General features: G+C 41.7%; 3 protein-coding genes and 1 pseudogene across 5 annotated transcripts; 1 reads left to right on the top strand and 3 right to left on the bottom strand.

Annotated features, from left to right (window-relative positions):
• Positions 1-29,796: 29,796 nt before the first annotated feature.
• Positions 29,797-31,542, bottom strand: LOC122035222. 3 transcript variants are annotated; one of them, XM_042594638.1, is made up of 3 exons: positions 31,417-31,542; positions 31,236-31,322; positions 29,797-30,967 (listed from the first exon to the last, which is right to left on the bottom strand). In XM_042594638.1, the coding sequence occupies exon 3, from the start codon at positions 30,879-30,881 to the stop codon at positions 29,997-29,999; it is 885 nt and encodes a 294-aa protein (XP_042450572.1). In that variant the 5' UTR covers positions 30,882-30,967; positions 31,236-31,322; positions 31,417-31,542; the 3' UTR covers positions 29,797-29,996. The 3 variants fall into 3 exon arrangements, with proteins under 3 accessions (XP_042450572.1, XP_042450570.1, XP_042450571.1); XM_042594636.1 differs by lacking the exon at positions 31,417-31,542 and having other exon boundaries at positions 29,797-31,065; positions 31,236-31,384; XM_042594637.1 differs by lacking the exon at positions 31,417-31,542 and having other exon boundaries at positions 29,797-31,036; positions 31,236-31,384.
• A 1,944-nt stretch (positions 31,543-33,486) lies between these two features.
• On the top strand, positions 33,487-36,727 carry LOC122033414. The gene is made up of 4 exons (XM_042592429.1): positions 33,487-33,885; positions 33,986-34,215; positions 35,695-35,802; positions 36,433-36,727. Exons 1-4 carry the CDS (start codon positions 33,756-33,758, stop codon positions 36,553-36,555), a joined length of 591 nt encoding a protein of 196 aa, XP_042448363.1. The 5' UTR covers positions 33,487-33,755; the 3' UTR covers positions 36,556-36,727.
• A 2,078-nt stretch (positions 36,728-38,805) lies between these two features.
• Positions 38,806-42,218, bottom strand: LOC122033443 (leucine-rich repeat receptor-like serine/threonine-protein kinase BAM1). The gene is made up of 2 exons (XM_042592459.1): positions 39,580-42,218; positions 38,806-39,396 (listed from the first exon to the last, which is right to left on the bottom strand). Exons 1-2 carry the CDS (start codon positions 42,197-42,199, stop codon positions 38,993-38,995), a joined length of 3,024 nt encoding a protein of 1,007 aa, XP_042448393.1. The 5' UTR covers positions 42,200-42,218; the 3' UTR covers positions 38,806-38,992.
• Positions 42,219-43,847: 1,629 nt separating this feature from the next.
• Positions 43,848-52,779, bottom strand: LOC122034090 (annotated as a pseudogene).
• Positions 52,780-72,089: the final 19,310 nt, after the last annotated feature.

Raw genomic sequence — 72,089 nt, 5'->3', positions numbered from 1 at the left:
GATCTACATCAAGAAGAAGAAATCTAGGGTTAGGGTTTTCTTGTGCAAACTTGTAAGCTTTTGCTTGTCTTTTGTTCCCTTTCCCTTTCTTCTTGTAGTGTGAACTTGTAAGGCTTCTCCACCTTCGGTAGTTACCGTAAAGGAGTGTTTTACATAGTAGAGGGTGCGTGAGTGTGCGGATCCTTGGATTAGTCACCTCTTGTGAGGTGGATACCAAGTAAATCCTTTTGTTAGCGTTGTATGTTGTGTTTCTTTGTATTTTCCGCTGCATATCTTTGAAGAAACAAGCAGCGACGAGCACGAGATTGCGCCGAGCTATTCACCCCCCCTCTAGCTACACATTCGGTCCCAACACCTATGTGCTCGTATACGCTCGACCGAGAAAAGCCCGCTTGAGCGTAATTCTCAACATGTTACTGGCTGACCAAAGGCTGAGCGAGCACCCATGTGCTCGTATACGCTCGACCGGTCAAAGGCCACTCAAGCGTAATTCTCAGCGCGTTACCAACCGAATGAAGGTCGAGTGAGCACCCATGTGCTTGTATACGCTCGACTGGGTAAAGCCCGCTCGAGCGTAATTCTAAGCGCATTACCGGCCGACTGAAGGCCGAGCGAGCACTCGTGTGCTCGTATACACTCGACCGAGCAGAGCATGTCTGAGAATAAAGGCATATAGTTTTATGTATGATTCTTAACAAGCAGGTACCCATGAGTTTATATATGTAGCCGACTTAAACGACCAACCAAGACAAGCTTAACAGAAGGTGTGCTTATTATATGTGACCGGTTTAAACGACTGGCCGAAGCATGTTTAGCATAAAGTATTCTCATCATGAACATGGCCGGCTTAAGCGACCGGCCAACATATGACAACTTAGCAAAATTGGCGGGAAACATCTTCTATAAGCTTCTTCAGTTATGATGACGTGTTCCATAAGTCAAAAATGATAAAAGAGGTACATCTGGGGTACAAAAAAGATTCCTTAAACATATTATTGCACGAAGTCTAAAGATGACATCATATCCTAACAAACTCTAACAAATCGGGGACCACCTCACGACTACGGAGGTCAAATGAGGTGGTATAAAAAGGGAGATCCTCTCCGTTGGCAAGGTACACAAGTTCTTGCATCTAAACTCGGTTTTGCTTCAGTTACTGTTCTTCTTCTTCTTCTTCCACCTTTGAGAGAGAAATTGGCTTGAGCGTCAGAGGGTCTTACCAGGGATCCCCACTTCGGTCTTAGGTCACTAATGCTTTGTTGATTTGTCTCACTGTGCGTAGGATCAAGGAGGAGCTTCTGTTAGATCTCCCGAAGGTTGTCTTTATCCAGGATCAACATTCGTCGGAGCCAGCGCGCGTCTTCACAGATTTCAGACAGGATCAATATATTTAGAGAAAATTATAATATTCTTATTAAAATTTATAATTTTATTCTAATAAATAAATTTAATATATTTATCTATATGTTTCATAAGTAGAGTGTAAAATCTATAAATTTAATATCAAAACTATTATTTTTGTATTTAAAAGTTAATTCATGAGTTTAACGAACATGTTCACGAGCTAACGGGTCGAATATTATGAAGCTTGAGTTTGGTTTATTTATCTTAACGAGCCTCATTAAATGAACTCAAACGATCTTTTATTGAATCAAGCTTTGAATAGCTCATGAGCGGCTTGGTTCATTTACACCCCTAACCATTATACTCATTGCAGCCTTAAAAGTCCACAGGATCTGAAATGGATTCAATCGGACCTGTTTAGGTTTATAAGTAGGCTTTGGTCAAAATGCACTGATTGACTTATAGACGTCAGATTGCAGCCATTTAAGATCCTATGGATTTCTAAGGCTTCAAGGAGTCCAACGGTGTTGTCTATTATATATTTTGGTTATTTTAGAGGTGTTAAAATTTTATCAAAAAAATCAGCTAAACTATAAACATATTCATATCAAGCCCACCGGGGAGGGGGGGGTTAGGATTTAGTTGATTCTTTTGATAACATTTAAGCACATTCGGAGAAGTAAAAATATGAAATGGGCGATACCGTTGGAATCCTTACAGCCTTAGAAATCCGTATGATCTAAAATGAGTCTAATTAAACTTGTTTAAGTCCATTAGTGGATTTTGGTCATAATCCACTAATTAACTTAGAGATCTCATATTACAACCATTTTAGGTCCTGCGAATTTTTGAGACTACAAGGAGTACAACAGTGTCGTCTATTACATATTTTGGCTTCTCCGAAGGTGTTCAAATTTTATCAAAAAAATCAACTAAAGCATATAAACTTTCATATCAAGCCTATGTTTGGCCCGATATGGATTCATATTAGGCCCACGTTGGGCCTGATATGGATTCATATCAAGCCCAACATGGGCCTGATATTTTTCCATATCAGACCCAACATAGGCCTGATATTTTTCCATATCAGGCACACGGGGTTACGATTTTGTTAATTTTTTTGATAAAAGTTTAACACCTTCGAATAAATCAAAATATACAACGGATAACATCATTGGACTCCTTATAGCCTCAGAAATCCATAATATCTAAAATGGATCAAATCGGACATGTCTGGGTCCATTAGTGGATTTTGGTTAAAACCCATTGATTGACGTATAGACCTCAAATTACAACCATTTCAGGTCTTATGAATTTCTAAGGCTTCAAGAAGTCTAACAGTGCTATCCATTGCATATTTCAACTTTTTTGAAGGTGTTAAAATTTTAACAAAAAAATTAGCCAAACTATAAACACATTCATATCAGACCACGGGGGTTAGGGTTTAGCTGATTCTTCTGATGACATTTTAACAACTCAGGATAAGCTGAAATATGCAACGGACATTACCGTTGAACTCCTTGTAACCTCAGAAATTTATACGACCTAAAATGAGTCTAATCAGACTTGTCTGGGGTCATTAGTGGGTTTAATTTGGTCAAAATCCATTAATCAACTTAGAGACTTCATATTGCAACTATTTTAGGCCGTGTGGATTTCTGAGGCTACAAGGAGTCCATCGGTACCATCCATTGCATATTTTTGCTTCTCTAGAGGTGTTAAAATATTATCGAAAGAATCAACTAAACCTTAACCCCATGGGCCTGACATGAATGTGTTTATAGTTTAGCTAATTTTTTTGATAAAATCTAAACACCTTCTGAAAAGTCAAAATATGCAATGGACGACACGTTAGACTCCTTGTAGCATAAAAAATCCACAGGACGTGAAATGGTTGCGATCTGAGGTATATAGGTCGATTAGTGGATTTTGACCAAAATCCACTGATAGACCTAGACATGTCCGATTAGATCCATTTTAGGTCTTATGGATTTCTAAGGATACAAGGAGTCTAAATGTGTTGTCCATTGCATATTTTGACTTCTCCAAAGATGTTAAAATTTTATCAGAAAATCAACAAAATCGTAACCCCGTAGGCTTGATATGAATCATATCAGGCCCACATTGAGCCTGATATGGAAAAATATCAAGCCCATGTTGGGCCTGATATGAATCCATATCAGATCCAACGTGGACTTTATTGGGGTTATGAGTCCGACGCAGATGCGTGCTTTAGACGTTTTCACAAAACATGTACAACGAAAAATTAAAAATATAATAAATTCCTAATTTATTACAACACACACCTACATGCAAGATACAACGCGTACATACATAAGCAAAAAATAAAATTTTACGAAATAAAAGAATGACAATTATTCTAGGCATACCTTACGGATGATGTGAAGTGAAAGAGCATCAACTTTAGCGACATTCACGAATCTCGCCTCTATTCATATCCATATCGAGATCTTCAAGGCAACTTTAGTGAGCAACAAGGTTTACCTCCGATTGGTACTAGCCAAGCGTGGAGGCGATGCTATCCAAGAGGAGAAGCTTTGAAAGAAAATCTCCCTTAGCTTCTTGGTGGCCGGCGGCAAGGAGAGGGAGAGGAGAGAGACGACGACTAGGGTTTTTTTTAAAAAAAACCTAAACCAATGAACCTACGTTAATATGTTTTTCCACATAGAAGAGTATTTATAAACTTCTACATGACTTAGGGAGAAAGTCATCTCCATGACCCAATTACCATTAATAATAATTTGGTTCAAAACCAAACCATCTTGGTTCTTAATTAAACTAAATCTATTTGGTTTATTATTAAACCATTATGAAACCATATCTTCTACTATATTCATGGCTCATCCTCACTTCTGTTTCGATAAATATCTTTCCATATTTATCTTTTGTTTAATCTAACCAAATATCTTATCTCTTAATATGAGAATCAAATTCTCAAACTTGTTTTACATCTTTTGGATACTCATAGCGCTTGTGATCCAATAGATTCATGGTTTATCTTGATCGTCCATAATTAACTATTTAATTATGGATTGATCATGAGTGACACCTAGTAGTACATCATGATCCTCAATTAATCAGGAAATTACAGTTGATTCTAGAACAAGTTCTGAACCTTTTAGCATCTATAGTGAGTCATGCCTCATTTTTATCACTTGTCTTATACCCACTTGATTCAAGACATGGTCTATGTGTCTGTCCCCACTAGGCTAACTATGTCACACTTAGCCCAAGTAATATTTACTCATCTTGTAAATTCAAATTACTCCAATCATGTGTCTAAGAGTCACATACTCTTAACATGTGATGCTTTGCAAAGGCTTTGAGTAATAACTCTAACAAGTGGTCATAGGGTATACGTCTCCCCGCAGGAAGCGGTGAATCCTTTGTAGGCTTTCCAAAGACCTTCGGACATTTTGACTTATACCCAATTATCTTGGGTCCACATCTCCAAGGAGATGCTTTGCTTAAGATGTCAAAGTATAAGTTTCCATGACTAAGGTGATTTGAATACCTCAAGTCTAAGGAAACTTGCACTCAAGCTGTAGTAAGAACTTCACAGGCATATCTATATATGTAGAGAACCATATGAAGTCTTACAGCAGGTTACTCTAATGAACTAGTTACCATAACTAACATTCACGTTTTACTCTCAACATCCCAATGTCTCCAACTAGTAAGTAACAGCTGTTAGGTCAGATCAAGGAGTATAATCTGTACTAGTCTCACAAAATTGATGATGTCCAGATACATCAATGCATTAACTAGGGAATATTTTAATATTTTCATAACTACATATGTAGATATGCTCACTAGTTATGATTCAACCACAGTACATCATGCTATGAATCATATTACGAGCATTCAATAAATGCGTTTAAGACCATTCAAACACATAAACAATGTGCACTAAAATAGTGAATCGTTCACTACAAGAAAAAGCTGATAGACAATGCTTTAAAAGTGTTGTCTATGTGCCTAAAAAAGTGTTGTTAAAAGTATTGTTGTTAAAAGTCTTCTCAATGACAACGCTTTCAAAGCGTTGCCATTTGTATCAAAGACAACACTTTTGCAACGTTTTAAAAGCGTTGTCTTTTTTTTTTTTTTGACAAAAATAACGTTATGGAAACACTTTAAAAGTGTTGTTATTTTTGGCAAAGATAATACTTTTGCAACGTTTTAAAAGCATTATCTTTTTAAAATTAAAAAAAAAAATTCTATTTACAAAATCATTGTTTTTATATTTACAAAACTCTTATTTTTCTTTTACCATGTCCAGATTCGAATTTGACATACAATAGCAGTTAATCAACACAACTAATGATTTTAAACCCATACCAAAACAATGGAATTTTGCTACAAAGTAGATATTAGTATTTACAGGAGAATTCAGCTACAGAGTAGAATTCAGCTACAAAGTAGAATTCAGCTAATGATTTTAAAGACTAAATAGTTCTATTTCAAAGTAGATAGTGACATTCAAATTTAAAATAAAAAAGCACAAAATAGCTAGTCGACCTTGGAAGCAACGATCTGCATGCTTACTTCTACTAGATACACTCAAATAGGATTACCGGCTTGAGACTGGGACAAAATGCCTACCACTGTGTATTTGCCATAGAAAATAATACCATCAGTTTTATGAAAAAGAAATTTTCACTCTTAAAGTTGAAAACAAAAGTCACAGTTCACACCATACAACAATTAGAAAATCTGGATTGAGGTACAGATGAGATAAATTTGGATTTCAGACAACACATTGCATAAAACTATAAAATAGTACAAAACTACTTAATAGTTGAAACCAACAATGAAGCTCGAATTGTTGGACCCTGATCATGATTACCATTCTATGTATCTGCCACAGAATGGTCAGAGATCAAAAACTCTAGTCCACGTAAAAGCCTCATCATTACTCAACAAAACTCCTGCAAAATCTGAATTTTATAGTGATTACTATAAACTTGCATTCAAGCAACAAATAAAAACAAATCAAACTAAAATAGTTGAGGGAAATTCATATCACGACTTAGTTCCTACTGCTTAAATTATTCCCTAGTTGGAATTTAAGAAACTATTTTGTAGCAACATCATATATGTTTCCATTTTAAATATGAAAATTGATCCTTAGTTTGTAGTTAATGGTGATTCTTCACATATAAATTTACTATTAATACGAGCTAATAACATTATATTATAAATATACACATGATCATCCGATGGAAAAGAATTCCCCTGTTAGCTATATACATGACAAAACTCTATAAATATATAATAGCTAAAAAACTAAAGCCAATAAGATAATCTTCTGGTGAAAGAAAATAAATTGGGTAGCTTTATAGTTGACAAAGATTCTTTACAAGGAAGGATCTAACAGTTGCTACATCCTAAAAGAATTATTTCAGATGGGATAATCATCAAATGACAAACTATATATGCATGTCAATAATTTACAATGAAAAGTAGGAAACTCACTCATTCGTGGTCTGGATTTTTGAACCAATATGGAATCTCAAGTATAAGTGATTGCAAGGTCTTTGAGTCTAGCTCATGCAAGGGTCTCACAATTGGATCCTACAAAGAACATCCATAACTATGATTTATGCCTTCGACTTGAACGACATAATTACATCAAGATATTTTACTTTGCTGAAAACTCTTTTTTAGAATTCAATTGATCATCCTGCTCATGCCATGTGACAAACCTACAAGAATCTTGCATGCATGATAAACGAATAAAAGAGAAGAAAAAACAGTCAATATGCTGAAGAGATACATTTTATGTGTATAGAATCCACATAAAAGTCAATTCTTGACCAAGCAATTCACATGGAAAATAGTAGTCTGATAGGAAAGTCTGAGAAAGAAACGAGAAATTCCATCACAAATTTGTCAGAAATCTTCCACGAAATAGAACTAAGAGATTACAATGTGCATGCCTAATCCATTGAAACTACGAGAGTGCAGGGAAAAATTAACAAGGATAGATTACATCTCATAAGATGCACTAAGCATTATAAGGAAAAGACAAGCATAGCTGAAAATGAATTCCAAAGAAGCAAGAAGTTGCTTCTTGCTAAAGATAATGAACTTACATAAACTTTAGCTAAAACAAGATAATGAATTTACATAAACTTGAACGCACCTACTTATAAATATGATCTTGTATACATTCTGCCAACTCTAAAAGCACCTCATCAATTTCTTCCCGAGAATACTCCGTTTGTGTGAACTGTGAACGTTAATGAAAAAAAATCAATGTTGACTTTATAAATTTTAAATAGTTTATTTCAAATAATTTAAAATAAGCAAGATAACATTACTATTGATCGTAGTGAATCTCTCTCGATAATTTCAACTTCTTAAATAATTTATCTCATAAATCGGATCACATAATAACTACATTATTTGACATCTTATTATCAAGGAGCCTATGATAATTAGAGACAAATTATTACTGATAAATGTCAAACTAATGCGACAAAAAGATAACTTGAGGATGAGAAAATGAATGTACAAACTTGAGGAAGTCAAATCCTTCCTCAAAATACTCTTATCTATTCAACTCAAATTAATACTAATTAATAGAATATTATAGCAATTATTAATCATAATTGTTACAGCATATGTATAAGTGTTGATCAATTTATAGTAATTTTGAATCATAACTATTACAATAAGTACATAGGTGGGCTGGTTTTATACATATGGATCGGTAGGGAAAAGAAGATAATTATTGTATCAAAAAATAGAGAGATGATTTCAATAAAATAAAAAGGAAGTCCTTTGTCCTTTTGATTTTTGCCCTAGGAGAAAAAACAAAATACTCTTATCTAACATATTATAGCAGTTACTTGTAGATGTAAGAGAGTTGTAGTAATTATAAATTATAACATGTGTTTAAGTGTTGCTCAGTAGTATATTGTATTAGCTATGATTTGTAGCTACTATAATAAATGCATAGTTCGGTCAGTTTTCATGCGGATGGACTGGTCGAGTAAAGAGAGATAATTTATGTATAAAAAAAATGGAGTGAAGTACCCTATGACCTTTGCCCTTTTGATTTTTGCCCCAGGAGAAAAAACAAAAGAGGGAGAATGCATACTTTTGAAAAGAAGTTTCTCTAAACTACCCGGGCCATGAACTCATTCACTAGCAGCCTTTGTTCATCTTCATAGCAGTACCTAATCAATTTCACAAGGTTTAGGTGCTTCAATTGCCCAAGGAAGATGACTTCAGTCTGCACATCAAAATAATTCCAAACAAATTAAAGGATAAAATTACAAAAGCTCATGTACAAGGCATTTTATCGAACACCATGGCGAAGGATTTGACTTATCAACCATTCCTTATGCCCCTGCTTTCCTGCCAAACATGAGGAAGATGAATGTCACATACCTGAGGAAGATGAATGTCACCTTGGCAAAGGATTTATACGAACCTGAGGAAGATGAATGTCATAGAAAATGGGAAAGGAAATGTCACTCGGCTTCGATAGAGTATTGTTCGACGAAGAGGGGTTCACCATCGACGAGAGGTTCATGGAGAGGGGTTCACCGGAGAGGAGTTGAACAGAGAGGGTGTGAGATGAGGAGTTGGACATAGAGGGCATGAGATGAGGGGTTCGGGAGGAGATCGAAGACGAGCGAGGTGAGGGGTTCGGGAGATAGGTGGGTGCCGAGTGAAACCTAGGGTTTTATTACTCCTTACTTGATCCAATGGTTCATAACATCCCAAATTTAGATGATAACTTGACAATAAACAACGCTTTTTAAAAATCATTGTCGTAGACACTAAAAAAATTACTAATAGACAATGCTTTTCAAAAAGCGTTGTCTTTGACCCACAAAAATCACTAATAGACAACGATTTTAAAAAAAAACGTTGTCTATTAGTAAGAAAATAAAGAGATAGACAATGTGTTTCACTAAAAGTGTTGTTAAAAAAAAGACAATGTTTCTTAAAAAAAGCGTTATCTTTTAAGTGTTGTAAAATCTCAATTTTCTTGTAGTATTTATTTATTAAAATAAATAGTACAAATCATAAGGTGATTGTTTTATGACACCTTTTAAACATAACATATTCTTACTTGGTCTAATGCTAATTACCACAGTGTCCTATACCGTATGCCTAGACGTGACTCTTAAAATTTATTTTATGGTAGAGTCTTTGTCAAAGAATCTGCTAGGTTCCTTTTAGTGGAAATTTTCTCAAGTTGTATTTCTTTCCTACTGATGATCTCCCTGATCATATGATAGCGGCGAAGCACATGTTTGAATTGTTTGTGAGGCTTGGGTTCCTTTGCTTGCGCAATAACTCTAGTATTGTCGCAGTAGACTGGTATTCAAAAATGGTTGGAACCACTTCTAGTTCATTGATGAACTTCCTAATCTAAATTGCTTCCTTTGTTGCTTCTGAATTTGCAATGTATTCTACCTTACAGGTAGAATCTATTACGGTATCTTGCTTGGAACTCTTCTAGCTAGCTGCGCCTCCGTTCAAAGTGAATATGTATCTAGACTGAGACTTGGAGTCATCCTTGTGTGTTTGGAAGCTGTCATCCGTATACCTGTGTATAACCATATCACCATCTCCATATACCAAGAATATATCCTTAGTTTTTCTCAAGCACTTAAGGATTGTCTTGATAGTCGTCCAATGATTCATTCCAGGATCTAACTAGTATTTGCTCGTGACACTCAGATCGTATGATACATTGGGTCGAGTACATAATATAGCATATATGATAGATCCTATCGCAGATGCATGAGAAATCTTATTCATGCAAATCCTCTCATCTTCTGTGCGTGGGCACATAGATTTTGAAAGGGGAATTCCATGCCTTATAGGTATAAAATCTTTCTTGGATTCAGACATGCTAAACTATTTTAGCACTCTGTCTATATATATAGACCGTGAAAGACTAAGCAACTTTTTTGATCTGTCTCTATAGATCTTCATTCCAAGAATATAAGTTGTTTATCCCATGTCTTTCATTGAAAATATCTTGACAACCAAATTTTAACTGATGGTAGAACTGGCATGTCGTTTCCTATAAGTAATATGTCATCAACATATAATATTAGGAATGCAACTATTCTCCGACTAACCTTCTGATATACACAAGGTTTGTCATGATTTTGTGAGAAATCAAACTCTTTGATTGTCTCATCAAAATGGATGTTCCAACTTCTAGATCCCTACTTCAATCCATAAATAGACCGTTGAAACTTGCATACTTTATTTTTATCAACAGATGTGTAACCCTCGGGTTGTATCATATATACATTCTCAAACAGATTTTCATTAAGGAAAGCTATTTTCACATCCATCTACCATATCTCATAATCATAATGAGCTAATATGGCTAAGAGTATCTGAATGGATTTAAGTATAGCTACTGGTGTGAAGATTTCGTCATAGTCAATTCCTTGCCTTTGATGATAACCTTTTGTCACTAATCTTGCTTTGTAGGTAATTACATTACCATCCATGTCAGTTAAGAAGAAAACCCATTTGCACCTAATAGGCGTAATGCCTTCAGGTGGGTCTACTAAGTTTTAAACTTGGTTTTCATACATGGAATCCATTTCTGACTTTATGGTTGTAAGTCACTTATCCTTTTCTAAACTTTTCAAAACTTCTTCATAATCAGTGGGGTTCTCATCATCAATAAGTAACACATCATTCAATTCACTTATGAGAGATCCATATTTTTTAGGAATATTACGTGTCCTACAAGATCTACAAAGATGTTCTGTTACCATAGGTTCATCTGATGGTTCATCGTTATGAGTAATTAGTTGTGGTTCTCGACCAGGCATCTCTTCAACGTTTATTGGAGTCTCTTGAACTTCATCAAGTTCAACTATACTCTCACTTGTTTTCTATAAGATAAACTCTTTCTCTAGAAACACAATATGCCTTGAAACTGTTGGGACCGAAAAGTAGCTAGAGGAGGGGGGGTGAATAGCTCGTCGCGTGCTAGGTGCTCGTCGTTGCTTGTTTCTTCAGAGATATGCAGCGGAAATACAAGAAACAAAAACACACAACGCTAACAAGGATGGTTTACTTGGTATCCACCTCACAAGAGGTGACTAGTCCAAGGATCCACACCTACTCACGCACCCTCCACTAATAAAACACTCCTTTATGGTAACTACCAAAGGCGGAGAAGCCCTACAAGACTCTCAATACAAGAAGAAAGGGAAAGGTAATGAAATACAAGCACAAGCTTACAATGAGTACAAAAACCCTAACCCTAGCTTCTTCTTCTTGCTTTTGATCCGCCTCTTGACTTGGAAGAACCTTCAAGAACTGGCGATCTGGAGCTTAGAGAGAGCTGTGGAGTTGCTGGTGAAGATCGTGAGTGAACAATAGAAGTTCTGCCGAAGAAGACGCACACCAACGGCCTTTATCTGCGCCAACGGTCGAATCCCGATCGATTGGAAAACTCCCAATCGATCGGGGAGGCTTTGGATTGATCCACGGATCGATCCAGAGCACCTCTGTGCTCTGGAAATTCGCCTGGCTCGATCGACTAATCGATCCAGGACTTATCATGACACACAGCACCTTCCCAATCGATCCACTTATCGATTGGGACCTCTGAATCGATCCACTGATCGATCCAGAAGGCTACTGTGAGCTCGCGACTACCTCCCAATTGATCCACTGATCGATTGGGATGAAGGCTTCTCGCAGGGACACCCCAATCGATCGATTGGGCTCCAGCCAATCGATCGATTGATCGATCCGGCTGTTGGTTTTTGCCCAAAACCAAGTCCCAAACCTCCCAAACCAACATCCGGTCACCCTTGACCTGTTGGTTCATCATGCCTAGCATCCGGTCACCCTTGACCTGCTAGGACTCCCTCACCAAGTGTCCGGTCAATCCCCTTGACCCACTTGGACTTTTCTTCATCATGCCAAGTATCTGGTCACTCCTTTGACCTACTTGGACTTTCACCAGATGTCTGGTCAACCTTGACTCATCTGAATTTCTCTATGCCAAGTATCTAGTCAATCCTTTGACCTACTGGGACTTTCACCAGATGTCTGGTCAACCTTGACCCATCTGGATTTCCTCCGTGCCTGGCTTCACTAACCAGGACTTCCATTCTGCCTAGCTTCACTCACTAGGACTTCTCCTCTGCCTGGCTTCACTCACCAGGACATTCACCTAGCTTCACTCACTAGGATTTTCTCACTGCCTAGCTTCACTCACTAGGTCTTTCACCTGGCTTCACTCACCAGGATTTTCCTTCTGCCTAGCTTCACTCACTAGGTCTTTCACCTGGCTTCACTCACCAGGATTTTCATCTGCCTGACTTCACTCACCAGGACTTTCACTTTGCCTAACATCCCAGTTAGGACTTCCCAGTCAAGTATCTGGTCAACCTTGACCTACTTGACTCTTCTTCAAACAACCTGATCAGACCCTGATCAGAGGGGAATTGCACCAAACAATCTCCCCAAATGAATAACTGCACCTGCATTGTCCATATCATCGAAGTCTTGTATTGTCAAACATCTAAACCCTAAACCAAGACTCAAGCTTGGTCAACCAGGTCAACCTTGACCTGAGGGATATTGCACCAACAATCTCTCCCTTTTTGATGTTTGACAATACCTCTTGTTGAGTTAGGAAATTAGGCTAATCCCATAGCCTCAACTCACTTCATGCCAATATATGAATGATGGTTCCCTTCATTCTCCTCCTAATCTAGAGGGTAAACTCCCCCTTTAGGTATTGAAGGCCTAACTTAACCATACATTTGTAAGACCGATGCGGCCGGCTAGAAGGGGGGGTTGAATAGCCCTGAAAAATCAAACACAACCCTTTCTCGTACGATTAAACTAACACATAAAAAATAGATTAAACAGAAAATGAAGCATTAAAACGAGGCACCGAATTTGACTTGGTTACAACCGGGGAGGTTGTTAATCCAAGGATGAAGATCGCACTAAGAGCTCCTTCAGGCGGAGAAGCCTCGTTTACAGCAGTGTAAGCACAGAAAAACAGAAGCTAATCTAAACAGTGGAAGCACACAAGTGTTGTTTACAATTTCTGAACTGATGAAGAGCTTCTGGACCAAGGCTATATTTATAGCCTTGGTCGGGGCACCTGGAAAGGTTCCGGGCGCCCTGGGGGGGATAAATTTTATCCCCCAACGTTCAGATCGAGATAATTCTCGATCTGGTCAACATTACTGTTCCGGGCGCCCGGAAGGGTTCCGGGCGCCCCGGATGGGTCCGGGCACGCCTCTGGTTGACTTTTCAGTCCGGGACCTCTGCTCCGTTTCAGTCCCGCCTCGGTCCGGTTCTTCTCCTCCGGATCCGCTCGCTTGGGTGATCTCTGCCATCCAGAATAGGGCTCACCCGAACCCAACTTCCGGTCTTCTCGAGCGTGCTTCCCTCCGGCTTCTCGTCCCTCGGAATTGCCGCGTGTTTCCTTCTCGTCCGCCAGCGTACTCATCCGCAGTCCCTCGGCCGTCGACCTTCTCGCTAGCTGCGTCTCTTGCTCCCCGAGCAATCTTCCGCTCCGGCTGTCGTCCCTCGGAACCACCGCGCGCTCGTCCCTCGGACGCACCTCATGTTGTCCTTCTCGCTAGCTGCGTCTTCCACTCGAGTACCTGTGTTCCTAAGCTCCTGCACACTTAGACACAAGGTTAGAAACATACAGAACCTAACTTAACTTGTTGATCACACCAAAACAACCTTGGGGTTCCAACAATCTCTCCCTTTTTGATGTGATCAACCCAAGTAAAGCTAGGTTAAATAGACATAAAATTGAATTAAGTAAATTAACTTAAATTGCAATTTAAGTGTAAAAAGATAGAAAAAAAAAAATCTATCTACCTCCCCTAGACTTATACTTTCCCTTCTCCCCTTTGATCACAAAAAATGGGGTTCCAAGAAAAATAATCTAAGGGTTAAAGACTTAGAAAAGTATTTCTAAAAAAATCTAAGTTTTTAAGAAATTTAGAAAATTTTTCTAAGTAATTAAAGCTGAGATTTCTAGTTTCAAGAAAAAAATTCTTAACTTAGAAAAAAATAATTTTTGAGAATATTGAAATAAAATGTTTTGAATAACCTTTTTCAAGCACTAATTAATTCTTCTATTAATGCTTCATTAGTAAGTTAATTAAACATTTATTTCAATATTTTGGCTTCCAGGTCGTGGCGAGGCACTAGGCCTTCTTGGTTATTGGAGCAACAACCACTTCCTTAGACAAAGCCTTATAAAGAAATTCTTTATTTAATTTTCTCACTTAAAGCGCTAATTTTACTTTTAAAATTAATTTAAGCATGATTTAGGAACCCAATATAGGTTCCAACCTACTGGATTAACTAAAAAGTTTTTAGGGACATATTTTCTAGAGATATTTTTAATTTGTCCCTGGTGATATCTATAATACCAATTCAAATTATTGAACCTTCTAAAATTGGTTTTAGATGAGCAAGCAGAGTTTTTCAAATTTTCTACTTGAAAAATTAAATTTTGAATTTCTAATTTTAATTTTTCATTTTCTAAATTTGATTTATCTAGCATTTCTAACGGACAAGATGTAGCTAATATTGCTTTTAAATCTTTATTTTCATTTTCTAATTTGCAGCAATCTTTTGTTAAAATTTTAATGAATTTAAACATTTTATTAGGAGGAAGAGATCGTACCTCACTTACCTTGTCGATCTCGTTGTCGGTTTCTCCCCCTGAACTGCTGCTCTCTTCGGACGTGGCTCCCCCTTCATTGATGCTTTCGATGCTCATTTCGGAAGAGCTTGATTCGCAGTCGTCGTCTTGATGACTCGCCATTAACGCGAGCCCGGAGAACTCCTCGACTTCTGATTCCGACGACGTATCGTCCCACGTCGCTTTTAGGGCCTTGCGATTTTGGATAGGCTTCTTACCCTTGTCCTTCCCATTGTTCTTCAGTTTAGGGCAATTGTCCTTGACGTGCCCTTCTTCATCGCAATGGTAGCAGCGGATGGTTCTTTTCTTTCTTCCCTGCGGATGGTTAGATTTCCTAGATTTACAAATATTTTTAAATCGTCTTACCATCATTACCATTTCCTCGTCGTCGAGAGAAGATTCTGACTCAGGTTCGTCTCTCGAAGCTTTAAGGGCGACATTATTCTTGGGCTCCTTCGGACCTGCACATCTTGACTTATGCACTTCAAAAGTTGAAAAGAATTCGTCTAATGAAATTTTTTCTAGATTTTTTGAAATGTAAAAGGCATCTACTAGTGATGCCCATTTTGAGTTTCTAGGAAAGGAATTTAGGGCATACCTTAGCGAATCTCGGTTACTTACCTCTTCTCCGAGATTCGTAAGTCTGGTGATGAGTTCCTGAATCCTCGAGTGTAGATGTGCAATTGTTTCACCTTCTTCAAATCGGAGGTTTGTAAGCTGGTTACGAAGTAAATCCCGTCTTGCAAGTTTGGCTTTGGATGTTCCTTCGTGTAACTCAAGGAATTTATCCCAAAGCTCCTTTGCCGAGTTGTAGGTACCGACTCGATTGACTTCTTGTGTTGGAAGTACACTTAGCAGATGAAATTCTGCTTTCTTGTTTGCCACGTGGTCAGCCTGCTCCTTCTTTGACCATTGATTTCTTGCTTTGCCCTCTGGTGCTTCATAGCCAAATTCCATTGTTAGTAATAAATCATAATCTGTTTCAAGAAATACCTCCATTCGTTTTTTCCAGCTAGTCCCCTTTGAATTTTGGTGCGTGGATGTTGGATCCGCCATCTTGTTGCTTCGTTCGGTGGTTAGTTCTCGGCCTCGCTCGATACCACTTGTAAGACCGATGCGGCGGCTAGAAGGGGGTTGAATAGCCCGAAAAATCAAACACAACCCTTTCTCGCACGATTAAACTAACACATAAAAATAGATTAAACAGAAATGAAGCATTAAACGAGGCACCGAATTTGACTTGGTTACAACCGGGAGGTTGTTAATCCAAGGATGAAGATCGACTAAGAGCTCCTTCAGCGGAGAAGCCTCGTTTACAGAAGTGTAAGCAAAACTAAAAATGGAAGCACACAAGTGTTGTTTACAATTTCCGAACTGATGAGCTTCTCGGACCAAGGCTATATTTATAGTTTTGGTCGGCACCTGAAAGGTGCGCCCTGGGGGATAAATTTTATCCCAACGTTCGATCGAGATAATTCTCGATCTGGTCAACATTACTGTTCGGGCGCCCGGAAGGTTCCGGCGCCCGGACCCAAAGTCAACAGACCTCTTCTCCGGTTCAGTCCCGCCTGGTCCGGTTCTTCCCTCCGGATCCGCTCGCTTGGGTGATCTCTGCCTGGAAAAGGGCTCACCCGAACCCAACTTCCGGTCTTCTCGAGCGTGCTTCCCTCCGGCTTCTCGTCCCTCGGAATCGTTACTCATCCGCAGTCTTCGTCCCTCGGTCGTCGACCTTCTCGCTAGCTGCGTCTCTTGCTCCCCGAGCAATCTTCCGCTCCGGCTTTCGTCCCTCGGAACCACCGCGCGCTTCCTTCTCGTCCGCCGGTGTACTCTTCCGCAGCGCCTCGTCCCTCGGACGCACAGCGTGCCGTCCTTCTCGCTAGCTGCGTCTTCCACTCGAGTACCTGTGTTCCTAAGCTCCTGCACACTTAGACACAAGGTTAAATACACAGGACCTAACTTAACTTGTTGATCACACCAAAACAACCTTGGGGTTCCAACAACATTCTCCCCCTATTGGCACACATCACCAAACATCCCATCTTTGGGCACACTTCAACAAATTCACTTTTTGAAGAACTCTCTCCCTGAAGAGTTGCTCATCGTTGTTCACAACTTCACTCGTTGTAATCAACACGATAATGAAGGTCTCATACCCTTCATTATCATCAATGCTCGCCCTTGAGCATTAACAAAGTTCAATAAACCCAAATGAAGGTCTCATACTCTTCATTTGTCCTCAACCCTACATTCTCCCCCAATGTAGGCAAATGCTCATCCTTGAGCATTTTTAACTTAAACAATGAAGATATCCACTCTTCATTGTAAACAAATGCTCAACCTTGAGTATTTTCACAACAGAAGGTTAACCACCTTCCAAGGTTCATGAAAATTAGTTTTCATGTCTTTAAAGAGTAACTCACCCTAAAGATATGGTGGTAACTTCTGTCATTGCACCAACAATGACTTGCAATCCCTAAACCTTTAGGAAACCCAAATTTAGAAGTTTTGAGGTTCAAAAGTTCAAAATTTGAATCAAACCTCAACCTAAACTTCAATTTAGTCTCCCTTAACCAATCCATCCTTGTTTTTATCAGGAAAACACCCTTTTTATGTATACAAATGTATTTTTAAGGGTTTGGAAAGGTTACATAGACTAAAATCGGTTCAAAGATGCTGAAATCAGGCCTTCCCAGCCAAAATCAGTAACTTGGATCGATTGGAGTTGGGTTCCAATCGATTTGACCATGCTGAATCGATCCACTAATCGATTCAGGAAGTCTGGATCGATCGATGGATCGATCCAAATGGCTTCTGTTCACGAGAAGCCTGCCCTCAATCGATCGCCCGATCGATTGAGACCCTTCAATCGATCGGGTGATCGATTGAGGTCTGATAATTGCTGAAATTCACTTTCTGTGAATTTCAGAAACCCCTAGAAAAATCTATAAAATTGTGAAAATTTGTGTAGACATTATTTAGGGTATCATTTATCATGGAAAAATAGTTTTCTATGAAAATACATCATATTTTCAAAGATTGACACAAACTTAAAAACTTGCAAAAACTTTAGTGTTTTCTTCAAGTTTGAGTCTAACTATTCAATGGTGATTACTATCAAAAGATAGCCTTCACCAAGGTTTTCCAAAATCATTTTAAAAACATTTTCAAAACCAATATCCCACCATGTTCCTTGGGCTTAATGTACATGACTTGTACATTAGCTTTCCCAATGATGGGAAAACACATAACTATGTGTTTTGATGAACTTAAAACTCAAAAGAATGCACTTAATCAACATCTTGAGTTTTGTTCATCATCCTAACATCTCATTTGTATCTAATGTGCACTAAAACACATACAAGTCATCTTATAGGTCTTTGTGAGATGTAAAGTTTGGTTTTACCCTAATTTAGGGATCATGCATATCTATCTAGGCATTTTGAATTAGATATTGAACATCCACCTAGGATGTCACTTGTTGATAACCAATTATTGATACAACTTGTTGGTAACCAATTGTTGATAAATACCTTTTATCCTTAATTTTAGGGAAATAAAGTGATGCATGATGATGTTATGGCATACATCAAAAAGAAATAAATTTTCAAAAGAAAATTTCCTATAACTACATGATGTATGTATGTCATGACATGGTATTTTTTGTGTGTTTTTCATCATAAGGTATGAATGCAAAGATAATCATGATGTCATGGCATATGATGGACAAACAAAACATGGCAAGTGTTAGCATAAATAAAGTATACCTAAATTACCTATCTAAGTATCCTAAAACCTTAGCTAAACTTAAAAATTAAACCTAGATTGCCCTAAATGCTTCAAGAAAATGCCAAAACCTAAATTGGCATTTCTAATTCTCTTGTTTAATTTATGCCAATTTAAATTAAGCTTATTCCTCAAATGTTGGCATATTTCGTTCTTCCACAAGAGTAACACTAAGAAAATACCAAAATCTCAACTTGGTATTTCCTTATGTTTTCCCAATATGTGTCATTTTAAAATAAAATCAATACTTCTCAAATTTGGCACATTTTACTCTTTCAAAGAGTAAATCAAAAATCCATTTCATTTTCAAAGGTTAATAATAACCTTGAAAATGCTCCTTGAGTGTCAATTTCTTCAAAGTTAGGTTAACTACCCTTCTTCTTAGAGTTGACACTCTCTAACCCATCTATGGGGTAGAGAAAATGCTCCTAGGAACCCAAAACCTATTGGTGCTCCTTGGATGCTCTAGGTATTCACTAGGGATAACTTTCCTAGATACCTTCTTAGTGACCTTGTTTTACTTCTTAGAAGCCTTGGTCACCTTTTCTAGGTCAACCCTAGGGATTGCTTCCCTTGTGACCTTCTTTGTGACTTTCTTAGACTTCTTAGAAGTCTTAGTCATATTTGTTGCAAAAATACTCTTAGGGATGACCTCCCTAGTATTTTTAGCTTGACCATTTGACGTAGGGTTGGTTCCATAACTATATGGAACCCTATGGTACGAAACTTTATCCTTCTTAGCTTTAGGTTTGTATCCCAAACCTCTATGGCCATTGGATGGCTTTGATACTCCTAGACCTAGGTCTTGACTCTTGGACCCTTGTGTCATATTTGTGATTTTTCTAAGGGTCTTCTCTAAATTTTCAAGTCTTGACCTTAAGACTTGATTTTCCTTCCATAATTCTTCAACCTTAGGTTTTTCACTAAAACCTTGATTTTTCTTCTTCTAAGGTAAATACCTAGAATCCTTAGGGTTCTTGTCTAAATTTCTATCTACCTTTCTAAACCTAGGTTGAGAGGTTTTAGATTGATAAGCTACATGATTTTTCTTAACTTTATTATGCCTCCTATTTTCATGGTAAATAGCATTAAAATGATATAAGTTAGAACTAGCATGCTTTTTACCATAATTTAAAGGGGTAGGCTCAATAAAGGTTACCTTTCTTTTTACCTTGGAGGCTCCCCCTTGAATTGAGCTTCCTCCTTGAGCCTTGACTGCCTTCTTCCCCTTGGGACATTGGCTCCGGTAATGTCCCTTTTGGTTGCACAAGAAGCACACAATGTGCTCATTGCTCCTTTTTGTTCCGGGAGCGGTCTCCTTGGGCTTCTCCTTGCCCTTTTATGCCACTTGGCCCTTCTTCTTGGCCAATTTAGGGCATTTACTCTTGTAATGCCCTTTTTCCCTACACTCAAAACAAATGATATGATTTTTATTATTATCTATTGAAATTGTTTTACCTTTGCTTGTAGGGGTGGCATCTTCTCCTTTTGATCCGAAGGTAGAAGCTTCCTCTTGATTCGAACTTGATACTCCTCCATTTGATTTTGCTTGACTTGTGGAGGTGGAAGCTACTTCATCCTCTTCTTCTCTTGACTCGGATGTATAAGCTTCTCCTTCTTCTTGATCCGGAGTCACCAAGGATTGCTCCCCCTCAATCCTAGAGGTGGAGGCCTCACCTTCTTCTTCATCCTCTTGTACATGAAACAAGGAATATACACCTTCCTTGCTCTTTTGATTGCGCTCCTTTGAGGATGAAGCTTCTTCTTGGACTTCTTCTTCGGAAGTTGAGCATCTCTCAACCTCGGAGTCCTCTCCTTCTTGAATTTGATCCACTGAGTCACCCTCTTTGGATTCTTCTTGAGTTGGTACAGTGGAGGGGATCTCATGAATCTTTGCCAATTTGCTCCAAAGCTCCTTGGCATCCTCAAATTCTCCAACTCGAGCCAAAATGAGGCTAGGCAATAAAGTGACCAAAAGCTTGGTCACTTGATCATTTGCCTTGCTCCTTTGAACTTGCTCTTGACTCCATTTGCTTTTCTTTAGAAGCTTGCCCTTGGAGTTTGTTGGAGCTTTGAAACCTTCCATGAAAGCAAACCATTGCTCTATCTCCATCATTAAGAAGTTTTCGATCCTTGATTTCCAAAGATCGAAACTTGTAGATGTGTACGGTAGAGTCACCCTTGTGTCAAATCCAAGTCCATCTTGGAATTACATCTTGAAGTTGAGCTTCTTGAATTCTTCGACTTTGATGAATTTGCTCCAACTTCTTCACCCTCTAGCTTTGCTTATTTTGTTTGCCCCTTCCGGCGATGATTCCGGTGAAGAGTGACCTCGCTCTAATACCACTTATTGGGACCGAAAAGTAGCTAGAGGGGGGGTGAATAGGTCGTCGCGTGCTAGGTGCTCGTCGTTGCTTGTTTCTTCAGAGATATGCAGTGGAAATACAAGAAACAAAAACACACAATGCTAACAAGGATGGTTTACTTGGTATCCACCTCACAAAAGGTGACTAGTCCAAGGATCCACACCTACTCACGCACCCTCCACTAATAAAACACTCCTTTATGGTAACTACCAAAGGCGGAGAAGCCCTACAAGACTCTCAATACAAGAATAAAGGGAAAGGTAATGAAATACAAGCACAAGCTTACAATGAGTACAAAAACCCTAACCCTAGCTTCTTCTTCTTGCTTTTGATCCGCCTCTTGACTTGGAAGAACCTCCAAGAACCTTCAAGAACTGGCGATCTGGAGCTTAGAGAGAGCTGTGGAGTTGCTGGTGAAGATCGTGAGTGAATAATAGAAGTTCTGCCGAAGAAGACGCACGCCAACGGCCTTTATTTGCGCCAACGGTCAAACCCCGATCGATTGGAAAGCTCCCAATCGATTGGGGAAGCTTTGGATCGATCAACGGATCGATCCAGAGCGCCTCTGTGCTCTGGAAATTCACCTGGATCGATCGGCTAATCGATCCAGGACTTATCGCGACACACAGCACCTTCCCAATCGATCCACTGATCGATTGGGACCTCTGGATCGATCCACTGATCGATCCAGAAGGCTACTGTGCGCTCGTAACTACCTCCCAATCGATCCACTGATCGATTGGGATGAAGGCTTCTCGCAGGGACACCCCAATCGATCGACCGATCGATTGGGCTCCAGCCAATTGATCGACTGATCGATCCGGCTGTTGGTTTTTGCCCAAAACCAAGTCCCAAACCTCCCAAACCAACATTCGGTCATCCTTGACCTGTTGGTTCATCATGCCTAGTATCCGGTCACCCTTGACCTGCTAGGACTCCCTCACCAAGTGTCCGGTCAATCCCCTTGACCCACTTAGACTTTTCTTCATCATGCCAAGTATCCGGTCACTCCTTTGACCTACTTGAACTTTCACCAGATGTCTGGTCAACCTTGACCCATCTGGATTTCTCCATGCCAAGTATCCAGTCAATCCTTTGACCTACTTGGACTTTCACCAGATGTCTGGTCAACCTTGACCCATCTGGATTTCCCCCGTGCCTGGCTTCACTAATCAGGACTTCCATTCTGCCTAGCTTCACTCACTAGGACTTCTCCTCTGCCTGGCTTCACTCACCAGGACTTTCACCTAGCTTCACTCACTATGATTTTCTCACTGCCTAGCTTCACTCACTAGGTCTTTCACCTGGCTTCACTCACCAGGATTTTCCTTCTACCTAGCTTCACTCACTAGGTCTTTCACCTGGCTTCACTCACCAGGATTTCCATCTGCCTGGCTTCACTCACCAGGACTTTCACTTCTGCCTAACATCCCAGTTAGGACTTCCCAGTCAAGTATCTGGTCAACCTTGACCTACTTGACTCTTCTTCAAACAACCTGATCAGACCCTGATCAGAGGGGAATTGCACCAAACAATCTCCCCAAATGAACAACTGCACCTGCATTGTCCATATCATCGAAGTCTTGTATTGTCAAACATCTAAACCCTAAACCAAGACTCAAGCTTGGTCAACCAAGTCAACCTTGACCTGAGGGATATTGCACCAACAGAAACAAACAATTTTTATTCTAAGGGATTATAATTGGTAAACCTTTGTTTCCTTAGGATAACCAACAAATAGACACTTATTAGACTTAACGTCTAGCTTATCTGATGCAGTCCTTTCACATAAGCAAGACAACCCCAAATCTTCAAGTGTAATAGATGAGGTTTCTTACTAGCCCATAATTCAAATGGAGTAGCAGAGATTGTCGTAGTCGGGACTCTGTTTAGCAAGTAAACAGCTATCTCGAGTGCATAACCCCAAAAGGTATTACGTGTCCTAAAAGATCTATGTTAACATTCCGCAAGTGTACGAAAATGTCGTAAGTAATAATAAAAGATATCGTATCCACAGGGACTGGAATAACCACTAAAGATTTCTCAACGTGAATTACCTAAATAACTAATCAATTGGTTTTCAGAAACTAAGTGCAACTAATGGCTTGCACGGCCGTGTACTGCACACGGCCATGAACTTTCTTTACTTCAAACCTGGCACAACCGTGTAATGCACACACGGTCGTGACCACTTCCTCCTTTGCTGCAGCCACACGGGTGGTGATCACCACACAGCCTGGGCAACCCCCCATGTCAGGGTCGTGTGGCACTCAAGCCTCTTCCTTCATCCATTGTAATTTTTGCCTCGAACATTAATTCTTCTCCAAAATCGACTCCTGTGTACAGAAAATGCACAAAAACATATCTCCGAACAAAAAGAGTAAATATGCTAAAAGCAAAGCTGGAAGTACGAAAATGCATGGATAAAGCATGCGCAAAATATGTGAATGTGCGTCAAAACATGCTAAACAATTGTATACAATTTACGCACATCAATCTACAAAGATGTTGTGTTACCATAGGTTCATCCGATGGTTCATCGTTATGAGTAATCAGTTGTGGTTCTCGACCAGGCATCTCTTCAACGTTTATTGGAGTCTCTTGAACTTCATCAAGTTCAACTATACTCTTACTTGTTTTCTATAAGAGAAACTCTTTCTCTAGAAACACAACATGCCTTGAAACAAACACTTTTTATTCTAAGGGATTATAATTGGTAAACCTTTGTTTCCTTAGGATAACCAACAAATAGACACTTATTAGACTTAACGTCTAGCTTGTCTGATGCAGTCCTTTCACATAAGAAAGACAACCCCAAATCTTCAAGTGTAATAGATGAGGTTTCTTACTAGCCCATAATTCAAATGGAGTAGCAGAGATGGTCTTAGTCGGGACTCTGTTTAGCAAGTAAATAGCTATCTCGAGTGCATAACCCCAAAAGTTTTGGGAAGAATTGTATGATTCATCATTGACCTAACCATGTCCAACAAGGTTTCATTTTGCCTTTCAGATACACTATTATGTTGTGGTATATAAGACGGAGTTCATTGAGCCAATATTCCATTGTCTCTCAGATAATCTTGAAACTCTTATCTTAAGTATTCACCACCTCAATTGGATCGAAGTATCTTAATACTTTTACCAAGTTGTTTCTCTACTTTATTTCTGAATTCTTTGAACTTTTCAAATACTTCATATTTGTGTTTCATAAGATACACATAACCAAATCATAAGTGATCATCGATAAAGGTGATGAAGTAGCTATAACCTCCCAGTGCATAAGTTGACATTGGTTAACATATATTAGTATGTATGAGACCAAGGAACTCCTTGACTAATTCACCCTTTTTAATAAAAAGTAACTTTATCATCTTGCCTTTTAAACATGAATCATATGCATCAAATGAATCAAATTCAAATGATTCCAAAATTGTAAGTCTTTGCAATTCGGACATGCATTTCTTGTTTATATGGCCAAGGCGGCAATGCCATGAGTAGGAGGCTAGTTGATCATCTTTTTGAGCACATTTGTTACTCATTTCGATATTGAATATGTCACTGGATATATCTAATGCGTAGATGCCATTGTATAAAGTTCTAGTACCATAAAGAACACCATTTAAAGTAATATAACAACAGTTGTTATTAAAAGCCAAACAAAAACTATTTCTATTTAAATAAGAAATAGAAATAATATTCTTTATTAATATATAAACGAAATGACAATTATCTAGTTCTAAGACAAGTCCAGTAGGAAGCTTCAACAAATATATTCCTATGGTGACAATTGCAATCATTGCTCTGTTGCAAACTCACAGATTTGTTTCTCCCTTAACGAGACTTCTGCTATTCTTTAGCCACTGTATGTCATTACATATATGTGAGCTACACGCGGTATCTAATATCCAAGTGTTAGAGGAAATAACATCACAACCAATAATAAAAATACCTGAAGTAGATGGGGCATCAGATGCCCTCTTCTTTTTCATGGACTTAAGATAAATCTTGTAGTTTTTTCGTCAGTATCCCATCTTGCCACAATGATGGCATGGGTCTTTTTTTGCTGGTTCTACTATCTTTGCCTTTTTCTTCTTCCCAATGCCATGATGCTTTAGTTTCCTCTTAGAACTTTTCTTCGAGGAATTTACTAAAATCAATGTATTATGTTCTTTCTTCACAGAAGGTTCCAAATCTTTGAGCATGTTGATCAATTCTGGAATTATGGAGTCAATGTGGTTCATCCGGTAGTTCATAACAAACTGTGAATAGTTGTCGGGTAAACTGTGCAGAATTAAGTCAATACTTAATTCATATCCAATGCAAATCCAAGTGGTCTCAAATGCTCAATGTAACCATTTATCTTCAACACAAATTGTACCACTGATGAACTCTCCTACATCTTTGAGCAAAGAGTAGCTTGGTGACCTTGAACCTTTTAGATCTAGCTTGCTCATTAAATAGCTCACACAGATGAAAAATAATTGTATAAGAATCCATATTATCATGTTCTTTTTGTAGTTCAGGAGACATCGACGCCAACATGATGCAACTTGCATGCTCAAAATCAGTCATGTGCTTTTCAAAAGCCAATATTTGATCTGGTGTTGCATCATCTACTATATTTATTGGAAGTGTCTTTTCAAGGACATATGTTAGTTTCTTAGCATTGAGAACACTTCTCATGTTTCAAAACTAGTCCAAGAAGTTCGACCCAGTTAGTTTGTTTGATTCCATTAACGAATGTAAATTCAAAGACCTCATAATTAAATGATTAAACTAGAAATACAAAAGTGAGAATATATGAAAGAGATTATTTTATTATGTAAACAATTTACATAGAATAAAATTTTTGCTTACTTATCAAATTCAAGAGCTCTTACTTTGAATTAGGGAGATTGTAGATTTTCTCCAAATTGGTTGATATCCACTTCAGATAAGAACAGCCTGGGGCTTTGGCACAACAAGTCATTCTTAAATGTAATGGTAGGTATCAAAATACTGATTACATATCACATATATGCAACTATCACATTATGCTATCAACTAATTGATATTTGCATAAACATCGGATTGATAACACATTTACAAGTATACATTAAATGCATATCACCCAACTTTATCTCTATTCACATTGACATTGGTTTTGGCACAACAAATCAACGCTTTAAGTTAAAATCAACTCATTAATCATGAGATCATATCGCAAGCATGATAATGGTTCGAACATGTTAAATTTCAGGTTGAACTGGGCTTTGACACAACAACTCAAACAAGTAATCAAACTCTAGTTCTTACCATATTAAAGAAAAATATAAGTTTTAATATTTTGTATGAGATTTAGGTCTCATCGTCATCATGCATATGATCTATCTATATGACATCACACACATGACATAAATGATGACAATGTCACATTGCACGCATGACATATAAAATAATATAACACATTACACGCATGACATAAATGACATGAAAAATCGCATGACAAAATCATAATATGCATCTACATGAGATACAAGTATAGCGTGAATAATTTCATAGTTGTCATAATATTAACTGGAAATAAAATATGTCTTAAAATATGATTTCATAAATTAAGATTTCTTTAATTAAATTAGGAAACAAATTTTTAAAATTTAATTATATATTTTATTTAAGAAGTGATTCTCTATTAAGAAAATCTAATTAATTAGGAAACAATTTCCTAAATTTAAATTTCCTAACAAATTAGGAAATATATAATTAATCCAGAAAGTTTCAATTTTTTTTTTTAAATTAGAAATTTACTAATAATTATGAAACATTTAAAAATTAGAATTTTTCTTAATAAATTTAGAATCTTTCTAATTTTAAATTTCAAAATTTATTTTATAGAATATTTCCAGAAATGGAATTTTTAAAATTTTAAGAAACTTTCTAAAAATAAAATTTTCTAATTATGAAACTTTTCAAAAATAAAAATTTATAAAAAAAATTAGAAAAGTGCAGAAAATAAATTATGAATAAATTTATATTATAGAATATTTTTAAAACTGAAATTTTATAATTTTTAGGAAACTTTCCAAAAAAAAAATTTCCTAATAAATTGGGAAACTTTTCCATAAATAAAAATTCGTAATAAAAATAAAAAAAATTCAGAAAATTTATTATGACTAAATTTATTTTTTAAGAATATTTCTAAAACTAATTTTTTTTCAAATTTTTAAAGAAACTTTCCAAAAATAGAATTTCCTAATAAATTAGGAAACTTTTCAAAATAGAAATTCGTAATAAAAATTAAAAATTTTCAGAAAATAAATGATGACCAACTATGACTCATGAAATATTTGTTACGTTTATGTCGAAATAACTCTAATACCACTGTTGGGGTTAGGAGTTCGATGTGGATGTATACTTTAGATGTTTTTACGAAATGTGCGCGGTAGAAAAATAAAAATATAATAAATTTCTAATTTATTACAACACACACCCATGAATGTAAGGTACAATGCGTGTAGACATAAGCATAAAATAAAATTTTATGAAATAAAAGAAAAATAAAATTATTCTAGATGTACCTTACAGATGATGTGAAGGGAAAGGACATTAATTTTAGCGACGTTCACGAACCTCACCTCTATTCGTATCCACGCCGAGATCTTCAAGACAACTCCAGTGGGCAACAAGGTTCGCCTCTTATTAGTACTAGCTAAGCGTGGAAGCGATGCAATCCAAGAGGAGAACAAGAAGCGAAGAAGCTTTAGAAGAAAAATCTCCCTTGGCTTCTTGGTGGCCGTCGACAAGGAGTGGGAGAGGAGAGAGAGGGTGACTAGAGTTTTTTAGAAACCTAAACTAATGAACTTACGTTAATATGTTTCTCCTCATAGAAGAGTATTTATAGACCTTTATATAACTTAGGAAGCAAGTCATCTCGTCAACTAAATAAGCAAAACCAAACTGATCCATTACCATTAAGAATAAGTTTGGTTCAAAACTAAACTATCTTGGTTCATAATTAAACAAAACCTATTTGATTTATTATTAAATCGTTATGAAATCATATCTTCTACAATAGTCATGGCTCATCTGTACTTCTATTTCGACAAATATCTTTCCATATTTATTTTGTATTTAGTCCAACCAAAGATCTTATCTCTTATATGAGAATTGAATTTTCAAACTTTGTTTACATCTTTTAGATACTCGTAGTGCTTGTGACCCAATAGGTTACTAGTTTATCTTGGTCATCCATAATTAACTATTTAATTATGAATCAATAATAAGTGACACCTAGTAGTATATTATAATTCTCAATTAATCAAAAAATCTCACATGTCAATGGAGATATCATACATCCATTTAAACCAATTATCTTTTCTAAATCTTTCCAATGTGAGACTTTAATTGAATTATCAATACAGTTACATTGTCCACATCTACTTAGAGTAACGTTTCATCAAACCACATAAGAGGTAAATCCCGAATAAGCTGAAGGAGTCCAGATTGAGCTAGAAAAGTCAAGTGATGTGTTGAAGGAATCCATGATCACTTTGACCTCCCCTCTATCTGACTGTTGACCTAGATCTTTGACATCGGTTCTCGTATTCCCACATTACTGTGATTATATATTTTAGGTTTTTTTTCACTGTGGATGCCTTTTCTTCTTGGTTCTATATTTCGAAGTTAACATAGGGTTAGGCCCGTCTATTTTTTATTTTTCGATATTTTGAACATCTATGTTCTTTAAGTATTTTTGACTAAAAGTCCTCAATGACTTTAAGAGTGTGTTAAGTAAATATTATTATACTCTTAAAGTTTTCTTGAGTAATATCCATATTTAATTTTTCATATTTTAAATCATCTATGACTATTAATTATTTTTTGACAAAAGTATTTGCCAACCCGATAGACCTAGAATTTGTGTGAAGTGGGTACTATTGCATTTCTTGATCCCTCGAGTCATTATATGTTTATTTTTTTAGATTTTAAGTCCACTATATACATTTAATATTTTTTTTTTTTACCAAAAGTGCATAGCAATATTAGAGACTTCACATTTATGTAGAGGCTTGAAATAATGCTAAATGAGCATTATTGCCTCTAAGTTTCTTCTTATTTATTTATTTTTAAGATTTTTATTTTATATTCAGCAAATACATTTAGCTAAAAGCATTGATGACTCTACAGATCTTAGATTCAAGCCAAATGGACACCCAATTTCTTCTTATGGTTATTTTAAGTTTTTTTTTTTTTCGAATTTTAAACCCTATAAAGTAAAGTTGTAAAATATTTTTCTCCAAAGGCACTTGAGGTCTAGAAGCGATTTCCAACTTTACTGCAGGCCACCTAACCGTTGACAATGTTGATATTCGCACTTAAAATGCTTTTTAACTCCCGCATCTTCTGCAGATTTCAAGTTCCAATAGGTGCTTTTGTCTGGATGGTTTGAAATTTTTAAGTGTGCTAATGAATTGGAATTTAGAACAGAGATGACCATCAGGAGACATGCAGTATAATATTCATAGCTTTCTCTGGTTGTTTAACAGATCATGCACTGATAAATCAATCTGGAAGTCAAAAGATCTCAAGCAGAAATTAAGAGGCATGTGAAAGAGCAGAACAAGCACTTTGGACCTCGATCATTATTGTATTTAATATCACTGATACTTTGCCAAACAAATCAAAAGTCCACAATTCCATGGTTTGGAATAAAAACTTACATCAAATACATACTATCACTTTCCATTTCTTGCTCCCGGTATCGAAAGAGTTTGGGAGATTATAGTGCAGATGTCCTGAGATTTTGGTCATCTGACTTCATTCTTTGTGGTTGGAACTTCCAACTTAGCTGCTTCGGTAGAAGTTTGAAGTGGATGCACAGCGGTTAGATTTTGTAGATCTCTTGCAACGATTGTTGGATCAACTACTGTTGTCTGGTTGCTCTGAGCTTGTGTTGAATTTTTCGGTATTACAGTATAATCCTTCTGAACATTCTCTATCGATCTCAAACCTAACTCATCTTGACTTTCTGATTCGTTTGCATGAAATTTCAGCACCCCTGTTTCATCGTGAATGTGATCCAGAGTTTCATTTGCAGCAGCCCTGCTCTCGGGAAGAGTCTGGTTGAACTGAATCAAACTCGTGTTTTTCTCTTGCACTGAAACAAACATTCCAATCTCAGGCTCAGAATCCTTGAGCGGAACAATATGATCCACAGCACTGGAAGCGTCATCGGCTTTGAAGCTCCGTTCTCGCGCTTCGCGAGTCCGTTCATCGCGTTCTGCCTCGTGGGTATTGTGGACTACCTCACTGGAGGCGTCGTCGCCCCGGAAGCTTTTCTCTCGAGCCTCGTGTGAGTGCTCTTCATGTTCTGGGTCATCCACTTTCCGAGCAATCTGTGACTTTTGCTCAGAAGGATCAGCTTCCCTCGCCTTCTCCTTAAGTTCTGCATGCTTGGCCTCTTCTTTCCCTGAGAAAGGGGAAAGGTCCTTCCTTCTAAAGCTTGTGATCAGCTCAGACTGCCTCGCATTAATATTGAGCTTGTCCTCGTAGGCCTTCCTGTGGTCATGCGAGTACTTCATCTGGTAGATCAGCCAGATACCAACAGCAACCAAGGTGGATATCTGGAGGGCGTTCTTTGCCCTAAACCCCCCTTTGGCCCTGTGGTTTCTGCTGGACACTTGCCGCAGCATGTTGATCCTCTTCCCTCGTGACTGTCCCTTTGGCTCTCCAGTTTACTCCCACACTCTTCCTCAAGACGCACACCAAGAAACAGTGACTGCCAACGATAAGAAGCAAACAAACCTCAGCAGCAATCCATGTCCTTCGCTTATAGTACCACCCCAAGCTTCCAAAAAAGTAAACTTTGTCTAAAAGCTGGAGATCATTAAACCAAAAGGAAGCATACAGAAAAAAAGGGAATGAAAAAAAAAACATTGATTCGATCAAACATCTACTCATCAGAAAGTAACAAAATCCATGAGCAGTAGAGAGAATCTTTCACATGGGACGGCAAAAGCGAAGAAAGAAAGAAAGAAAGAACATACCAGAAGGAGAGGGGCTTGCTCCTGTTTCCTTTACCGAGAAAGCAGAAACCAAGAAGAGAAGCAGGAGCGCGGAGGCAAAGTCGCAACCTACAGAGATGATGTTAACGAAGGAAGCTGCCGTGGTCAAAAAGGTTGAAAGGAGAGTCGCCCCATTGCTTTTCCCTCCTAATAAATACTTTACCTTCCGAGGCAGGCAATCGATTCAAGTTCTAGATTCTGCAGCAGGAACCTGGTCAACCAAGCTCCATAGTGGTCAGGGGACGCAAATGTACAGTGGTGGTGTACTAAGCGGACGAGGTCCTGTCCGACATTGCCGATTTCTCAACACGCTTCAACTTCTTTGATTCAGGTGGATCGATCGATTAAGGATGTTTTGGTCGTCCACGGAATGCAACACCGAACCGATCTCTTAGAATGAGATTGTGACGGATGGATTGGAGGATGGGAAAATTGTTGAGAAATGAGATCAACGCGGAGGAAGGAGAAAACAAGTGCACCTGCTCTTGAAAAAACAATAAAAAATGAAAAATGAAAACTGGAGCTGAGCTCAGCTCTCAAGGAAGACCTCGACACGGACGTCAATTTGGAAGCCAACATCTAGAAGCGATAAGATTGGCCTGCACTCGTGATCGCAACCAGTTGTTGTAGTTAGATTGACAAATGCAGATGGAGTAGGATACTGGAGGTAGATTTAAAGAGAAGGCACACGTGGAATTGAGGAAAAATAAAATAGACGTTTTTTAAATGAGTGAGTTGTTTATCTCCTTGCTTATTCATTTTGTTTGTATTAACTCTCCCAACTTATCAAAGAATAGATGAGATGAATTAATGGAAAATGAGAAAAAAATAATATTTATTTCCTTTCTCTTGAAAGTGATGCGTTACAAAGCTAATGGTGACAAGGAAGACAAAACAATGACGAAATCGAATGAAGTGAATTTTAAACACAAAATCTATGAAAAAACTTCTAAAACTCTTTACCAACCAAGCTAGTGAAAAGAAATAAAATTTATCTTTGGGAAGGATTCAACTTTGTCATTCTTGCACCGACAAACACTTGGACAAACCCACTAAGAAACCTCCATCTTTAAATGCTTCACGCCTTGTTCAATAAAGCAGAAGCTCCGATTCATCGGGAATCTAAAAAAAGAATCTACCGTAATCGATCTTACTTAATTTCACAAAAGACTATTTCTAAGATTTAAATCCATGACTTTAACTCTTTGTTTGAGAGAATGTGAGAGAAGGGGAGGTAAGGATAAATAAAGGAAAAGAAAACTCCAAATTTTATTTGGAAGAGAGTAAATTAAGGAAAGAAATTATAAGGAATGATAAACTTTAATTTTTCTTATCCATTGATATGTTATATTATAGATAGTCCCGAGAGTAATATGAGTTGACAGTCAAGATGATATGACAGTCAAAGTTAAGGTGAGATGACAGTCAAAGTCAAAGAGACAGACAAGATGTATGTAGTCAAACAGATCATTCATCTTTGGAGCTCAGCCATCCACTCTTCCTGGGCATGGCTCCAGCATACAGTCGGTCGGACTTGTGGCAAGGTGGAGCGCCAGTTGGGGAAGCCGGGTCCAATAGGAAGGCCCCTCGCAGAGGTCGAGCGACGAACTCTGCTTTGGACAATCCAGGGACAACCATGACACCGGAAGCACGGAGGTGCGTAACGAAGGGTTTGACATAGGGTGCAAAGGAGAAGCATGCAAGGCTGAGGGAGGGCCGCAACCTCGGTTCATCGACGATCCGCTAGTCGATGGTGGTCATTATGGAATGTTTTATTGGTGAGATAAACAGAGTAGAGAAAGGGTTATACATCTGTTAGCTACTGTTTATGTTATGCCTCTAAAATCTACTCAAATAAACTTATTTACCATGGCTATCTATCAAATTTCTCTAGTGGTGAATACAATTGCTCAAATTGTTGTCTTAAAAATAAGTTTACTTTACCATCCATCCACTATGAGTTTTTCCATTTCAAATTTTGTATTTGACGACAACACTCAAACACATATAATATTTCTGGTCAAAATAAAGCCAATTATGTGTCTCTATGTGTTTCTCTCTTTCTCAGAGTTCAGATTGCTCCTCGACGCCATGGCCGCCCCTCCACCACGCAACCCTCCGGGAACCGACGCCACATGTGGCGGCTCTTGATCTCCCTATGCCCTTTCCCCTCCACGTGTTGTTATGGAACACCTGATTCCACGATGAAATGATATGGTCGAATGTAAATCAACAGAAAGGCCGAACCACTGTCATTCGTCGTTCCACGGCGGACCGACCTAATCGACTGTCTCAAAAAAAACGGCGCAGTGGAGTGGAGTAAGGGGAGCCCCTTCGGTCGTCTTATCCGTTTGCCATTGCTCTCCTTCCTCCCGCGCTCTCGGCGCCGCGCGCTCCGTGGAGTGTGGGTGGTAATGTAATCGATTCAGACGGTGATTCGATTCCTCAGCCCGCTCCTTTCTTCGCACCGCTCCCTTCTTTTCCAATCCCTTTGAGCTAGTCATGGCCGCTTTCCAGCTCGCCAGGCCCGGCCTCTCCCTGGCGCTCCGCCTCCGGCGATCCTTCCCGCCGCACCATCGCTCCTCCTCCTTAGTCCGCTGCTGTCTTCAGGAGGACGGCGGCGAGTCCAAGGGCAAGTGAATTGCTTGAGTTCTCGTTCTCATTGATTTGTAATTACAAAAAAAAACACTCTTTTATGGTTCTTAATTCTTCTTTGTGGGATGGTGGATTAGGGGAGGAACGGCCGGAGTCGTTGTTCATGAAGGAACTTAAGCGGAGGGGTTTGAATCCGACCACGCTGTTGGAGGAGGGCGAATCGATCGGATCGCGGGAGTCAAAAGGAGAGAGTAGAGACGGTGGCCAGAGATCAACGAAGAGGAATGGGACGGCGTCGGCGGAGTTTGACAGAATGTTGTCGAATCAAAGGGAGCGGTCCATGTCTTTAAACAGCGAGGGCCTTGAGGTTTATTTCAAGCCTCTTTCTATTCCTTTCCCTAATGAGTTTGATATGCCATTCTTTAAATCACTGCTCGTTCTTCTTTATTCTGATGATGATGAATGACACTATGCATGAAATAAATTAGTTCGAAAATTTTGTAAAGATGGAACTTCGTTTGTATAAGCATATCCATCATCCATGCCTTTCAGACTATCTTTCTGTTACCGTTCTAGCTTAGATTTTTAAGGCTATTGTGGAAATTTTAGTTGGAGAACTTGTGTTCATGTAACCGCAACATTTAATCCAATTGTTCTTGAGTGATCTTTTACATGATCCAAAGGTAGAGATGGGGGCGGTACTCTCCCCCTCAATATGTAAGTTGCCCTGCCTAACTAGGGCTATCTTGAGTTTAACTCATCGACCTTCTACTGAGCTTCATTGAGCTCTTTTGTATAGCAAAATAAGCTAGTTCAAGCTAGATTTGAACTTCGCTTGTCTTGTATCAAAGCCTTCTCTTGAGCTTGAAATAAATTCCGTTGAAGCTAAAGCTTGAGCTTAAATCACCCAAGCTCAAAGATGTTTCAAGCCAGAAATTTGCTAAACCTCAATATAGAGCCATTTTCCAACTCTATTTTAGACTTGATCGTTGTACTTAACATTCTGTTGCAATACTCTAAAGTCTATCTAAATAAATATGAAAATCAGCTTATAAACCCCATTTATATCCCTGTAAAACAACCTATTAAAAATGATATAAACAAAGCTGATGATGATCTTAAATGATTTTCCTTGTTTGATGTATGAGATTATTCTCAATTTTAAAGCCGATGATGATCTTAAATGATTTTCCTTGTTTGATGTATGAGATTATTCTCAATTTTAAAACTGATGATGATCTTAAATGATTTTCCTTGTTTGATGTATGAGATTATTTTCAATTTATGAACGAATTTTTGTAGTGAGATAGTAAACAATGCTCTTTAGGAGCATGAATTCCGGAGACACCACGCTTTACCCGGGCCAGCATTCACCGCTGATTTACCTCCTCCTAGGATCCCTGTGGGGCCAGGCCTAGGGGGGCCGCTGGGCGGCGGGACCCGCCTTTTTTGCACAATGAATGCAAAAAATAAGCAGAACAAGAGCTTAATCAAGTTCAACACTATAATTTTCAAATTTAGATCTCACACTTGCTATTTAACCAATGAGCCGGTCATATTTATTTTCCAGCTAGTCGGAGGAAGTTTAAGTACTTAAATCATGAAATTGTTAATATAAACATTTTTGGAATATAAAAATCAACTTGGTGCACCTTGTTCAACTTGTTATTGTGTGGTTTATTTGTCTATTTTTTATCACCTCAAATTCCCACTTTTAGCTATACATAATGATTGTGTGTCCATTTTCTTTCTTATGCTACTGAGCTTACATCTCGCATTCCTCAATGAGTTGCTGACCTTTTGTATTTACATTTATATCGCAATGACAACAAATTGTTTACATCAGGGGTTAATTCCAAGAGCTAAATTGCTTCTAACTATCGGTGGAACATTCTTTTTAGCCTTTCGGCCTCTGATCCTCATCACGTTTGGGCTTTTTCTTGCCCTATACATTGTAAGTTTTCATCGTGTTCTTCTTTTTTATACTTTATTCTGCAATTTAGAACTTTCACTTGATAGACTGACAAACAAGTACAAAAACTTTAGGCGTTTGACTATTATAATTTGTCTTTGTATAGACTAGCAAATTAATATGATAAACCTGGCCTGACCATGTGCTATATGTTAAAAAGCCCAATAGAGAACCCAATTCATCTCAAACACTGAAGTATTTAGGTGGGGAACCTCTTGGTATTTAAGCATGCTTTAATAAGCCTCACTTAGCAACACAAAACTAAAAGGTGGTGTTTCGACCTCTCAGTCTCACTTCTTTAGTCCCTTTAGTATGTATACTTTTAACATTGAATTTGGTGAAAATTGAAATACTTATAGGCTTCTTCTACATAGAGTATGACTATCATTTTGGTTCAAAGAGGATAACCGGTTGCTGCGTATCTAAAATCTTATGGAGTAGCTACAAAGAGAGAATCTGGTCTTGGCTGATACATATTAGAATTCAATCCAGTTAATATGCTCGATATTTTCATACGTTGGTTATCTAACAAGCATGACAAGCTGATAAACAAGATCATTCTTCAAAACCTTTTGTTAAGATGTCTGATTTAGGTATTGTGTTTGAGCACAGTGTTTAGGGCCTAGTTTCGTGCATGATGCCAGCAGAGCACCCGTATCTCCACCACCTTACATAGATCCATATGCACTGCTAGATGAAGAAAGACTATCTCAAGTGGCTCCAAATCTGTACTGACTTGCTTTGACATTTCACAAGCTCTATTATGCCTGTATCATAATATGCCTGTATCATCTGTATCATTTCTAGCCCGCTTTTAAATGATGGATCTGCTAAGATTACCCTCTTTGTAAATCTTGAGTTTTGGTTGCCAAGACAAATCTTGATATTGTATTTATAGTATGTCTAAGATCATTGTTGCCCAATTCTTTTGTGGAGAAAATCTAGTAAATGCTCATTTGTCCTTTAGGGAAGAAAGTAAAACCCCACATGTCAAGTCGTTCACATGCCACTGCTGTGTAATGAAATATAATGTCAATAACGTTGCTAGGTAAGGTCTCGTGGTTCCATCAGAATTAAAATTTATAACTCAAATTGCTCCGCATCACAACAGAAATTAAAATCAATAACAAGCAATCAGTTAATCAATCCACTCGAGCAGCATCTTCACGACAGAGCCGGCACCAACCAGATAGCGAATTTTAGGAACAGTAGTCTCAGTGCCCAATGCGGCAACTTTGCTAAGGTAAGAGGTCAATTAATTTTTGGAAAAAAAAAATCTCTCCTATCTTTTAACCATTTGACAGTTAGGATGGAGCATCTAAAATAAGTTATAAGGCAAGTTCCCAATACTTAGATGGAACAAAATGAAAGGTGAGGGTTAAAACAGGGCGGAGACAATAAGCAATCGGGGAAATGGCACTTCCGAAGCGCTAAACCTAGACCAATCTACGTCATTCCTTTTTTTTTTTTTTTTTTTTTTTTTGGGAGAAGGGATTAAAAAGACACACAAAAAAAAAATGAATCAAGGGACGATGACCGACCGATCTATCCGACGATATTGGTAGAGCATCCCGTACCGTACGTACGTACGTACAAAGAAGAGACGGATCGCCCCCCTCCCTCTTCGTACTCGCCCGCTCTGCTTCTGGTTGCCTGGCTCCATCCTGTCTGCCTGAGGGAGGTGGACGGAAGAAAGAAACGTCTACGTTGGCGAAAATGCCCTCGCAGATCCGGTTCCGGTGCCGCCGGCCCCGGAGGCAGTCTCGTTAGCGGAGGAGGCGGGTTTCGTCTGGGCGTTCGCCATGGAAGCAGTAGAGTATTGGTTCCCCTCTCACTCTCCTCTCCGCCCCTCCCCTCTCCCCACGACCAGAGAGAGATAAAGAGAAAGGGAAGGATGGAAATGGGAATGGAATGAATTGCTTTATTTTCGGTGTGAGCTGAGTGCCAATAAATAATGGGAGGAGGAGGAGGAGGAGGAGGGGCAATTAAAAACTGAACGAGACGGGGAGTTTGGTTTTTTGTTGTTGGTTAAAGACATTCCTCATCACCCTCGCTGTTCTCTTGTCCTTTCCTCATCTTCTATTCTCTTCATGACTTCATCTCTCAGTAAAAATAGAAATCTAATCTTTCGTTCTGTATATAGACATCTATGGTGTGAAACTCAAGTCGAGATCGAACTCCACACTTAACGCGCACAAATGACAAAACAGGTGAGCTCCAACGGCATGAATTCCTGTGCCAAGGGTAAAAATTTCCACCGATCTTTCCGACGTCGTACATGTTTTCTAAGATTTAATAAAATCTACTCCGATGGACAACATAAACGAGGAGGTGGGGCGATCGTCGCGCTGCGGGGAGAGCAGAAGGGACCGCGGGCTGGCAGCGGATGATGGCGCATTTGGCTGACCAACAGTGCGAGTGGGGGCAGCGCGCACTGACTGACGCAGCGAGCCGATTCCCTCTCCCACGGAACGCGGTCACTGTCTCCCTCTGTCTCGTCCGTTCATCGTCCCCTCCTCTCTCTCCTCCCCCCAATCAAATACCTTAAACTCACCACGTTCTCTGCTTCTCTCTCAAATCTTGAAAGGCGACAAAGGCTGTGGAATCGGGAGTACCAGGGAAGGACGCGAGCCACCTGGCCCGCCGTCGCTCTCTTATCCGCCGCAAGCAGCGCTCGTGATCTCTCTCCATGTCGAGCACCCGGTGAGCCATTTACTCCAATGATTGTAGCTTTCTCCCGACTCTGCTTTGCTCGATGTTTTTACACTGGCCTCAGCCTGCACGTCTGGGCCTACTTTGTTTTAATGGGCTTACTTTCAAACACTCCATAAAAGTCTGTAGATAATCCCGTTTCAAGGTACTACTTTGTTGTTTGGATAAATAAGAAAGCAACTGAAATGACATTTGACGTGTTGGCTCAATGCAGCCGGTCAGTGTTTAGAATAAGAATCAGAATCAAGAATCAGAATCAACCGATACTCCTCAAATCACATCACTGATGGACGGGACGACAGGAATTCAGATTTTGGACCCGAATTTAATCCAACGCTACATGCGCCATTTGACCAGCCGAAAAGAAAAATCTAAAATGAGATCGATCAAACAAACTAACTGGCATTTTTTAGCCTGACCAGCTCGGCTCCCGAACAAAGATTTGCCAAAACCTAGTCATTCAAATGCTGAGGAGATCCGGTGGCACGAGTAAGCCTTGGGATTCTTGCCGTTGCAGTTCTTTTACCTCATCGACAGGCGCTGGAGCTGCAGGATTTGGTAGGTCCGTTAGAATTTGAACCACCTCCCTCATTGTTGGTCGCCCCGCGCACTGCTCCTCCACGCAGAACATGGCGGCGTTGAACACGTGCACGAGTTCGTCCAGGGGAACTGCGGGGAGCCGCGGATCCAATATCTTCAGGACTCCCTCCTTGTTGGAGCCCGTCATCTTCCGCGCCCATTGGACGATGTCGACGCCATCGCCGAACCCTCCCACGGGCTTCCGGCCGGTCACCAGCTCCAGGAGCACCACCCCGAAACTGTACACATCGCTCTTCTCGTCCACCTTCAACGTGTATGCATACTCTGTCGAAAGTAAAAAACAAAAAGAGTAAAAGAGGAGCTCTGCATCAATCCAATTAAGAGTGTTTGGACCTTACAAATAGATTTGAGACCAAAAAGTGAGGCAAGAATGCCTCAGTGCCACAAACAGAACTAACAGTGTCATCATCCGTAGGCATTGCAGATTAATTAAGTGACAAAAATTACCTGGGGCAATGTAACCATAGGAGCCGGCGATGGCCGACATGCACTCGGAGGTGCCTGAGTCCTTCAAGAACTTAGCGAGACCAAAATCCGCGACGTGAGCTTGGAAGTTGAAATCGAGCAGGATGTTATTGGACTTGACGTCGCGGTGCAGGATGAGCGGCGAGCAGTCGTGGTGGAGGTAGCAGAGTCCCTTCGCCGCATCGACGGCGATCTTGCACCGCGTGTCCCACAGCAAGTGACCGCCCTTCGTCCCGTGAAGAATTTCTCCGAGGCTCCCGTTGGGCATGTACTCGTACACCAAGAGATTGGTCTCGCGGTTGGTGCAGAAGCCCAGCAGCCTCACGATGTGGCGATGCCGAATCCGGCCGAGAGTTTGAATCTCCGCTGAGAATCCATGGTCGTGCGGAAGGCCGCGGCTCATAGCGGAGAGTCGCTTCACTGCCACCTCCTGGCCATTGGACATGACGCCCTTGAAGACGGTGCCGGAGCCGCCTTTGCCGATGATGTTCTCAACCTTGAGGCAGTCGAGGACGTCGTCGCAGGTGAAGTCTAGGCGTTGGAAAGCGGTGAGGTGCCACGCCCGGGCTTCTCTCGCTTTCTTTAAAGACCAAGCTTTGATGAGCGCAACCATGGCAAAGATAATGGAACAGACGAGTAGACCAATGAGCAGTAGAAGCTTGAAGAAGGATGAGAGCGCTACCCTTGAGTGGGTAGAACCGGCGCCGTCGGTCGCATAACTGCAAGGGCGCCGGAGGTAACGACCGCAGAGATTCGGATTGCCCTCAAATGAACTCGCATTGAAATAAATAAACTGCCCCGCATCAGGGACGAAGCCGGAGAGGTTATTGTAAGAGAAATCGACGACCGTGAGGCTCTGCATCGTGCCAATCGACTGCGGAATCTCTCCTCTGAGCTGGTTCCTTGATAAGTTGAGGTAGTTCAAGATCCTCAACCCGGAAATCTCTGGTGGAATCTCGCCGGAGAGCTCGTTGCGACTGAGGTCGACGAAAGTCAAGAGTTTGCAGCGGCTTATTTTCTGTGCAATTGGACCGGAGAACCGGTTCCAGCTGAAGTCCACCTTGGATAGTTCCTGCAGCCGCTCCATCTCCGGCGGAATGCGGCCAGATAACTGGTTCTGGCTCAAGAGGAGCTTCTGGAGACCGGAGTAATTGCCGATGGACGGGGGAAGTGGTCCAGAGAGCCGGTTGTTGGAGAGATTAATTTGACTGAGATCCGGCGAGATTGCGGTGGCGCCGGTGTCTGGAAATCCACCGTTGAGCATGTTGTCTTGGAGCTCGATCTGTGAAAGCTTGGGCAGGCTGAAGAGGCCATCGGGGATCGATCCGTTGAGGTAGTTGTCGCCCATTCTGATCCTGACAAGAGACTCGCACGTGCTGAGTGTATTTGGAATTGGACCGACGAGGTAGTTACCGAGACCGATTAGTGTTTGCAGTCGATTCGCGGAGCAGAGGTCCGGCGGAAGCATCCCGGTCAGTTTATTGGATGAGACGTCGAGTATGCGCAGAGGACCGCTCCGTCCTAGTTGCAGTGGAATATCGCCGGTGAAGTTGTTCTCCCAGAGCTGGAGCACCTCCAGCGCAGGAAGGTGGCCGAGGAACTCCGGCATCTCCCCCTGGAGTTGGTTGCGGAACAGATTGAGCAGGGTCAGATTCTGGAGGTTCGCCAAGGAGGAGGGGATCTCGCCGGTGAGGGCATTGTTGGAGATATCCATGGACTTGAGACTACGAAGGCCACCGAGCATTGGAGGAAGATTACCGGATAGGCCATTCACCTGGAGGAAAAGCGTATCGAGGTTCTGGAGGTTCCCTAGATCGGCCGGAATCTCTCCGGTGAGGCCGCAGTTCGCCATGTCGAGACGAACAAGCGACGAAAGGTTGCCGATTTCAGGTGGGATGCCACCCTCGAAGCTGTTAAAGTAGCCGACGTAGAGATAGCGAAGACGGGTGAGATTACCTAGCTGCGGAGGCAGAGGGCCGACGAGCTCGTTGCCGGAGACGGCAAGGTACTCCAGGAACTCCCAGCGGCCGAACTCTGGGGGGATGACGCCGGTGAAGAAGTTGCCGCCTAGGTGGAGATGGCGGAGGTTCGGTAGCTCGGCTACATCAGCCGGAAGGGGGCCAGTAAGATTGTTATTGTAGAGGTCGAGGACGAGAAGATTTCTAAGGCGACCAAGGGTGGAAGGGAAGCTCCCATTAAAGATATTGTTGGACAGGTTAAGGTAGCGAAGGTTGGAAAGGCGAGAAAGCTCAGCCGGGACGGGACCAGAAAGTGAGTTGGACGCGACGGAGAGGTTAACGAGGTGGCGGAGGCGGCCGACCGCAGGGGAAAGCACACCCGAGAGGTTGAGCCCGAAGAGGTCAAGTGAGACGACGTAGTCCTGGAGGGAGTCGCAGGAGACACCCGGCCAGGAGCAGTGACTGTCACCGGCAGAGGAGTTCCAGGCGGAAAGGACTGCGGAAGGGTCGGAGACGGCGGCTTTGAGTTCCAGCAAAGCATCAGCCTGTGCTTCCTCCTCTGCATCCGCGTCCAGTGGCGAAACATAGAGGAAGAACATGAAAAGGAGAAGGAGGAGGATTGGCCGGAGGCCGGGAGACGTCATTGAACTCCGACGAGCATTGAGGGATGTCTTTCCTTTGCCTTTGCTTTTGTTTTATCATGAGGAAATTAAATTTATTTCATTTTTATTTCGGCAATTTACATATAAATTTTTTAATCCCTAAAAGCACTAATTTTGCATTACACGTTTATTTTTTAAAAATATTCTTCTCCTTAAAGAAAAATAAAATAATATAATAATAAAAAATCAGCGATTATAGACCACTAATCGCGATTAGACTGCAAAATCACAGTTGTCGATCACGATCTTTGGTCGTGAATTTTTATAAATTCATTTTTTGTAAAATGTCGTTTTATTTAAACTTTTTTTTGTTTGGGGTCATCCGACGAAGAAGGTTGAGGACATTATTTTTATTATTATTTTTAAAATATTTATGCTAGATGCTTTGAGAATTGCATAGATTTCCAAGTATTGCCTTTTAAATGCTTGCGGTCGAGTAGATTTAAAACGTGATTGCGATTATTAGTCCGTGGACGATTGGTAAAAGACACAAGATGGGGAATCAAAAGTCTATCAATAGGGCCGTAAATTCAAATGGTATAGTGTTTAAGTTTATTTAATAAAATAGTTGAGTTAAATTGAACTGAATTAAAATAAATTAAATTATTAAAATGATGGTTCAAATTTAGTTTGAGATTGGTTAATATTATTGAGTTCTTAATTTAAATTTGTTTAATTGTTTGAAATTTTTATATTTAAAATTTGATTAATTATTGAGTTTAATAATAAAAATTTATTTATTTATTTTAAAATTTTATTTATTTATTTAGTAAGTTCATAAGGATTTTATTAATGAATATAGCTCACAAATATGGTTCACGAATGATATTCATGAACATTATTTAAGAATATTTTTCACGAACGTTGTTCATAAAAATTAATAAGTTGAATATATATATATATATATGCCCAAGATTATTCGTTTAGTTAAACGAGTTATTTAAACTCGTTCAACATAAATAAGTTATTATAAAGTCAAACAATAAGTTTATTCATTGACGTTCGATTTATTTACAGCTCTATTTATCAACATATTTCTTGCTTCATCTTTAGCATCCAATAGTGGAAGCATAAGATAGAGATGCCTTTACAGTATATCCAGTTGGTTAGAGAGTGACAGATTTATTATAATAAGATAGAGATCAATTCTCGATGAATAAATACTTTCAATAAAAACTCCTATTATTTTAGTTACTTAAACTATATAAATTTATCCGATAATTTATTTTTTTTACATAATTTAACGAACGGTAAGGAAACATTTGGTTGAGCATAATTCTTTATTGCTACAATAATACAGAGATCCAAACACATATATTTTTAATTTGGTCACGTCAATTCTCTGTATGCTTGCATATGTACGAAAGTTTGCTAGAAACAAGGCATATCATATCAGTGCTCCATGTTTGTTCTCTCAGCGACAACTTTTAATATCTTTGAGTAATAGGCATCTCGATCAATTCTTGAGAAAGATATAGGGCATAAGGCCAAACACCAATCGCTGTTGCTGTACCAGAAATCAAACAACCAGACAGGAACAAAACCCCATTGCAACTTTCAAAGGTTCAACACCGACTGAATCTCTCGATGTTTATTGAATGATGTCAAAGAAATTAAGGAAACAAGAGTTTCAATTGCTTCTCTTGCAGATTTCGTGTTGTTCACATGCCCAAGCAAAGAACCGGTTCCCTGATGGACACTGCCATCATCACCATTACAGTGATGAATAAATAATTAATGAAATAGTTCATCGATGCACGTAATCTCAGCTTGCAATGAGCTTGGCTGCTAGCTTCACTAAGTGAACAAACGAGCATCATGAGCTCGGCGATGGAATTTCCTGTGCTTTGGCAGAGATTACACACCACCCATTTCCCCATCAGTTGGGTAATTAATCAAAATAGAGCTGCCAGGCATGAAACAAAGACCTTACTCAGATGCCTACAGCTGGTTTTGCAATTCTGTTGACTTTCATCGATGCATGGCATGCTTGAGCCAAAGCTTTAAGGTCCCTATAGGACACCCTAACATAACATGATTTTGAAAGTCAGTCTTCTGAGGCCCCAACTGTTGCTGTAGTAACAGGATTGATCTTATCTGAAAATTAGATGACTAGCTGGAAACGTAGATATGATCTTGTTGATTAGAAGAAGACTCCATGTTGTCTTATAAAATTAGGAGTGTTAATGTTAGGTCAGGGAAGAAATCCTTAACGTTGGTCATCCGATGTTCAAGTCAGTCTTTGGTTCGGGAGGAAAGAATAGTAGCAGTGAACAATAGCAGAAAACGTGTAGAATAATAAAGCCTCGCCTATCTCCACTTGTAAATAGAGATCCCTTTTATAGTATCACTGTAGCGTTAGTACACGCATCCCAAATTATATACACATTTTCCAAAGACTTTCTAAGAAAAAACAGTCGAAAAGTATCTCTGACACCTTTCCTTAAGCGAGCACATAAATATATGATGTGACAGACTAAAAGTTTTTAAAGTACGATTTACTTGCAGGATATTCTCTGTTGTCAGTGGCACAAACTTCTAAAAGAATACAACAAGATGTGTATATGGGTCACATTGTATGCCAACCGGGGGCCACTCAGCCGGGATGTCACCAACTTGGCCGTACTGAATAGTGCTATCGGCTTGTTCTTTACTCAGCCTGATTATTGCTGGAGAAGCGTATTGCGTCCGATCAGACTTAAGGTCCGATCGGCCAGGGCGGTGGACCGGATAACTTAGTACTTGGCTCTTAACCTCGGCTGCAAGTGCGGAGAATGACCGCTCGGACGGTTTGGTCGGCCCTTCCCGTCTGACTGGCTCTCAGGGCTCGCTCAGCCAACTTGCCTGATCCGCACTCCACAGTCTCGTAGTCCACCCAACTCTATGATTTTGACCATTTGACTTTGACCTCCACGTCAGTCGATTTTTACTACTTTGATCCTCTTTTTTGGGAGCATGTTTTTTAATCTTACGTCTGCTGTTCATTTCCATTCCTCATTAATGTCGCCTGTGATTGAATGTCACATGTCATGTGAAGGATCGAAAAGAATTTAAATATCTCTACAATAGTAAGATATTGTCCACTTTGGGCCTAAACCCTCATGATTTTACTCTTGAGCTCTACCCAAAAGGTCTCATGCCAATGGAGATATCTTTTTCTTATAAATCCATAATCTTTCCCATATGTTTTCAATGTGGGATTATGTTTGAAATCTTGCAACCCCAACAATCCCTCTTCAAAAAATAGACCACAGGGTCCCCCTTAAGCATCAGATCACTCTTGACCTACTCTGGGTCTCCCCTCAAGCATCAGGTCACTGACCTGCTCAGGGCCTCCCCTACTTCGTTCAAGGTTTCACCCACATGGTTCGATCTTAGATCATTGCTTGTGCTTCTTCTGGCTGTTAGTCTAGTGAAGTGCGACCTCGCTCTGATACCAATTAAAGGATAAAAAAATAGATATCTCTATAATGGTATGATATTGTCCACTTTGGGCTTAAACCCTCATGTGTTTTCAATGTGGGACTATGTTTGTAATCTTACAACCCCAACATCATGATCCTCTACCGCCAACTATTTGATGTGACAGACGACTGTTAGGATTTGATGTGACGGCCACCTTTTCAAATTTTAACAGTCCTAATCGAATCTCATTTTCCCAAGCCCTTGATCGGACAACCTTAGATAACCTTCAACCGAGCTTTTAAACCCTTTACTTCTCCTTTCCCTGTATCTCCTCCATCATCACCTTCATTCGCTTATGCTCCTTGCTCTTTATTCATCGCCAACGAGTCTAACCTAGTAAGTTCCTTTTCTTTTCCATTTCCAATCCTTAATCTTCATCTTTTGGCCTCTCCTCTGTATGACGCACTCCCCCCCCGGCTATCATCGGGTTGTGGTATACCTCCACCGAGTCAAACTTTCGACAAGTTGGATCAAATGAAAATGACTTTCCTTACGATCACCAAATCACCATCCCTTCTGCATATGATCACCCTCATATGCCTCCCAATGACTTCCTCTCTTTCTTTAAGGACCAATTATATGTCAACATCTGCTTTCCTATCTATACTTTTTTTTCTGAAGTTTGTAAGTATTTTCATATACCGTTATCGCAATTGGTACATAATTCCTTTAGGTTGCTATGTGGGGTTGTGGTTCTATTCTTTTTATATGGGATTCCTCTCCTGCCTCATACTTTTCACTATTTTTATTATCCTAAATTATCCGAGTCAAGTGTCTTCCTCTTTCAAACCTGAGTGGGCACCGTTTATTTTGAAAAGATGCCAAAATCCAATAAAGGTTGGAAGTCTCATTACTTCTATATTCGACTTCCCGATCGGCTGGCAGATGGATCTATTGAACTCCCCCGGGCTGGGAAAATATAAATGGTAGTCGACCTACCTCCAAGCAGCCGCGCAACTGCCCGGTCTGAAATATTGGGATCAAAATAAATTTAGATATCTCCACAATGACATGATATTGTCCACTTTGGGTCTAACCCCTCATGATTTTATTTTTGAACTCTACCCAAAAGACCTCATGCAAATGGAGATAACTTGCATTCATTTAAACTCATGATCTTTACCAAATTTTTTCAATATATGACTTTGATTGAACCCCAACAATCCTCCCCTCAAACAAAGGACCATAATTACTCTCATGGTCCGGGCTCGCGAGCATCTGGTCACCCTAATCTGCTCTGGACCTTCCCGCAAGCATCTGTATCTGGTCACCTTGACCTGCTCTGGACTTTCCCGCGCACATTCGGTCACCTTGACCGCTCTAGACATCCCTGCGAGTAACCTAACCTACCCCGGACCCACCTCAACTACGTTCAAGGCTACCCTACATGGTATCTGGTGGGGACCATGACTCTGATTCTATTTGCTGTGCCCAAAGGATGTTCACATATTTTTACAATGGTATGATATTGTCAACTTTGTCATGACTTTGCTCTTGGGTTCTCCCCAGAAGGTCTCATGCCAATGGAGATAATTTGCATCCTTTAAAACCCATGATCTTTACTAAATCTTTTCAATATGAAACTTTCATTGAACCCCAATATGAAATACCACATACACAAGTTACTGTTGGAGGGTGTCTTGTATATGTTCGAGCTGAGTATGATCCGAGCTCGTCTGCTCAACTCTTTTGGTAAGTCATTTTCCCTTCTGTCGTTTTTGAATCTAACTGATTTCTTTTTCTTTTTTGCACCCCAAGTCATGTTCAGGGCATTGCTCAACGGCTCTAGCAAACTAACTGATGAGAACACTGAGGGAAAGGGGGTGACGAGTGACCGAGCTAGAGAGCCACAAGCTCTTGCCAGTCGGGCTCTCTGAAAAGCAGACCGGTGAAGCAGAAGTGAGTCGGGCGACAGCCAAAGACGCCACAACTAACACTGGCAAGTTGCCTCCCGAGCGCCTTTCTATGGCGCTCATAGCAGTTCCTTTGAAATATGCCACCTCTAGCGAACTGCTAATCCAACTCCAACGCTGCAAAAGGCCCCGGTCTGAGGCTTCTTCCCGCTCGAAGGCCTCTGTTCCTCAAACCTCTATGGTCGCGTCATCTCCATGACCCATCAAGGAGGGTGAAAGTTCTTCCTCTGCAATCCCAGAGAGGGTGTCCGGTCTACCGACTCCTCCATCTTCCAATTAGACATCTTCCCTGTAAGCACTGTCGGTCGGCACCATCCCGGCCCAACCAATATCTTTCCTACCGCTTTGGCAAATCGACCTAGCGGCCCCTGTGCCTATAATCCATTCAACCTCACTATCCAAGTCCACTTCAGAGATCACAAATCAAAGCGGGCGCAGGCATATAATGACAATTATCAAACTTTCAACTAATTATTGGGACCTTGATGCCCTATAGCGGGTGAATAGCTCATCACCCAAATTGTCACTTCCTATGCTTATTAGTGCACAATGGAAATACAAAATAAAACTAACAAATAGAAAACTAAACCTAGAGGTAATAACTAAGACAATCAAACCTCTAACACGTTTATGCAACGTGCTTTGGAGAGAACTTACTCCTACTGTACGGCTATCTGTAAGATGGATGATACCAATCCGTTGGTGGATGATTCCCCGAAGAACTTTCGGCTAGCTCATGTAACTCCTTATAGGTGGAGAAACCTCACCACAACTCGTACAAGATCACACTATATCACTTGAACACTTGGAACTTTAATTAGAGTTAACCACCACTAATTTCGTCAACAATACCCAAGCACCCCAAGCTCTACTAAATAGAGCTCGAGAGGAAAACACCAAGCTATTTTTCCACCACCAGTAGTCTAATACAACTACCAGTCACTGGTCCTAAGTAAAATTCGACCGTTACAAGCCAATAGTCGGCTACTAGTCGATTGATGAAAATATCAGTCAACTACTATAGTAACGTTGTAGTATTGCTATAGTAATGTTGTAGTATCGCTATAGTAATGCTACATTAACCTAGAATTTTGCCCTTAATACAGTTACTTGTGCACTCGTCCTTGCCCGCATAACCTAGACCTAGCCTTCTAGCCTCGTCCATCAGTCTCGCGTCCCCCGGATGCCTCCCCATCCTTCACGCCTTTTCTTCTGGAGCTTTCATCGGCCTTGTTATTGTTGTCGGGTCTTCCTTTGACAAGAGGCCGCCCCTCCGGGATTTTATCCATTGCTAAGTCATATTCGGACTTACATTGCCAAAACTACATACTTTGACTTACACTGTCAAGACTAACCCTTGAACTTTCCTCCTTTGCCAAGATCACACTTGGACTCTCCTTGTTGTACCTGTATTCTGCACACTCACAATGTATATAAAATATAACAATAAACTTAACTTAAACTTATGCCCAAATATCAAAATCTAGGTTATCCAGATTGCTCCAATAATCTCTCCCTTTTTGATGTTTAGCAACCCGTTTAAGTTAGGAAAATATAAATGTAATAACAATGCAAATAAACATGTATATATACACATGCATAAGTAATGGAACCTAACCCTAGGCTCCCCCTTTACCTAAGCTCCCCCTTAATCTAGGATTTCCCGTAAAGTTAAACTTCTCCCCTGTTGGTTGCTACTCGGAATACCGTTCTAGTTCCCCTATATAAAATTTGTACAAGTATAGAACTATCCTAGTTACTCATGTGCTCTACTGAAGTTAAATTTGGATTGCAAACGATGCTTAACATTATTAATCCAAATTTTCCTTCAGAAGTTAAACTTGGATTGAAAACGATACTTAACATTTTTACTCCAAGTGTAACCGATGTGATCTTCCTAAGTTAAACCATATTACAGAAGTAAATCAAATATCTATTTCAAAGATCGGCTTCCAGGTTAAACATGGCGAGGCACTAGGCCTTCTTGGGTATGGGATCATCCACCACTTCCTAGACAAAGTCTTTCAAAGAAATCGGATATTTAACTTCTTACAGTAAACTAGGTTTAACTACAGAGATCTCAATAGAAATACAATATCGAAACATGAAATCAAAAAATAAAATCGATAACAAAACGATAACCTAAAACTGATAACCTCTTTTGTTTGGTTTTTCAAGATCTATACAAAAGATGAACTAGTTATGATGCGGAAACTAATAACTAGTTATACCTTTTGTAGCTTATAGACCTCTTGATCTTCTGTTGTATTCCTCTCCTTCTCTTGGACGTCGTGTGGGCGACGATCTTCCAAGATGAAAACCACCCAAGCTTCTTCCTTTGCTTCCAAGATTTGGCCACCAACTAACCTCCAAGGGATGCTAGACAAGAGAGCTTCCTTCTCTCCTTCTTCTCCTTCAAGCAACCGGCCACCAAGAGAAAGCGATGCTTGATGTCACCGGTCTCCAAGAGAGAAAACAAAAGGAGAAGAGAAAAGGATAAGGGTCGGCCACCAAAGGATTGGAAGAGAGGAATAGAAGATGTGTTTTTTTCATGAACACCCCCTCCATCTCTTTTATAATCCTTGGTCTTGGCAAAAAAGGAAAATTTTAAACATAATTAAAACTTCCTTATTTTCCTTGCCAATGACTAAAAAGGAAAGTTTTAAAAAAAAAAATGAAAACTTTCTTTTAATGCTTGTCATGGCCGGCCCTACACATGTGCTCCAAACAAGAAAAGTTTTAAACATAAAATTAAAACTTCCTTATTTATTTTTGGTAAGAAATTTTAATAAAAAATTTCTCTCTTAAATCCCTTGATGGTTATTAAAGGAAAATTCTATAAATTAAAATCTCTCTTTTAAAACATGTGGATGGTTACAAAAAAAGAAAATTTAAAATATTTCTTTTAACCACAAATAAGGAAAGATATCAAACATTTCTCTTAATCCTTTGTAAAAGCTAGAAAAAGGAAAGATTTTAAAATTTAAAAACTCTCTTTTAAAACCATGGCTTCCACAAAAGGAAAGATTTTAAAATTTAAAACACCCTTTTAATTTTATGTGGTCGGCCACCCAGCTTGGGCTCCAAGCTTGGCCAGCCATAACTTGGCTCCAATCTTTGGCTTGGTCAGCCCTAGCTTGGGCTCCAAGCTTGGCTTGGCCGGCCACATCAAGATGGGTAAGAAGTTGGGCTTTAAATGGATATAAAATTTTATAAATAAGAGGCTACAACAGGGACCGAGAGGAGGAGAGAGCGCAGAAGCTTGAAGAAGGATGAGAGCGCCGCCCTTGAGTGGGTAGAACTGGCGCCGTCGGTCGCATAACTGCAAGGGCGCCGGAGGTAACGACCGCAGAGATTCGGATTGCCCTCAAATGAACTCGCATTGAAATAAATAAACTGTCCCGCATCAGGGACGAAGCCGGAGAGGTTATTGTAAGAGAAATCGACGACCGTGAGGCTCTGCATCGTGCCAATCGACCGCGGAATCTCTCCTCTGAGCTGGTTCCTCGATAAGTTGAGGTAGTTCAAGACCCTCAACCCGGAAATCTCTGGTGGAATCTCGCCGGAGAGCTCGTTGCGACTGAGGTCGACGAAAGTCAAGAGTTTACAGTGGCTTATTTTCTGCGCAATTGGGCCGGAGAACCGGTTCCAGCTGAAGTCCACCTTGGATAGTTCCTGCAGCCGCTCAATCTCCGGCGGAATGCGGCCAGATAACTGGTTCTGGCTCAAGAGGAGCTTCTGGAGACCGGAGTAATTGCCGATGGACGGGGGAAGTGGTCCAGAGAGCCGGTTGTTGGAGAGATTAATTTGACTGAGATCCGGCGAGATTGCGGTGGCGCCGGTGTCTGGAAATCCACCGTTGAGCATGTTGTCTTGGAGCTCGATCTGTGAAAGCTTGGGCAGGCTGAAGAGGCCATCGGGGATCGATCCATTGAGGTAGTTGTCGCCCATTCTGATCCTGACAAGACGAGGTAGTTACCGAGACCGATCAGTGTTTGCAGTCGATTCGCGGAGCAGAGGTCCGGCGGAAGCATCCCGGTCAGTTTATTGGATGAGACGTCGAGTATACGCAGAGGACCGCTCCGTCCTAGTTGCGGTGGAATATAGCCGGTGAAGTTGTTCTCCCAGAGCTGGAGCACCTCCAGCGCAGGAAGGTGGCCGAGGAACTCCGGCATCTCCCCCTGGAGTTGGTTGCGGAACAGATTGAGCAGGGTCAGATTCTGGAGGTTCGCCAAGGAGGAGGGGATCTCGCCGGTGAGGGCATTGTTGGAGATATCCATGGACTTGAGACTCCGAAGGCCACCGAGCATTGGAGGAAGATTACCGGATAGGCCATTCACCTGGAGGAAAAGCGTATCGAGGTTCTGGAGGTTCCCTAGATCGGCCGGAATCTCTCCGGTGAGGCCGCAGTTCGCCATGTCGAGACGAACAAGCGACGAAAGGTTGCCGATTTCAGGTGGGATGCCACCCTCGAAGCTGTTAAAGTAGCCGACGTAGAGATAGCGAAGACGGGTGAGATTACCTAGCTGCGGAGGCAGAGGACCGACGAGCTCGTTGCCGGAGACGGCAAGGTACTCCAGGAACTCCCAGCGGCCGAACTCTGGGGGGATGACGCCGGTGAAGAAGTTGCCGCCTAGGTGGAGATGGCGGAGGTTCGGTAGCTCGGCTACCTCAGCCGGAAGGGGGCCAGTAAGATTGTTATTGTAGAGGTCGAGGACGAGAAGATTTCTAAGGCGACCAAGGGTGGAAGGGAAGCTCCCATTAAAGATATTGTTGGACAGGTTAAGGTAGCGAAGGTTGGAAAGGCGAGAAAGCTCAGCCGGGACGGGACCAGAAAGTGAGTTGGAGGCGACGGAGAGGTTAACGAGGTGACGGAGGCGGCCGACCGCAGGGGAAAGCACACCGGAGAGGTTGAGCCCGAAGAGGTCAAGTGAGACGACGTAGTCCTGGAGGGAGTCGCAGGAGACACCCGGCCAGGAGCAGTGACTGTCACCGGCAGAGGAGTTCCAGGCGGAAAGGACTGCGGAAGGGTCGGAGACGGCGGCTTTGAGTTCCAGCAAGGCCTCAGCATGTGCTTCCTCCTCTGCATCCGCGTCCAGTGGCGAAACATAGAGGAAGAACATGAAAAGGAGAAGGAGGAGGATTGGCCGGAGGCCGGGAGACGTCATTGAGCTCCGACGAGCATTGAGCGATGTCTTTCCTTTGCCTTTGCCTTTGTTTTATCATGTGGAAATTAAATTTATTTCATTTTTATTTCGGCAATTTACATTTAAATTTTTGAATCCCTAAAAGCACTAATTTTGCATTACACGTTTATTTTTTAAAAATATTCTTCTCCTTAAAGAAAAATAAAATAATATAATAATAAAAAATCAGCAATTATAGACCACTAATCGCGATTAGACTGCAAAATCACAGTTGTCGATCACGATCTTTGGTCGTGAATTTTTATAAATTCATTTTTTTATAAAATGTCGTTTTATTTAAACTTTTTTTGTTTGGGTCATCCGACGAACATTATTTTTATTATTATTTTTAAAAAAATTATGCTAGATGCTTTGAGAATTGCATAGATTTCCAAGTATTGCCTTTTAAATGCTTGCGGTCGAGTAGATTTAAAACGTGATTGCGATTATTAGTCTGTGGACGATTGGTAAAAGACACAGGATGGGGAATCAAAAGTCTATCAATAGCGCCGTAAATTCAAATTGTATAGTGTTTAAGTTTATTTAATAAAATAGTTGGGTTAAATTGAACTGAATTAAAATAAATTAAATTATTAAAATGATTGTTGAAATTTAATTTGAGATTGGTTAATATTATTGAGTTCTCAATTTAATTTGTTTAATTGTTTGAAAGTTTTACATTTTAAATTTAATTAATTATTGAGTTTAATAATAAAATTTTATTTATTTATTTATTTTAAAATTTTATTTATTTAATAAGTTGATAAGGATTTTATTAATGAATATGACTCACAACCATTATTCATAAATATTATTCATGAACATTATTTAAGAATATTTTTTACAAACAGTGTTTATAAATATTATTCATGAAAATTAATAAGTTGAATATATATATGCTCAAGTTTATTCGTTTAGTTGTTTAAGCTCGTTCAACATAAATAAGTTATTAGCAAATCAAACAATAAATTTATTCACTAACGTTCGATTTATTTATAATTATATTTATCAATATACTTCTTCCTTCATCTTTAGCATCCAATAGTAGTCCCCAGGGTATAGTGCTGGGCGCATGGTATCTTTGGCGTAATGTCCAGGGGTCGATTCTTAGGAACTGACGACTTGGGGTTTACCCCGCCATGTGCCTATGGCCTGTGTACCTGCATGAACCTCCCTCCATATCCGTGGGACCGGCACTAGGAGCGTCGCTAAGATAGCGGATCTACCTTTTTTAACATCCAATAGTAGAAGCATAAGATAAAGATGTATTTACCGGATACCCATTTGATTAAAAAGTAACAAATTTACTATAATAGGATAAAAATCAATTACCAATAGATTATTTTCAGATAAAAATTCCTTCTATTTTTTAATTACTTAACAATCAACTATATAAATTTATTTGACAATTTATTTTTTTATATATAATTTAAGAACTAATGGTAAGGAAACATTTGGTTGAGCATAATTCTTTATTGCTATAATAATACAGAGATCCAAACACATATATTTTTAATTTGGTCACGTCAATTCTCTGTATGCTTGCATATGTACGAAAGTTTGCTAGAAACAAGGCATATCATATCAGTGCTCCATGTTTGTTCTCTCAGCGACAACTTTTAATATCTTTGAGTAATAGGCATCTCGATCAATTCTTGAGAAAGATATAGTGCATAAGGCCAAACACCGATCGCTGTTGCTGTACCAGAAATCAAACAACCAGACAGGAACAAAACCCCACTAAACCCCACTGCAACTTTCAAAGGTTCAACACCGACTGAATCTCTCGATGTTTATTGAATGATGTCAAAGAAATTAGGGAAACAAGAGTTTCAATTGCTTCTCTTGCAGATTTCGTGTTGTTCACATGCCCAAGCAAAGAACCGGTTCCCTGATGGACACTGCCATCATCACAATTACAGTGATGAATAAATAATTAATGAAATAGTTCATCGATGCAGGTAATCTCAGCTTGCAGTGAGCTTGGCTGCTAGCTTCACTAAGTGAACAAACGAGCATCATGAGCTCGGCGATGGAATTTCCTGTCCTTTGGCAGAGATTACACAGCTCCCATTTCCCCATCAGTTCGGTAATTAATCAAAATAGAGCTGTCAGGCATGAAACAAAGACCTTACTCAGATGCCTTCAGCTGGTTTTGCTTCAATCTTCTGTTGACTTTCATCGATGCATGGCATGCTTGAGCCAAAGCTTTAAGGTCCCTATAGGACACCCTAACATAACATGATTTTGAAAGTCAGTCTTCTGAGGCCCCAACTGTTTATGTAGTAACAGGATTGATCTTATCTGAAAGTTAGATGACTAGCTGGAAACGTAGATATGGTGTTGTTGATTAGAAGAAGACTTCATATTATCTTGTAAAATTAGGAACGTTAGTGTTAAATCAGGAAAGGAGTCTCCGATATTAATCATCCGATGTTCAAGTCAGTCTTTGATTCGAGAGGAAAGAATAGCAGTAGTGAATAGTAACAAAAAAACGTGTAGAATAATAATTAAAGCCTCACATATCTCTACTTGTAGATAGAGACCCCTTTTATAGTATTCCTGTAACGTTAGTGCACGCATCCCAAAGTATATACACGTTTTCCAAAAACTTCCTAAGAAAAGACAAGACGAAAAATGTCTCTGACACCTTTCCTTAGCGCGCACACAAATATCTGATGTGACAGACTAAAAGTTTCTAAAGTACGATCTGCCTGCAGGACATTCTCTGTTGTCAGTGGCACAAACTTCCAAAAGAGTACGACAAGATGTGTATATGGGTCCCGCTGTAGGCCAACCGGGGGCCACTCAGCCGGGACGTCACCAACTCGGTCGTACTGAATGGAGCTATCAGCTTGTTCTTCACTCAGCCTTACTATTTCTAGAGAGTCATATTGCATCTGATCAGACTTAAGGTCTGATCAGCCAGGGCGGTGGACCGGATAACTTAGTACTTGGCTCTTAGCCTCGGCTGCAAGTGCGGAGAATAACCGCTCGGACGATTTGGTCGGTCGTCCCGTCCGCTTGGCTCCTAGGGCTCACTCGGCCAACCTCGCCTGATCTGCACTCCACTGTTTCGTAGTCCACCCGACTCTATGATTTTGACCATTTAACTTTGACCTCCACGTCAGCCGGTCTTCACTACTTTGACCCTCTTTTTTTTGGGGCATCTTCATCACCGTATCACAAGTCTTCCCCTTAAATTTAGTTGAAGGAGGCTGCAAGTCCGACTGATTGGATAATTAGTATTTTTTGTAACTCTTCTTCCCAACCAGGCGTTTTGCTTTCCGGGTCGCCGCTCGGCTTACACAATCACTACTCTTATGACTCTTCAAGAAGTTGATTTCTTCCCAGTCAAAAGACTCCGGGAGTGATGTCGCTTAGATCCAACATAGACGACACTCAGCCGTTGGTTAGCTCTTTTCTGATCACTCATACTCATAGTGTCTTTTAATTGCTATTGATATCACCATTATTTTTTGAAAATCGTTCAAATCATTTGTCATTAATGCAAAGCACGGCAAGCAAGGTCTCATGTCAATGGAGATATCTTTTTTTCTTATAAACTCATGATCTTTCCCATGTGTTTTTAATGTGGGACTATATTTGCAACCTTGCAACCCCAACAATTCCCCCTCAAAAAAAGAACCACAGGGTCCCCCTCAAGCATCGGATCACTCTTTACCTACTCAGGATCTCCCCTCAAGTATCAGGTCACTGACCTGCTCAGGGCCTCCCCTACTTCGTTCAAAGTTTCACCCACATTGTTCGATCTTGGATCATGGCTTGTGCTTCTTTTGGCGGTTAGTCTAGTGAAGAGTGACCTCGCTCTGATACTAATTGAAGGATAAAAAAAATAGATATCTCTATAATAATATGATATTATCCACTTTGGGCTTAAACCCTCATAATTTTGCTCTTGGGCTCTACCCAAAATGTCTCATGCCAATGGAGATATCTTTTTCTTATAAATCCATGATTTTTTTCATATATTTTCAATATGGGACTATGTTTGCAACCTTGTAACCCCAACATCATGATCCTCTACCGCCAACTGTTTGATGTGACAGACGACTATTAGGATTCGATGTGACAGCCACCTTTTCAAATTTTGACGGTCCTAATCAAATCTCATTTTCCCAAGCCCTTGATCGAACGACCTTAGATAACCTTCAACCGATCTTTTCAACCCATTACTTCTCCTTTCCCTGTATCTCCTCTATCGTCACCTTCATTCGCTTATGCTCCTTGCTCTTTGTTCATCGCCAACGAGTCTAACCTAATAAGTTCCTTCTCTTTTCCATTTCCAAGCCTCGATCTTCATCTTTTGGCCTCTCCTTTGTATGGCGTCCCCCCCCCCCCCCCGCGCGCTATCACCGGGTTGTGGTATACCTCCACTGAGTCAAACTTTCGATGAGTTGGATCAAATGAAAATGACTTTCCTTACAATCACCAAATCACCATCCCTTCTGCATATGATCGCCCTCATACGCCTCCCAATGGCTTTCTCTCTTTCTTTAAGGACCAATTATATGTCAGTCTCTGCTTTCCTATCTATCCCTTTTTTCTGAAGTTTGTAGGTTTTTTCATATACCATTATTGCAATTGGTACCTAATTCCTTTAGGTTACTATGTGAGTTGTGGTATTATTCTTTTTGTATGGGATTCCTCTCCTGCCTCATATTTTTTTCACTATTTTTATTATCCTAAATTATACGAGTCGAGCGTCTTCCTCTTTCAAACCTGAGTGGGCACCGTCTATTTTGAAAAGATGTCCACATCCAATAACGGTTGGAAATCTCATCACTTCTATGTTCGACTTCCCGATCGGCTGGCAGATGGATCTATTGAACTCCCCCGGGTTGGGAAAATATAAATGGTAGTCGACCTACCTCCAAGCAACCGTGCAGTTGGCAGATCTAAAATATTGGGACCAAAAGAAATTTAGATATCTCCACAATGACATGATATTGTCCACTTTGGGCCTAAGCCCTCATGATTTTATTTTTAGACTCTACCCAAAAAGTCTCATGCCAATGGAGATAACTTGGATCCCTTTAAACCCATGATCATTACCAAATTTTTCCAATGTAGGACTTTGATTGAACCCCAACAATCCTCCCCTCAAATGAAGGACCATAATTACTCTCATAGTCCGGGCCTACGAGCATCTGGTCACCCTGACCTACTCTGGACCTCCCCGCAAGCATTGCATCCGGTCACCTTGACCTGCTCCGGGCTTTCCCGCAAGCATTCAGCCACCATGATCTGCTCCGGGCCTCCCTGCGAGTAACCTAACCTATCCCGGGCCCACCTCAACTTCGTTCAAGGCTACCCTACATGGTATCTAGTGGGAACCATGACTCTGATTCCATTTGTTGTGTCCAAAGGATGTCCACATATTTTTCACAATGGTATGATATTGTTCACTTTGTCATGGCTTTACTCTTGAGTTCTCCCCAAAAGGCCTCATGCCAATGGAGATAACTTGTATTCTTTTAAACCCATAATCTTTACCAAATCTTTCCAATATGTGACTTTGATTGAACCCCAATATAAAATACCACATACATAAGTTATTGTTGGAGGGTGTCTTGTATATATTTGAGTTGAGTCTGATCCGAGCTCGGCTACTCGGCTCTCTTGGTAAGTCATTTTCCCTTCTGTCGTTTTTTAATCTAACTTATTTCTTTTTCTTTTTTGCAACCCAAGTCATGTTCAGGGCATTGCTCAGTGGCTCTAGCAAACTAACTGATGAGAACATCGAGGGAAAGGAGGCGGTCGAGCTGGAGAGCCACAAGCTCTTGCCAGTCGGGCCCTCTGAAAAGTAGACCGATGAAGCAGAAGCAAGTCGGGCGGCAGCCAGAGATGCCACAACTAACACTGGCAAGCTGCCTCCCAAGCGCCCTTCCATGGTTCTTGTTCCTGTCGGGAAGCTGAGAAGACGAACATGTCGGTACGACATGTTTGGAATGTTGACCGCATCTCCATGACCGAATGGTGAGCTATCTTCTGTGTTGACCGAGTCACCAGAAGTCCTTCGGTCAATAGTACCTGCAGCCAGGGGTGACCCGATACTCGAGCCGGGTCCCATGAATATATAAGCAACCAAATAATGATGGCATGACTAAATAAATATAAGACAAGTACAGTGACGTACCCTGGCCCCGGGGGCACCCTCGGATGGGTCGGTGAGCAGATCGTGGTGCCGATCGAGTCGTCACGACCCTGACGAGTAGATGGATGGGAGTCAGCTGAGGAACCGGATCTGATAATGGCACACAGGCTGGCACACGACACGCAGGCCGGACATGATAGCGGCTCATAGGCCGGATAATACAAGTAACTCACAAGCAATACAAATAGCGACACACAACGACTCGACGACCGGAACCCATCTCGACTCGACGACCGGAACCCATCTCGACTCAAAGGTCAGAGCAAACAAATAGTATGAAGGCGACGTAAGGTGGCGGCGTCCATTGGAGACGGCAGCTGTGGCCGCGAGAGGAGGCGACGTCGGCTACCGACGGCGACCGTGGCCACGGGAGGAGGCAGCAGCAACTGCCGACAACAACTATGGTCGCGGGAGGAGGCGGTGGCGGCTACCGGCCGCGACTGTGGCTGCGAGAGGAGGCGACGACGGCTAGTCGGCGTTGGCGTGGCTCTCACGGCCAGGTGGGAAGCCGACGGCGGTGGACGGGAAGTGGATGAGGCTGAGGTCGATGGAGACGCCGTCGACGGCGAGTTGGGTGAGCAGGGGAGGAGTTGGCCTCGAAGAGCTCGTCGCCGGCGGAGCTCCTTGGTGGTGTCGGCGATGGACGGAGGAAACCCTGGTTCCCAGTGGCGCCGCCGGAGAAAGCATGAACCGAGGGAGGCAGCGGCTCAAAGCCACTATGCCCGGTGGTGGCGGAAAACCCCCGAACTCGAAGAAACCCCCCCCCCCCCTCTTTACATCATGAACAGTGCCCCTCTTAACATCAAAACCTACTCATGCCCAAAAGACCGAAATGCCCTCTCCTTTTTCCCCAATCACTCCTCTACCCCCACTGCATCCGCATCACAAGTCTCCCCTTCAAGTCTAGTCGAAGGAGGCGCAAGTCCGACTGACTAGACCAAGTCCAAAACAGAATCGCTACCGAATGCGAAATCCCATCACTGGGCTCGTCTTATCACGTCGAATGAGTAGCTGTGGTGATGCCGAGCGAGTGACTCAAGTAGTATTGAGCGAAGAGACATAGTACGGTCCAGGCAATAAAGATAATGTTGATTAGGTAGAAAGACGGGCGATTGAGCCGAGCGCACGATCGAGGGGATGCCACTCAAGCAACCGAAAAAATGCGAACCGAGTAATCGAGAGAGCGTCGCACGAGAGATGGTAGCGATGCCAAGTGAACTATGAGAAATGATGCCAAGTCGGCAACCGGACCGATGCCAAGCGAGCGGTAGAACATCAAGCGAGCGACGAGTAAAATGATAGTAGACCGAGCGACACGTGGGACCACGAGTAGACCGAGCGGACGAGCGATGCCGAGCGCGCGACTACAAAGATGTCGACCGGATGATCGGAAGGATGTAGATTGGGTGGATAGATGTCGGGCGGATGATGCTGGATGCGCAACCGTGAAGAAGCCGATCGGGTGATCGAAAGGACGTCGAGTGAAACAAGCACGTGGTTAAGTGGACGAGCGGGCAAAGGATCAGGTGGCTACCAACGTGTCGACCGAGCGATGAAAAACAGTGTCGAGCGACTGTCAGGCAAGCTCTCGGTCGAACGCCGAGTGAGCCCACAGGCGAATATGGAGAGAGCGATGAAGTAGCGCCGGGCAGGAGTGGAGCCCGAAAATCGAGCAAAAGTATAGTCCATGAAATCACATGCATACGGAAACGGAAGTCATGAGCCGGGCGGGCGCATCGCCTGTGAACTACTCGAGAGTATAGCCCATGAATTGAAGGCGCACATAAGCAAAAGTCATTATCTGAGCGGGCGTATGACCCGTGAGCTGAACGGAGGTGTAGCCCGGGAATTGAAGACGCACAGAAGCAAAAGTCATGAACTGAGCGGGTGCAGAGCCTATGAGATATTCTAGCCCGAAACCAATGGAGATGCTCTCGTTCATGACCATTGGCGATAGCTCGACCGCGAACGGGGGAGATTAGAATATCTAATATGTTGGTCCGTGACCAGTGAAGACCGCTCGACCCTGAACGGGGGAGATAAGGAAATTGATATGCTGGTCCGAGACCAGTGAAGACCACTCGACCCCAATACTCTCGTTCGCGACCATTGGAGATAGCTCGACCCCGAACGGGGGAGATAAGCTGCTCTTATGCTCCGTGACCAACGAAGACCTCTCGACCCCGGACGGGGGCGATATGAGTGTTAGGACCAAAAGTAGCTAGAGGGGGGGTGAATAGCTCGTCTCTTTCGCTCGGTGGTCGGCGTTGCTTGTTTCTTCAAAGATGTGCAGCGGAAAATACAGAAACAAATCACACAACGCTAACACTGTTGGTTTACTTGGTATCCACCTCACAAGAGGTGACTAGTCCAAGGATCCACACCAACACACACACCCTCCACTAATGAAACTCTCCTTTATGGTAACTGCCAAGGGCGGAGAAGCCCTACAAGACTCAATACAAGAAGAAGAAAGGGTAGTAAAGAAATACAAGCTTACAAGCTTACAATGAGTGCACAAACCCTAACCCTAGTTTCTTCTTCTTGCTTTGATCCGCCTCTTGACTTGGAAGAGTCTCCAAGAACCTTCAAGAACTGGCGATCTCGAGCTTGAGAAGAGCTGTGGAGGAGCTGGTGAAGATCTGAAATGAATCGGTGAAAAGATACCGAAGACAACGCCCGCCTGCGGCTCAACGGTCGGATCCCGATCGATTCGATTATTCCCAATCGATCGGGAGGCTTTGGATCGATCCACGGATCGATCCGGCGCCTCGTGCTCGAGAAGCGCTGGATCGATCCACGGATCGATCCAGCGCTTATCGCGTAGCGGCGACATTCCCAATCGATCCAGCGATCGATTGGGATCTGAATCGATCAGCGATCGATCCAGGCTTGATTGGAAAGATCGGATCGATCCAGCGATCGATCCGGCACGATCGATCAAGGGTTTTGCCCAAAACCAAGTCCCAAACCTCCCAACCCAACATCCGGTCAGCCTTAACTTGTTGGTCCGTCATGCCTAGCATCTAGTCACTCCCTTGACTGCTAGGACTCCCTCACCAAGTGTCCGGTCAATCCCTTTGACCCACTTGGACTTTTCTTTCATGCCAAGTATCCGGTCACTCTCTTGACTTACTTGGACTTTCACCTAGCTTCACTCACTAGGGTTTTCAATCTGCCTAGCTTCACTCACTAGGACTTTCACCTGGCTTCACTCACCAGGATTTCCATCTGCCTAGCTTCACTCACTAGGACTTTCACCTGGCTTCACTCACCAGGGTTTCCTTCCAGTCAAGTATACCCACTTGACTCTTCTTCATTCACACTGATCAGTCCCTGATCAGCATCTCCCCATATGAACAACTGCACCTGCATTGTCCATGTGACTACATGTATTGTCAAACATCGAAACTATGACCAAGACTCAAGCTTGGTCAAACCAGTCAACCTTGACCTAAGGGATATTGCACCAACAATGAGATCCGACGAGCTGGTGCGAGACCAGTGAAGATCGCTCGACCCCGAACGGGGGAGATAAGGAAATATGATATGCTGGTCCAAGACCAGTGAAGACCACTCGACCTCGCACGGGGGATATAGAATATCTGATATGCTGGTCCGTGACCAGTGAAGACCACTCGACCCCAATACTCTCGTTCGCGACCATTGGAGATAACTCGACCCTGAACGGGGGAGATAAGCTGCTTTGATGCTCCGTGACCAATGAAGACCTCTCGACCCCGGACGGGGGAGATATGAGATCCGACGAGCTGGTCCGAGACCAGTGAAGATCGCTCGACCCCGAACGGGGGAGATAAGGAAATATGATATGTTGGTCCGAGACTAGTAAAGACCACTCGACCCCGAACGGGGGAGATAAGGAAATATGAATTTACGGTCCGATATGTGACGATCGCTCGACCCCGAACGGGGGAGATAGAAGATCCGATGGTGACAATCACTCAACCCCGAATAGGGGAGATAGAATATCCGATGGTGACAATCGCTCGACCCCGAACAGGGGAAATAGAAGATCCGATATGACGATCGCTCGACCCCGAACGAGGGAGATAGAAGATCCGATGGTGACAATCGCTCGACCCCGAACGGGGGAGATAGATGATCCGATGGTGACAATCGCTCGACCCCGAACGGGGGAGATAGAATATCTGATAAGCTAGTCTGAGACCAGTGAAGACCACTCGACCTCGAACGGGGGAGATACATGCTCTGATAAGCTAGTCGGTGAAGGCACGGATTTAAGATCGTCGCTCGACCGTCGGTGGAGACCTGGGTTTAACGTCACCGCTCGATGGTCTTCAAGGCAGAGTTTTATAGTCGTCGCTTCGACTCTAGGGTTTAACGTCGCCGCTCGACGGTCTTCACTCTTCAAGGCGGGGTTTTATAAGTCGCTGCTTCGACTCTAGGGTTTAACGCCGCCGCTCAACAATCTTCAAGGCGGGGTTTTTATAGTCGCCGCTTCAATTCTAGGGTTTAACGTCGTCGCTCGACGGTCTTCAAGGCGGGGTTTTTATAGTCACCGCTTCGACTCTAGGGTTTAACGTCGCCGCTCGACAGTCTTCAAGGCGGAGTTTTATAGTCGCCGCTTCGATTTCTAGAGCCGATGGTTCTAATATAATATACACACCTGGCTGATCGGCTCGGGGGTCTTCGGCTCAAATAATATACACACTCGGCCGATCGGCTCAGGGGTCTTCGACATCGAGCCCGTGGCTCAGATAAATACACAGCCGACCGATCGGCTCAGGGGTCTTCGACATCGAGCCCGTGGCTCAAATAAATACACACCCGACCGATCGGCTCAGGGGTCTTTGACATCGAGCCCGTGGCTCAAATAAATACACACCCAACCGATCGGCTCGGGGGTCCTCGATCGAGGAACTATGACAGATCATATAACTGAAAGAGGGAATACAACGGAAAAACTGACCTGCCGACCAGCAGAGGATCTGATTAAATTCCTCGACTCCCGAATACCCGTGGAGTGAGGCGAATATGATATACTCGTCGAAACCCACCAAGGTCATGAATATAGCAAAATTTTCCGGCGTCTTCCGTCTCCACATTCTAGATCAGGCGAAGTTCCCACAGACAGCGCCAAATATGTTCTTGTCGGGAAGCTGAGAAGACGAACATGACAGTGTGACGTGTCTAGAATGTTAACCGCATCTCCATGACCCAGATGGTGAGCTATCTCCTGTGTTGACCAAGTCGCCAGAAGTCCTTCGGTCAATAGTACTTGCAGCCAGCGACCGGGTCACCCCGATCTCTGGTACATCGATGCTTGAGGCGGGTCCCACAAATATATAAGCATCCGAATAATGATGGCACGACTAAATAAATATAAGACGAGTACAGTGACGTACCCTAGCCCCAGGGGGCACCCTCGGATGGGTCGGTGAGCGGATTGTGGTGCCGATCGAGTCGTCGTGGCTCTGACGAGTAGATGGATGGGAGTCAGCTGAGGAGCCGGATCTAATAACGGCATACAGGCTGGCACACGGCACGCAGGCCGGACATGATAGCGGCTCGTAGGTCAGATGATACAAGTAACTCACAAACAATACAAATAGTTGTAGGAGATCGGTGACTGGCTTGAAGGGGGGTTGGATAGACGGCGCCTCCAAATCGATTACTTCTCCTACGATGTTAGCTTGCGCAGCGGAATACAAACAAAACAAACAAGCTAAAGGCTAAAACTAAGAAAGGAAATGCAAACCGCTAACACGTTCGTTTAACGTGGTTCGGAGATTAGGGCTCCTACTCCACGGCATGTCCTTGAGGTGGACGATCCTGATCTGTCGGTGGATTAGCCCTTGATAAATTCCGGCTATCTCAAGTAGCTCCTTGTGAGTGGAGAAACTTCACCACAACACTCACAAACACTTGAGAACAAGTAGACTACTAATTAGGGTTTACCACCACTAATTTCATCACCTTGGCCAGCCATCCCAAGCTCCTTCTTATAGAGCTTGTAAGAAATCAGCAAGCTGATTTTCCCGTTACCAGTCAACTGGTCCTTGCACCAGTCGACTGGTGCCAGCCCAACGGCATGCCAACGGCTATCTACCAGTCGACTGGTCTCAGGACCAGTCGACTGATCCCAGCCATTTTGGGCACAGAGAGCTTCTGTACTCACCACCAGTCGACGGATCCCAGTACCAGTCGACTGGTACAACCCTATACCTAGGGTTTCCATCCCGAGTACATTTCTCTCAACGCTCGGACCCTCACGACTCACTTGACTCTTCTTTGCAGCTTTGACCTCTTGTCTTCAAGCCTACTTCCTTTGGCTCTCGTCCCTCGGATGCATCCAAGCCCGTGGCTTGTCCACAATGTCATCCTTCGCGTATGCCTCGAAGTCGCTTCCCTCGGCCCTTGTCCTCGCTGCCTTGTCCACAGTCCCTCGGATGCATACAAGCCTGCGGCTCGTCCCCAATGTCATCCTTCACCGAACCCGAAGCCATCAACCTAAGTCACATGTATATCCTGCAGTCCTGCACAACTCAAGTACACATCTCAAATACAAGGGTGAACCTAAATTAAACCCTTTGCCCAATCACCAAAACACATGGTCCCGCGGATCATTGGGATTGCTCCAACAATCTCCCCCTTTTTTATGTTTGACAATACGTTTAAGTTAGGGAAAACAAATAGCAAATAAACATGCTAAAAACAATGGACTTACGATGCCAAGACTACACACTTGAACTTACTCCGCCAAATGGACTTACGTTACCCAGACTACACACATGGACTTACATTGCCAAATGGACTTACGTTGCCAAGGCTACACACTTGGACTTACACCACCGAATGGACTTACGTTGCCAAGGCTACACACTTGGACTTACACTGCCGAATGGACTTACGTTGCCAAGGCTACACACTTGGACTTACACTGCAGAAACAAAATGCAACATGCATTAGAACATATCCCAAGGCTCCCCCTACACCTAAGCTGCCCAATGAGCTAGGATTTTCCTACAGGGATATTTAAGAACCTATCACAAGGCTCCCCCTACGCAAAGGCACTTAAGGTTTTCCCAACTAAACCTTACTTCTCCCCCTTTGCCTAACATCCAAAAAGCTCTCCAACAATATCCTAATTGTTGAAAACTTGTCATCCAAACTGACCCTAAACTCATGTATTTATCCCCCATGGATCTCATACATCTAAATGAGTTGGCATGATCAAGAATAGCACTGAAAAATAATATCAGGCTGGTATCAGTCGACTGCCCCTTGGCACCAGTCGACTGCCCCTATTGAAATCAACACACAGAAGCATTCTGTGTTCGAAATCTACTATTACCAGTCGACTGATATCGGTACCAGTCAACTGCCCTCATCAAAATGAGCTTACAGAGACATTTTGTGCTTAAAAATGCTGTTACCAGTCGACTGGTATCTGCACCAGTCGACTGGCACACTATTTCTGTAAAAATCAACCTTTTCTGGCCAACTTCAAAAATATATCAGAAATTCCACAGACCTCCAAAAATCTCCAAATTTTATGGAGAGGTTCGTTTTACCCATGTCTACTTGGGAAAAATACATTACAAAATGTATCTATCACCAATCCCAAGATTGACACAAAATCCAAAACTAGCTAAATGATTCAATTGAACCTTGACCTAAAGCCCTAGTTTTAGCTTTCTTTTGATGTATTTGCCCATACCAACCCATAATGCATCCCTAGCATTGGTTTATATGGCATATATACATTCAAAACTAATTATCATGCTATATGACCCCAAATGTCATATTTCTTGCATAAAACACAAGTCATGTGTGTCAAATCCCTAGGTTTGAGACTCAAGTCTGTCTCCAAACCATTTGATACACTCCATGGCTCCTCTAGACTCCCATGTAGTACCCACCTGAGATCCATTGGCCATGAGTCCCAATTTGACTCTTTGAGCTCCCCCTAGAGCTCTTAACCTTAGCCACCTCCCTAGGTGACTCATCCACAATGGTTAGGCCACATCGGTGCACCTCCGGTGACACTTGGCCTACAAACCTAACCTTTTTAACCTTGGACATCTTGTCCTTGGTTAGTCTCTCCTTACCTTTAAATGGCTTTCTCTTGCCATTTATTGGCTTCTCCTTGCTATAGTCATATGCAACCCTAGCATAAGACTTTCCTTTAGTATTGGAGACACTAGATCGGTATCCTAGACCCGATCTATCATTGTTGGGTCTTTAACTACCCAACACCATACCCAAACCCTTAGATCCAACATTGAATCTTTCTAGAGTTTTCTCCAATTTATCAAGCTTTGCCTTCAAAGCTTGATTTTTCCTTTCTAGGTTCCTAAACCTAGAGTCAACATGTCCACCATGGACATTCCTATACCGACCCTTCCTAGGCATATGTCTCCCCTTCTTGGGATTAATGCCTTGGTTCTCCTTAGGTCTACCATTTCTAGGTTTATCATGCATGGGTTTCCTAGGGTTTTGATCTACATTAACCTTATTTCTATCATGATATTTAAAACCAAAATTTTACATGGGCATATAATGATAATCAAAATCATTTATCCTAGCATGCATGGGAACATAAAAATTTGAATTTGACTTTGAATTACGATTCAAATTAGGGTATACCTCCCTTACCCTTGAAGCTCCCCCTAGACTCGAGCTCCTCCTTTTCTTCTTCTCCCATTTCTTTAATTGCTCCAACTTCTTGAACTCTTTCTTCTTTGGCCATTTGGTGTGGTAGTGACCCTTCTCCCCACATGTGAAGCATCTAATGCACATCCTCTTCTTTTGGACTTCTTCTTTCCTACAACCCTTGTTAGTTTTTAAATTAACTTGAATGAGTTTAGGATTTACCTTCTTCTTACCCAATGGACACCTACTCTTGTAGTGTCCTTTCTCATTGCACCCGAAGCAAATTATGTGGTCCTTTGACTTCACTTCGGTGGAGGTGCTTTCTAGGTTGACCACTTCCAAGACCTCTTCTTCTTCTTCACTTATCTTGGAATTTTCTTCAATTCTTGAGGATGTAGATGATATCTCAACTTCCTTTTCCTCCTCGGATGTTGAGCGTGACTCAACTTCCGTTTGCTCCTCCTCAACTTGAGCAATTAAACCCATCTCCTTGGGTTCTTCTTCTTTTTGTGTAGGTTTAGGTTCTTCCCGTAGAACCATCTTCACCTTGCTCCACAAATCGTGGGCATTCTTATATTCACCTACACCAATTATCACATTAGATGGCAATATATCTATCAAGATTGATATTACCTTTGAGTTTGCCCCCGAACGTGAGGTTTGCTCTTCCGTCCAATGTCATGGTCGGAGTCTTTTTCCCTTCTTGTCTCTTGGGACTTCGAACGGGTCCTTGATCACCATCATGGTATCCCAATCCATGTTAAAGAAGACTTCCATCTTCATCATCCAAAATATGATGTCCCCAAGGCTTCCTCCTTCAAACTTTGGAGGTGCTATCAAGTTGGCCATCTTCTTGCTTTCTCGGCGATTAGTTTGAAGGAGAGCGTCCTAGCTCTGATACCACTTGTAGGGGATCGGTGGCCGGCTTGAAGGGGGTTGGATAGACAGCACCCCCAAATCGATCACTTCTCCTACAATGTTAGCTTGCGCAGCGGAATACAAACAAAATAAACAAGCTAAAGGCTAAAACTAAGAAAGGAAATGCAAACCGCTAACACATTCATTTAACGTGGTTCGGAGATTAGGGCTCCTACTCCACGGCGTGTCCTTGAGGTGGACGATCCCGATCCGTCGGTGGATTAACCCCAAGCAAACTCCGACTATCTCAAGTAGCTCCTTATAGGTGGAGAAACCTCACCACAACACTCACAAACACTTGAGAACAAGTAGACTACTAATTAGGGTTTACCACCACTAATTTCGTCACCTTGGCCAGCCATCACAAGCTCCTTCTTATAGAGCTTGGAAGAAATTAGCAAGCTGATTTGCCCGTTACCAGTCGACTAGTGCCAGCCCAATGGCATGCCAACAGTTATCTACCAGTCGACTAGTCCCAGGACCAGTCAACTAATCCCAACCATTTTGGGCACAGGGAGCTTTTGTGCTCACCACCAGTCTACTGATCCTAGTACCAGTCGACTGGTACAACCATATACCTAGGGTTCCCATCCCGAGTACATTTCTCTCAGAGCTCGGACTCTCATGACTCACTTGACTCTTCTTTGCAGCTTTGACCTCTTGCCTTCAGGCCTATTTCCTTTGGATCTCGTCCCTCGGATGCATCCAAGCCCGCGGCTTGTCCACAATGTCATCCTTCGCGTATGCCTCGAAGTCGCTTCCCTCGACCCTTGTCCTTGTTGCCTTGTCCACGGTCCCTCGGATGCATACAAGCCCGCGGCTCGTCCCCAATGTCATCATTCACCAAACCCGAAGCCATTAACCTGAGTCACATGTGTATCCTGCAGTCCTGCGCAACTCAAGTACACATCTCAAATATAAAGGTGAACCTAACTTAAACCCTTTGCCCAAACACCAAAACGCATGGTCCTGCGGACCATTGGGATTGCTCCAACAATAGCGACACACAACGACTCGACGATCGGAACCCATCTCGACTCAAAGGTCAGAGCAAACAAATAGTATGAAGGTGACGTAAGGTGGCGGCGTCCACTGGAGACGGCAGCTGTGGCCGCGAGAGGAGGCGACGTCGGCTGCCGGCGGCGACCGTGGTCGCGGGAGGAGGCAGCAGCGGCTGCCGGCGGTAACTGTGGCCGCGGGAGGAGGCGGTGGCGGCTGCCGGCCGCGACTGTGGCCGAGAGAGGAGGCGGCGATGGCTAGTCGGCGTTGGCGAGGCTCTCATGGCCAGGTGGGAGGCCTACGACAGTGGACGGGAAGTGGATGAGGCTGAGGTCGATGGAGACGCCGTCGACGGCGGGTTGGGGGAGCAGGGGAGGAGTTGGCCTCAAAGAGGTCATCGCCGGTGGAGCTCCTTGGTGGTGTGATAACCATGATTTTACTGTATTATTTTGATTCATTTATGCATGGTTTAATGTTATGTTCATAGATAAAACATAGATTTGCATCACATTTCATGCATTGTCTTTATTTTGAGCTTAATTGTAAATTATCTTATTTTTGATGTTATTTGATGCTAATATTTTATTCTTATTTTGTAAGTATCAAAGGATCTTGGATTTGGATCTATTCGAACCGAAATTAGGCTCAAATCTGAGTTTAAACGAGAAGATCAAGTTGTGGAGTATTATGGACCGTTCATCAAAGATTGGATAGATCTGAGCCATCCAGTGAAGATCTGGTCGATCCGACCTAAGGGAGAGTAGATCCAGACCCTAGATGAAAATCAGTACCTCCGGATTGGATTTTGGGTGGCTTTTCACCATTGATCAAGCACCAAATCGATTTTAGCCGTCCGTTCAGATCTGGATCAGATTCAAAAGAGAAGCTACAGTAGCTTCATGGCTTCGTCGATCTCTTCATGCAATTCACGTCCCGCGGTGTGTCTCCGATGAGTTTCGGCCCCGATTTCCTTCTCCGATCAACCTTCCAAGCAACGACCTCAGTGAAGAGCTTCAAGTCAGCTGAATCCTGATCATTTGGTTCCGCCAGCGGGTGTTCCCTCCAGCGCGTTTTCTTCTTCCGGCTATACTCTGTTTTCTCATATTTGAGGGTGTTCCCTCAGATTTGTGATTCCCTTCCGATCAAAGAGCATTGGCGGTGTTCTTCCATTGTTCCTAAGTTCCATCCGACGATCATCCGCAATCCACAACCTTCATCCAGATTCAGAGAGCTCCGGTTAGCAGAAATCCAGATTCTCGGCCATCTAGAGGATACGGGTTGTTTCCAGCTCGCCGGGGGTGGTCCGCCGGTGTGGCTAAGCAATTCCGAGCAGATATGCAGCTTAAGGTTCTTCACTGACAATCGAATTTGGGTGTTCTCGTCTTCGGCTTCTTGTGTGACGACAAGGAGTGTTGTTTGTATGGATTGATTATGAGAATGGATCGGTTAGGGTTTATTTATTTTACTTTGTTACTGTTCTTACAAATAGATTATATTTCTTTTGATTTAGTTTGTAACGATCCACCTCCTACTAACTAGGCTGCGAGGCCGGACCGTCACATTATGCTGGGCTAAGCTGTAAGTGCGGAAACTGTACTAATTAAAATCTTACTCTGTCTGCTAATGACTATTACAGTCTGTAAGGCTAGGTTCAAAGACCTTTCCATTGACATGCATACACTAGGGAAGGAACCCAAACTTTCGATTTGATCAAAAGACTGAAATGAGACCCTTCCAGTTGAAATCTGACACTCCAATCGATCAGCTGATCGATTGGAGTCATCTGATCGATCCGCTGATCGATTCAGCGTGCTACTGTGCACGGACAAAATTCTGGATCGATCGGCTGATCGATCTGGCCTGACTAATCGATCCATTGATCGATTCAGCATGCTACTGTGCGCGGGGGTAATATTCTGGATCGATCGACTGATCGATCCAGACTTGCCAATTGATCCAGTGATCGATTCCAGGGCTTTCTGTTCGCGGAACAAGCTGCCCAATCGATCAGCTGATCGATTGAGGAGCCTCCAATCGATCAGCTGATCGATTGGGGTTTCTGATTTCGTATCAGAAATCTGATTTCAGCACTGTTTCGTGCCAAATTCACATGCATAGGTTCTAAAATAGCTGGAAAACATCCTAATGTCAAACAACTAGTATTATATGTATGGCACAATGCATAGTTCATCGGTTCATGGCATTTAAACATACTAAAGTGCGGACTAATAAAAACGCTAAAAAGTTCTAATGCTTAAAAACAAAACTCGCTGGATCCCTAAGATCTTTATTCCAAGTTCCTACCCACACACATCTTTGTAGCATTGTCGGCCAGCCTCCGCTAATCCATCTTTCCTTTACCTTTATCTGCAGTATAAGGAAAAGAAGTATCTGTAAGCTTGGGAGCTTAGTAAGAAACCATCTACCTCACAAAACATGCATACGATGCAATATATGCTTTTAAAACATGCTATTTGAAATATATTCTGAACATGTTAGAGCATGGCATGACATACTGTCATACAAAACATAGAAATCAAAAGCTGATCATGGCAATATCTTCTAGCATCAACAAG

Source organism: Zingiber officinale, chromosome 11B (genome assembly GCF_018446385.1).
Source record: "Zingiber officinale cultivar Zhangliang chromosome 11B, Zo_v1.1, whole genome shotgun sequence".
NCBI lineage: Eukaryota > Viridiplantae > Streptophyta > Magnoliopsida > Zingiberales > Zingiberaceae > Zingiber > Zingiber officinale.
Note: the sequence above shows the minus strand (reverse complement) of the source record. Positions and strands in the feature narration are given on the sequence as shown.

Excerpts from the sequence above, each read along its gene's own strand:
- LOC122035222 (XM_042594638.1), bottom strand. The coding sequence starts at position 30,881 with ATGCTGCGGCAAGTGTCCAGCAGAAACCACAGGGCCAAAGGGGGGTTT.
- LOC122033414 (XM_042592429.1), top strand. The coding sequence starts at position 33,756 with ATGGCCGCTTTCCAGCTCGCCAGGCCCGGCCTCTCCCTGGCGCTCCGC. Across the intron at positions 33,886-33,985 it reads GGACGGCGGCGAGTCCAAGG|GGGAGGAACGGCCGGAGTCG; the intron begins GCAAGTGAATTG and ends ATGGTGGATTAG. Across the intron at positions 35,803-36,432 it reads TTTTTCTTGCCCTATACATT|TGTTTAGGGCCTAGTTTCGT; the intron begins GTAAGTTTTCAT and ends GTTTGAGCACAG.
- LOC122033443 (XM_042592459.1), bottom strand. The coding sequence starts at position 42,199 with ATGACGTCTCCCGGCCTCCGGCCAATCCTCCTCCTTCTCCTTTTCATG. Across the intron at positions 39,397-39,579 it reads CTATGGTTACATTGCCCCAG|AGTATGCATACACGTTGAAG; the intron begins GTAATTTTTGTC and ends TACTTTCGACAG.